At 45.7% G+C, this 65,276-nt stretch overlaps 2 protein-coding genes across 2 annotated transcripts; one reads left to right on the top strand and one right to left on the bottom strand.

Moving 5' to 3' along the window:
* Positions 1–6,692: 6,692 nt before the first annotated feature.
* Positions 6,693–33,403, top strand: LOC142766839 (uncharacterized). Its single transcript, XM_075868065.1, has 10 exons — positions 6,693–6,787; positions 14,144–14,241; positions 17,313–17,528; positions 18,792–19,017; positions 21,401–21,554; positions 24,382–24,488; positions 26,521–26,671; positions 29,839–30,006; positions 32,159–32,290; positions 33,176–33,403. The coding sequence occupies exons 2-10, from the start codon at positions 14,172–14,174 to the stop codon at positions 33,383–33,385; spliced, it is 1,434 nt and encodes a 477-aa protein (XP_075724180.1). The 5' UTR covers positions 6,693–6,787; positions 14,144–14,171; the 3' UTR covers positions 33,386–33,403.
* Positions 33,404–42,825: 9,422 nt separating this feature from the next.
* LOC142766838 (uncharacterized) lies at positions 42,826–55,338 on the bottom strand. The gene is made up of 3 exons (XM_075868064.1): positions 55,170–55,338; positions 52,971–53,102; positions 42,826–43,195 (listed from the first exon to the last, which is right to left on the bottom strand). The coding sequence occupies exons 1-3, from the start codon at positions 55,269–55,271 to the stop codon at positions 42,977–42,979; spliced, it is 453 nt and encodes a 150-aa protein (XP_075724179.1). The 5' UTR covers positions 55,272–55,338; the 3' UTR covers positions 42,826–42,976.
* Positions 55,339–65,276: the final 9,938 nt, after the last annotated feature.

The following is a 65,276-nucleotide window of genomic DNA, read 5'->3' as shown; positions in this document are numbered from 1 at the left end:
GCAATGGCTCGCCCGCAGGACAAGACTTCATGTTTTTCATCGAGTGTCTTACCGATGATAAGATCTGTGGGGAACTTTAGTGGCCTGTGCTGTCGTACATGTTTGCAATAATGTGGTCGTTTGGCGTAACGCATGCTAAACCTGATGGAAAAATAAGGAAAAAACACGTAGCTAGGTAGCGAGAATTGAAAAGGACTAGGAGTTTCAATAGTAAAAATTAGAAATAAATAAAATATAGAGCAAAACTTGGAAAACTGGAAAAAAAAATAAAGCATGGAAAGAAGAAAACAAAAGAGAGATTGCAAGGCTGTCAAACACTTCGATTCATTCATGCATTGCACGAATAGGATGAAGCTGCTTCAATTTTCTTACTTCCCTGTCACCACGCCGTTCTCAATATTCATGGACGTGTAAGCAGGTATGAAACCCAAAAGAAAAATTGTCATGGCACATCCATGGAGTGAATGATGATGAGTCAGGCGAAGCGTTCGTCATTCCGCCCGCACTTCCGTCCGTACGTACGTACGTCCGTGTGTCCGTGTGTGCGTCCGTTCGTTCTTGCTTCCTTCCATTCGTCCATCCGTCCGTCCAGCAGTCTGTTTGTCCGTCTGTCCGTTCCTGCGGCCGTCACTGCATCAGGCAGGCAGGCAGGCAGGCAGGCAGGCAGGCAGGCAGGCGCGGCAAACAGGCAAGCGGGCGGGCGGGCGGGCGGGTGATGGATGGCTTGACCAGAGGATGATTTATGGTTTGCCGATAAAACCCATCGAAGTATCGCCCCAATCAATCATCATAATTCTCTCCGTGAATATGGTTTGAGGTGGTTCCTACATACATGCATACATAGAGGTGACGAGCAACCCACACCTTAAGGAGCCTCACCCCTAAAATCAACTCAAAAGATGTTTTTGAGCATCAAACAGGATGTGACAACATGTGACTCCGCGCTTCATGGCAAGATGGGACAAAGTCCTGATTGTAGACTGGATGTGGACCTTTGCACGTGAACTGACTGTACTAACGGCGAATATACGCCAGGGCGTAGGTGCTCCAGCGTGGCAGGGTTTTTCTTTTATTTGCTATCACCAGCGAGATGATGCATGGGTCATGATTGAAAGGCCATCGCCCTACTCGTGCATCACCGGAGTTCAGATGTGCACCTCCACCCAGTACTTTTACCTACTGTTCGTGGTCGCCTTTACTCGCGCGCTTGTCTTTCGAGGGGTTCAGGTTTGTAACGTGTTGTGCTTGCATCGCGAAGTCTCCGTTAGATTTCATCGCAAAGTGGCTACCGTACGAAGGTCCTTCGCTCGCTGCAGTGGCCATATTTGCAGAAAGCGAGATGTGCTAGCCTTCCTTCCTATAACAGTCATTGCTTCAGCTTCGCAATAAAGCTTTGTACTTTTTTTAAATGTGAGACATTTTATATGATAAGTAAACTGGTTGTGTAGACGAGCATCTCGATTTGTCTTAAATATTGTGCTTATTGCCAGGATTGCGGAAACTCAACGAGTGAATGAATGTACACTATGTGTATTTTCTATTCGAGATAAAAACTAGAACAAGTAGTAAGGAAATATTACGAATTTTCGTACTACATTCAGCAGTGAAAAGAGGGGTGATGATCTCTTGAGGCAGGAACTTTTACTTCCAAATACTGGCTACGACTGGTTTATAATGTGGAAGATCTGCTTAATTTTTCCAAAAGATTCATGCTTTTTCTTTCTTCAGCAAGTGAAACTAATCATTCGCCTTTTCCCCTTTTTAGGTGTGTCCTGTTAGAGGAGCCAAACCCGCAGCTCCTTTAAATTATTCGACCAAGCACCACGCCATGATTACCTACAACGCCAAGATCGATCGCACCTTCACCTACGACGACGAAAGGGCGTTTGCTGAAAAGGTGATACAAACCATCTTTGAGCAATATCTTACAAAAATTAAGGGACATCTACAGTGCGCCGTGTATCGTGCAAATCATTGTCACGCCAATATACAAGTGCTCTGCGCAATGTGAGTGCTAGGTAATAAGGATTTTAACGAGCGCACGTCCTCAGACTGCCGAGTCGCGCCACTCCGAGGCATGATGTGTCAAATTGTTTGATATAAGGACCAATCAACCGTCAGGTTGTTTTATACTGATAACGTCATTGAGTGTGTTGAAAGAACAGATGCTGTTCTTGTGATCAGCAAGAAACTTCGAAACAAAATCTTCAGATCAGCTGGGTTGCCGCCCAGCCATGGTGGTCTAGCGGCTAAAGTACTCTGCTGATGACCCGCAGGTCGCGGGATTGAAACCCGGCTGCGGTGGCTGCATTTTCGATGGAGGCGGAAGTGTTGTAGGCCAGTTTGCTCAGATTTGGGTGCACGTTAAAGAACCCCAGGTGGTTGAAATTTCCGAAACCCTCGACTACGGCGTCTCTCATATTCACATGGTGGTTTTGGGACGTTAAACTCCACAAATCAATCAGTCAATCAAAACTGGGTTGCTGCGGCTTCTAGCAGAGAAGACATCAACCACGAACCTCTTTTTTTACGTGGCCTCTGATGTGCGCTTTCGACAGTGGGACGAAACACAAAAAATAGACGAGAACACCAACGCCGGTGTACGAGCACGACCGCCGAAAACCGACGTGGAGGCTTAGGATCTCGTGAAGGATTTATTCAAGTTTAATTGCGTGCAGGATTGAGACATTCGTTCATTTCCCACGTAACGTCTCCTTTTTTCACATGCAGCTGTGTCGCGTGAAGGCCCTAAGATCCGGCGTGCTGTTCGGCATCGCGGTCTACGACGTGGACTATGACGACCACTACAACAAGTGCTACACCCTGAACAAATACGGCGCCCACAGTCGCCTAAAAGCGCTGCGGAAAGTAGTGGATTATTTCAAAAAGGAGGCGGCACATTTCAACGAGGCCGCCTGCAGAACTTTCGTGGCGGACTAAGGACGTTGTGCAGTGTTTCAACGATTGCGCATTGAATGCTGCTGCCAAGTGTAGCGGCTATAATGGTCTAATATGTCTTACTAATATGTCTTACTTAAAATATCTCTTACTAAATCTGTTTCACTCACTTTCTGTGACAGTTTGTGTTGATACAAACGATGATCACGGCAATAATAATAGTATTGGCGATCCTAATTTAACTCCAGCCAAATACGAGGGGCTATTATCCATTCACTTACCTGGCCACTTCGGTCTCGAGCTTGACGGGCAGCGCACCTCCCGTTTCTCGAGCATTCTTCCACAGCGTTCATTTTGACGTGATGAAGTTTCTAGATCTTTGGAAGCAAATGAGTTGAATGGAACGCGTTTTCATGCAGAGAACTCAGCGTAGTGAACTTAGTGGTGAGACTCGTCTAACAAGGTGGAATGTTCAAAGAGTCTGCATGTCCAACCGAGATCGAATGTCCAACTAGATCGAATGCTCAACGAGTCTGAATGTTCATACGAGGCGGAAAGTTCAAACGAGAGGGAACCTCCAGACGAGACTAAATGCCCAACCCAACGATATCGAATGTCCATAAGGTCTGAATTTCTAAATGAGACAGACTGTCCAACGAGTCTGTGTGTCCAACAAGACTGAATATCTATTTTCGGACATTCCAGGTTCTTGGACATTCACGCCGCAAGCGGGGGTCAAACACCCATCGATCCCGGTCCCCCTGTAAATTTCTGGCTGCATCCCTGCTCAGTGGGCACGCAGATGTGTCTATATCGGGTGACTTGTGCTTATTATTTAAAATGCCTGGTAATTCATGGTATAAATATTGTACTTGTGAAAGTGTTTCAAGTATGAAGTTTTACTGTCTATGGTGGAATATCCTGTGAATTCCCTGGTCAAGATTCGGTGGTAGGCTAAGCCTATGGCCTATTAAACGTATACGAGGCGAACACAGCGTAATTGTAGGCCTGTAGCGGGTTACTGCAAGCAGGAGCCAATCACATTACGGATTGGGGCGTCACAAAATAACGGGCGCGATGCGCACTGTAGACCGCGGTAACAGCATAAAGAAGTTTTTCTTGATGAGCGCTGTCTCTCATCACCATCAGTTTCACCATCATCATGACCAGCCTGACTACGCCCACTTCACGACAACGGCAACTCTCATAATTCGCCAGTCTGCTCGGTCCTGTGCTTGCTGCTGCAACTTTATACCCGCGAACTTCCTAATCTGAACTATCAACCTAACTTTCTGTCTACCCGTTACCCGCTTTTTTTAGTAGTCTAGCCAGTTGCCCCTAATGACCAGTGCTTTGAAAATGCTCACCGAAGGTGCTTCACCTCATTCTTATCCGTCTGGTTACTTCAATCTCGTGGTTTGGCTCCGCGGTCAATACCTGTCATAAGTAGACGTACAAGTTTGCAACTTCAAGTGCATAGCTACATATCTCCAAGCGTTTTTCTCCTTCGAAGTTGATGTATATTACTTTCGTTTTGTGCTGTATAATTTGAAGACCTACCTTGCTGATTTTGTCTAATTCACTAATCATGAATTACAATGCATGCCCTGAGTTACTCAACAATGCAATGTCATCGGCGAAGCGCAGGACACTCTCTGTACACCACGTTGATTGACCCTGCCACAAAAACATGGAGGCCTGTGCGAATTTCAGCCTTTTATCTTACAATATTTATACGCGACCTGGACGGAGAAGGGTGCCCATAGAATGGTAAAGGTTTCAGTAGGCTTTAGCGACTATCCTTTAGCGACAGCCCTGCTTGCCTTTCCTGTGCTTCCACGGTTTCTTTTTTTTTTCACAGGCTAGTACTTTTAGTTGTGAGCCAATAGTTGAATTGCATTTTACCATAGCTGTGGGCTGAGTGCAGTGTTTGCCGTATCACTATTTTTGTTTTAAAGACGATAATATTTCTTGGGAACCTTCGACGGAAAATTTTGGTCTGTCTGTCTGTCTGTCTGTCTATCTGTCTGTCTGTCTGTCTGTCTGTATATTTGTCTGTTTGTCCGTCCTAACGTTACCTCAAACGGCACCAAACGGTCAACCCAATTCACAGCGCCCACCAATATTGCTCAAGGTTTAGGGTTCATAGTTGTGGGATTGTTTTATTAAAAAGGTAATATTGCGCATATCTGAGGCGCCATAACAACAATTCGAAGTTTTGTATGTCTGCCTTCATACTAGAAGAGGCACACACAAGTAACTCTGAGGAATGTGGCGTTTATCGCGCTGCGTTGACAGTGCATCGCGATGCTCAAAAAGGTGTTTCCAACGCTTTGCTACGACGTCACGGTAGTGGCACCTGCCCGTCGCTTTGCGTTCTACACCTCATCACCTCCGAGACTGGCGCGAATTTTTCTCCGCGGGCTGCACGCCTTTGTTTGCGAAGATTACTGCCAGATGGCGATTGTGTCTAACGTGCCTGGATGCGCTCGTTCGCCTTCGCTACACGGTCGAGGCACTCCAACGCAGTGCCCCCAGAATACCATTCACCGATTTTCTTGCGCTGAACGTCAAATAAACGTTTTGTTCACTCTCTCCAGACGCAAGAATATCGTCTTTCGACTACATTTGCGGTGTAACATGCAGATTTGGAACCAATTTTTTTATCACTAGGTACGTAAATGGTGCCAAAGAGGCGCAGAGACAGCGAGCCGACGAAGAATGACAGCACCTGTCCGCTTTGGTTCTAGGTCTTTCTGCGTCTTCGCGTCCTTTATATTGCTAAGGAACGCTAATTAGCCGGGTCACACACCTCGCTTCAGCTCTCGAGCCAGTGGCTCCGGTTCTTCTGAAGACATCCTCATTTGAATCGCAGGGTGCTGCTTTCCTATGCCTTGCGGGTAAAAAAATCTGTCATCACTGCTGTGTGCTTCAACTTTGTGCAAATAAGAGGTGTAACGGCGCGCAAAACGTGGAAGGCCAACTCGCCTGATCCATTTGCCCTTCTACATCGTCCCCAATGTTGAGTGCCAAAACGGGTTGCAGTGGCCCTGTATAGCTTTACCGCTTATTTATTGACTCACGTGATGTATAGTCACTTGAATTGTCCTGTATGTTGAGTGCTGTAGCAGGTTGCAGTGGTCCTGCATAGTTTTACCTCTTGTTGAATAATTCATGTAATGTTATGTCACTTCCACGTCACTATATCACGAATTATTTGTTGCGAATTACCCTTTTCGGGAACCTGTGTTACAGACGAGTTTCAGTTAGTTGGCTGGCCAAGAACCAATTGGTATCTTTGAACACTGATGGCTATAGAAATGTATTATTGTATTGTTCACTTCAGCACTACTACCTAAAAAAACGCCATTGACTACAAATAAGCATATCCACTCAGCGCAAACTTTCTAATAAAATCATTTATACTGTTTACACCGTTATTTTTATTGTTATTGTTAAATATTAGGTCCCACCCTTCTTGTGTAGAGCGACAAAGACTTAAGGCAGTAGCTCATGTATGTGGAGCATGCCATAGTTGAAGGAAGGAAGGAAGGAAGTGTCTGGAAACTGTGGCACACACCTACGCTGAGGGATTTGTCAAGAACCGGGTAGTTCTGACTAAATACTGTTTCTTTGTTAGCTCACACTTTTTATACAAGCAAAAAAGGCATAAATTAAATGAGAAATATACAATTAGAAATAACGAATACAGAAAATGAAGCTGATGGTTTCATCAGCCATAGTTGAGGATCACAACCATCATCACCAACATTTCTCCTCTTCTTCGCAGCCTCGAGGAGCACGAAGTCCTAGCTTTCGAGAAGCATCACGATTGTCGCCATCTGGAACCACCTACTTCTGTTCCTCAGACGACATCTTGGTTGAATCAGTGAGTGCAGCTTTGTTATGGCGTCCGCCTCGACGAATTGGCTTTCATTGCTGAGTGCTTCAAGTTCATGCTAACCAACAGATGTAATAGCGTGCTAAACTGGAAAGAATGCGATAGGGTAGTGTGCTCACGGGGCTCCTTGCATTCTCTGACCTCCTTTCCAGTTTTGTGCACTGTTACATTTGTTGAAGTGAAGCAAGTAGACCAGCAATTGGCCATGCTTATCATATAACTATAAATAACCACCAAGACACAGGCATTCCGATTCCGAAAACTGCACCCGTGCTTCCTAACAAGGCGACTGAGACAACACCTGCAGGACAATGATGCCTTTACAGAGTTTCCGTCGACGCTGCATCGGGATACGACAACACGCGATAAATGACTGCGAATGCGCGTCTGCAGATTCAACGCGTTCCGAATTGGGGGCGGCTTGTAAACCGCACGATGGGCCTGGCGTCTCGCGGACTGTTCAGATCTGCCCGCGAAATCGCTGTGGGGCACAAAGTCTTACCAAATCGTTATTGGTTTAGAGGCAATGTTGTCATTGCGCAAAGGCCCACCATTCGCACTTGTCATAGTCGCATTAGTTGCCGTTGTAATGACGTCAATTGGCACATCGACTGAGACTAACTTGACTTCACTCACCTTTTTCTCACGCGTGTATTATGCTTAGAGGTGCCCTATACTATACATTCGCCCAGTATCTATAAAACCTCATTATGTATAAAGCTAATCCTGCTTTACTAAGGATGAGGCCATCATTACGTCATCAAGCTCGTTCACTGATGGTCGACGTCACCACGAGTGATAGAAATAGTTGTGTATTCATCCTATGGCTTCATCATGACGTCACAAGTCACCGAATTCAGTTTTACTAGGAGGAACTTTGGTGCCAGTGTCTATGGAAGCTGCAACGCACGGCCCTTCAGCCAGCTTAGAAACTATGGGTAGTACAGATTTGTCTTGTCTTCGTTCTTTCAGCCCCGTTTTGCCTCGCGTGGCTTGGAGCCTCTTTGCATGCGAATGTTACGTAGTTTCAATTCGCGACCCTAAACCTTTTAGGCTCACCAATTCAAATTGTGTCACGGGGTTCATGATGGTTCGTTCTTTTATTTGAAAGAAAGCCAAAACACGGCCACACACAAAGCCACAAATGCATTCTAAATACACAAACATAAAGGCTAGGTGAACTTGTGTACCACCCATAACACCCAGGATGGCTCAATGATCGCAGTGCCAGAGTTACTTTTAGTTAATTTTAGGAGACTCTATGACGTACTCTATAAACTTAGCGACGTCCTCACGACTTCCCGTGGTGATGTCACAACATGCCAACGTTGCTTGGCAAAAGAGGTCGGGTCGATCTCTTTTTCATCTAATGCCTCCCATCCTGGATTCGTCTTAGTTGGGAGGCATTCTTTGCGGAGTAACGTACTGTACGTCATAGGTGTAACACACGCGAATGCTATGTTCTACAGTCGGCCAAAAGATAAAATAGACCAAGCACGCGCGAGCACAAGTTGCCATCTGCGTCACCTAGCGGTGATCTGTATGCTGTCGCGAGTATATATCCCTGGGCACGCATTCTCGAGAGCAATGTTCTGAATGGCAGATGGCTTGCCACTAGACGCAGACGATGGTTTGTTCATGAACTCCAGGGGTATATGATTTTGTGGCAGACTTTACTTTGGGACAGGTTTTGTACAACTAGAAACGATGCAATCAAATACAAATTCAACGGAAGTTAACATGTTTAATATGAGACGAAGGAACGTGCAAGAACTTTGGTGATTATTGTTACGTTGTTCTGAGCAGCCACTTCGTTTGTTGTTTCCGAGCATGAGTAGGCTGAGCATCAATTTTACTTGCAGACTGTCAACCTAATCGCTGTCATGCAGTACGAACCAGCTTCCTACGGACCGGGAAATTACGCGCGGACGCCTTACAAACAGGCACCCAACGCGAAGGCGTCTTACGGAGGGGCGCCTTATGGACAGCCGTATTACGAACAGACACCGTACGGGCAAACGACTTACGCGCAGACGCCTTACGCACAGACACCAGGAGGACAGACTCCGGACCCTCAGGCGTCGTACGTCCAGGCTCCGTACGGAGAGTGGCCGTACAGACAGCGGGATCAGCACAGTGACTACGTGTCAGTAGTCGAGGGTACGTTACCCAAAACAACGTGTCGCTGTGCAAATATTCAAGGTCTTGCTCACGTGCACTCATTGATGTGGCGTTGCTCGCGCTATGCAACAACGGGAAATTTCCAGTTCAGTTTCTAGTCACAAAGAGAGACTGCCACGATTTTAATGTTGTATTTCGCGTGTGTACTTTCTTAGGTACTGTGATGCTCCTCACTACATACAGTTAACCGTTGCTGATTCTATATGGTTTCAATCATTATGTGCTTACTGTATTTTTCCTTTTTTTTCTTGTTATGTGTAATTATTTAGCGTTGTGCTTAGGGTTTCTCTGCAAGACTTTAGGTTAAACCAGACTGGCAGACGGAGAAACTTGCGCGCAGCTGTGGTCCCCAGTGCCACGCTTCTGGCTTTCCAGCTAAGTTGTCCGGTATTTTTCGAAAACGAGCTGAAGCACTGTAAGTTGTATGTGTCCACAAATAGACGCAGTACTGAACAGGAGTGTTAATTTTGTCATACACCAACCAGTGAATGTTTCTATGCTACTTAAATCCACGTCGTCAGGAAGCAGTATCCTGCCTGTGTTTTATAGAGCATAAGTCTTAAGCTCGTGGACAGCGGGCCGAATGCAGCCCATGGTTTTGTGTGAAATGAAGTTTTAACGCGATAGCATTAAAGAACTCGTGTCGCAGGAATTCCGCCGCCTGCTTCGGCACCATTTGTTGTGAGCGAAAAATTGAGAAAGAAGCAAGTAAAGTAAAGAATAACATTTTCGGTTCAACTGAGGACCGAACCCGTGTCGTTCAAGTGGCAAGCAAGTGTCCTTATCACAAAGTCATGATGTTACTTGCAGCTGCATAGAGAAAAAACAATACATAATCGCTGTGTTGTGGAAGGATGCTCCTTACCGCATTTGTTTGAGAGGTGTCACGACGAAAACGAGCCCACTCGAAGATTTGTAGGCGCATTTGGAAGGCCATCAAAATACGTAGAAAAAGGCTAGGATAGTGCAGCCATCGCCGCTAGAAACACACAGCAACTTTCAAAAAGCTCGAAAAAGAGACAACTATGTCTATCTAGTGGAAAACATATCATGCCTTTCCAGAGGCCTTTATTAAACAAACAAAACGCTAGATAATGTGCTGACATCTGTGAGGCATTGTGGGACTCTTTATGGCCTCCGAGAAGCGAGCACGCGGCGTGTATATTGGAGGCCATGCGACTCTTGCTTTAGATAAAAAACTTGTATATGCACCATTCGCGCGCGCGCGTGCGTGTGTGTGTGTTTGTCTGTGTGCCATCTGTGAGACAATGTGAAAAAAGTGTCTCGACTGCAGAAGAGGGTCATCCTAGCAGAGGGAAGTGGCCACACTGCACAGTCACTGCATTACTATAGATACGTCGCGCTTGCACGCGTTTGTGTGCGTCGATTTGTGTGTGTGCGTGAGTGTGCAACTAAGCATATTAATAAGTATGCACTTTGTTGTTGAAGGGCGCCCTAGGAGCTGGATTTCACTATCGCGTTCAACTCTTAAGAGCGAAGCTTAAGAGTCCTCCGATTTTCGTCCTTTCCCTAAATAGTATTCACATTATTGTTATCATGACTAAATGCAAATAACAGCGCACTGTTTGCACAAGCTACCGAGACGGAACTAGAATTTTTTTTTCGGTGGCTGTCCCTGCGGTCATTGAATTCAAACGTCACCGTGGAAGGAAAACTACATTTCGGAGTCTACGTCCAGATTTTAGCCGCAAAACCTGACGCCCAACCACCTTCAGAAATAGCCCGCCAATATAGGAGATGTCAGAAAGGTGTTATTTCGATTGGCAGAGTCTGATGACATTTTTCAACACCCCCCCCCCTTTTCAAATTTGACATTATTTTCAGCACCTGCCCTCGTGGGACGACTTTTGATTACTGCGGCCCGCTAGCTGATGTCAGAGACCCCTGTTCTAGACTAAAGGTCACTTGATTATCTACTACATATACCGTACCAACCACAAAAAGTTGTGATGCAATACCTTACTAATGTTCAGAAAAAAAAAGAGCGCGTAGCTGTTGTACTATCCCATAAACTATTGTTGAGCCTATCGAATGTCGGTTGAAGGCTGAATAAATACTGAAGCTTTATGTGACATTCTTTTACACAGGTGAGCACAAGCAAAAGTCGTAAGTATCACGACCCGGGTACTACTCGGGCGTAGAAAGCACCAGAGCAGGGCGTATTTAATGGGATGGCGCGAGCAGCTAAATAGTGTTAGCATTTTAAAGACGATAGTCTTTTGGGGGGACCTTTGACGCAAAAATTTTGGTCTGTCTGTCTGTACATTTGCCTGTTTGTCCACTCGTAACGGCATCGGGTACTTGAAACGACCGACCCCATCCACAGCACCCAGCTATATCACTCAAGGTTGAGCGTTCATGCTTGTGCAATTGTCAATTAAGAAGCAATTATGGCGCATGTCTGGGGCACCATAACAACACGTATATATTCTGCATGTGCACCTTTTACTAGAAAAGGCATACATAAGTAATTTTAAGGACCGTAGCGCTTATCACGCTGCGCTGACCATGCAACACTTGCACGGAAAGGCGAGTGTTTCTAACGCTTTGCTAAAACGAAATGGAGGCGGCACCTACCCGTCGCCTTGCGTTCTACACCTTATCACCTCTGAGATGGGCGCACACACCCGTCTTGGAGTCACGCGTTTTGTTTTCTAAGACAACTGCCAGATGGCGCTTTTGTCTCACGTGTGACGTGACTTAAAACGCTCGTTCGCCTCGCTGCACGAACGCAGCGCCTCCAGAATAAGATTCACCGATTTTCTTGCGCAGAACATCAAATAAATGTCTTGTTCACTCTCTCCACACGCAAGACTATCGTCTTTCGACGACATTTGCAGATTACACACATATACGTGGCCAATTTTTTAATATTATTTCTTGTTAAACGCGTGAATGCAAAAACTGAAGGCGATCGTAATGCGAGGCTTAAGTGTCTCGTAGTGTCAATCGAACATTAGCGTCGGCGTATCCCAGAGTACTCCTCGGGTCAACTTCGTGATTCGTGGAGCTGCCGAAGGCAATTACGGAGGCTATGCGTGTGGTTGTTATCTGCTCCGTCAGGAGCTGCAACGAGTCCAGCTGTTCAAGAATAAAACCATCAATTTTTAATAAATTAACTGAATTTTCAATAGTTATACGGGTACTCTTAACTTGAAATAGACCCATTGATTCAGTGCAATAATTTTATTATTTATTTTTTATTTAAAACAACAAAATGAGCGAATTTCGCACTAAGTTGGTCAAAGCTTGGCACAGTGATACATGAAACATTCACCACTGTCGGGGCAACCTGCTAATACAATCACGTTAAATAGCTCCTCTTCTCAATATTTGGCTGGTTAGTGTCAGCATTCTTGGTTGTGAGCGTCGGTTGTGAGCATGATAAGCTGATGTTTTATTTCAGAGTTACTCCATTGCTTGAAATGTTTCGAAAAATTATCACTGCGTGAATGCTATGTAGTGATAGTAGTCCCTCGAATGCATACTATACTGCGGGGCAAAAATTTCATCCAATATAACCCTTGTTAAGGGTTCATGTACAACCCATTTAATAAATTCTATCATGATAGCATCCGTTTCATATAATCGAGGACAAATTGATTGCTTATTTTTGAACTTCGATATGCCCTTCGATATGGTATCACACTCAATTCTCATTCAAAAGCTGCAGAACTTGAACATTAATCAAACCATTTGCCGATGGATTGCGGACTACTTAGCTTAAAGGAAACAGAAGGTTGTTCTAGGTGGATCATGTTCATGTTTAGTTTCGGGTACATAAGGGGTGCCTCAGGGTTCCGTACTCGGCTCACTTCTCTTTCTTGTGTTTATTAATGATAGTTCGGATACAGTTAGGTGTCGTATAAGAATGTTTGCTAATGTCTGTGTGTTGTATACTGTACTGACCCACCGAACGGATTCCACCCAGCTTAAGGATGACCTTAGTCACGTGGAGATATGTGCAAAAATAATGACAAGGCACTGAATACTAATAAATGCGTTCACGTCAGTTTCACTGAAAGTGGTATTGGGTGTGCAAATCATTACATATCAAACAATGAGGTTATTAGGAAAGAACACAAATACAAGTATTTGGGCGTCACGTTTTCTGAGGATGGGGGATGGTATGAACATTGCAAGTGTTCTCAGCAGAGCTGGAAAAGCCCTAGTCTCTTTACAAAGAAATCATAAACATGTAACCAAGGAGGCTAAACAGGCCGCATACTACGCCTATGTCAGATGAATACTGGAGTACGCCTGTCCAGTGTGGAATACATTTCACAAAGTACACATTCATGCACTAGATCGAGCGCATTCAGTCGATAGCAGCAAGATTTGTTCTGTAAAAATATGACAATACTGAAAGCTTTCAGATTATGAAAATAGAACTTAATTCCCACTACTTACAAGATCGAAGACGCAATTTAAGATTAAACCTATTTTATTCAATCTATAATAAGAAAACAGGCATTTATCCTTCGGAATATTTAAAACCAGCGAATTATCAATCCTCTCGTCATGACCACAAATTTAAAGTATGGACATACAACCCCAGAACAGATCTGTTTAGGCATTATTTTTTCTGCAAGCCATTCTCGAATGGAACATGTTACCAGCTAATTTAGTTGGCCGCAAGACTGCGGATTCATTCTATGAGGCACTGTGCCCCCCGCAATAACGCCTAATATGGCGCGGCGGTTATGTTCAAAATAAATAAATAAAAATGCCACGCAAACGAACTTTTTTCTCCTATTGAGCGTAGTATTTAGATTAGCTGAGCAACACCCTGTACTGCTTTAGCAAAAAGCAACTAGCACAACAAAAATTCTCGGTCGAAGAGCAGGCGTGCCGTGATTTTGGGGCTGAACCTCGCATGCCCTGTTTGATTGTCCCTTTTTCAATCGGGTAACAGTGTGGTAATTACAAAGACGAAGGGGAGAATGAGCAACACACCACACGAAGTGCTGTTCAAGCAGCTAGCCAACAAGCATTTCCCAATTGATTGTCATCAGCTTTAGTGTTGCCTATTAAGGTATTTCTACCTGAATAGATTGTTGTTCAAAAGTAACAGCAACTTGTTTCTTTTGCATATGTCATTTTAAAGACCTTTGTGGCGTTATCATCGTCATACTGGTGCAGACAAGCTAGCGGTTGGGCCACCGTAGCGATGGTTTGCGCAGCTGTCCTGGTCTTGCTGGGCATCGTACTCGGCACGGCGCTGTTGACGGACAACATGGGTGAGCGTTTTTTTTTAATGCGAATACATTTCTTATTCGAGCTATGTCAGGCGTCAGGCGGCGTCCACGCGTCGGCAGGTGTTGTCTCTCCCTCCCACTTTCTTTTTAACAGCTGCGGGTGCGCGCGCTTATCCTCGCCCCTATATCAAGCGGATCAGGTTGTGCGTGTGGATAAAGTAGCGGACAGTGCATGCATGGATAGTTGTATCTGGCTGTGCCCTTTAGATTGGACGGTGGCTCACGCCACCTACCTATAAACTTAAGTGCTATCACTATGTGATTAGGGATTGAATTTCACTCGCGCCTTGTTTGTAGCCACCAATTAGTTAGCTTCCTCTTGGTTATTTTGACACATTTAATGTCTGTTTTGCCTTCACTGTCCCTAAACCCCAATGCTTTGTAAAATTTCGTGCCATTGTGTTGAACGATAAGGTGGAGCTCTTTACAGAACATTATCAAATGTCCAGCCGTTTCGTCTTCCTCTCCACAAACACTACATACCATGTCTAAGACATACCGTGTCTGAGCTCGGTACGTCTTGGTCCCCAATACTCCCGTTCTAGCCTCGAAGAGCAGAGAACCTCCCGAGAATTATTCTAGATCTTTTCTTTTGCAATGCCCTGCTTGAAAGGTCGGTAGGTCTCCAGTGATGATTTCGTAAGCATTCAAGTCTTCCACATGTCCCTCTATTTCCTTCACCTTCTTCAATGTTTCCCTTTAGATTGGTATTCTGCTGTTGTCTAAATACTTGCTTGACAATTTTCGAGCTCGCTTCCTCCAATTAGTATCACCATTCTTCATGTACAAGTACCTGAAAACTTTCCTAGCCCAACGCTCCTCTCCCATTTTTCTCAATCGCTCCTCAATTTCTATCTTGCTGCTAGCTTCCCTGCGCTCAAACGATGTTCATCTCATGTCACCCTGTCCCCCTGATGTGGGGTGTTCCCGTGTACTCCCAAAGCAAGTCTACCTATGTCACGTTGTTTAATTGTGAGTCGAGAGGAGGAGCACACTCTGGCATGTGGGGGCGCTCTTATCGCTGTTCGCTCTTATCGGTAGTTCTCTACTGTTTGAGGCCAGAATGAGAGTATTGCGAACCAAGACATATCGGGCCAAATACGAAAGGGTAGAGACGGTATGCAGTGCGTGTGGAGAGGAAGAGCAAGCTTCCGAACTCTTGATAATGTTGTGTAAATGGCTTCACCCTATAGTTTAGGATGATGGCGCAGAGTTTTTCAAAGCACTGAGGTTTAGGGACAGGGAGGGCAAAATAGACTTTATGCGGGTAGAATTAGCTAGAAGGAGGTTATCTGATTGGTGGCTAAAGTCAAGGCGCGAGTGAGGATTGGACCCTTCACTGTGGGGTGCGAGTCCTCGGCCTCACTATTTGAAGGAAAAAAATAAATCTAGTTTTTGGTTCACTAAGTACCACGGCTTGGTGGCGTTAGCCCCTGCCCGATATAAAGGGTACAGCTATATCGATTCATCCGTCCATCCAGTTCGCCTCTTAGCACCCCCCTCTCCCGTCTGCTCACTCATACGTACATATAAATTTAGTGAAGTGCGCCTCACTCTCAACCGTTCGCTAACTGATGATTGTGGAAATAAATGCCTATGGTCCAAATCCTCGTATCGTCATTAATTTACGCCATTAACATTACTACGCCGTGTACAGCAGCGGCCACGTCTGTGTGGAGCATGCGAGAAGTTGGTTTTTGCTCTACGGAGCGAAACATAAGAGGCAGTATCGGGCTCTGATGTGGTCAGCCTAACAGCTAGGCCGCGCGTGCTTCTGATACAGCACTCCATAGCCCGAAACTGCCTCGGTTATGTGATCAGCCTGACAGCTAGGCCACACGTGCTTCTGACACAGCACTCCAGAGCCCGAAACTGCCTCGATGATGTGGTCAGCCTGACAGCTAGGCCGCGCGTGCTTCTGATACAGCACTCCGAGCCCGAAACTGCCTCAATGTTTCGCCCTGCAGAGTGAAAACCGGCTCCTCGCATGCTCTACACAGACGTCGCCGTGGCTACACTCTGGGCGCTAGAAATGCATTCGGAGCATTCCATGCCAAGCGTCCCAGCCATTTTGGCGACCATCTCAAATGTATTCGAAGAAAAAAAATGTGTTCATTTACTGCATTAAGAACAGTAAATTGCTAGAATATTTCGGACAGAGAAAAATTTGTCACGTGGGTGCTTTCTGAACTTCCCAGAATGTCGTGTTCGTTTTGACTGAGAAAACATTTATTTTAAAGTTACCGCTTTATCTTGTTGTAGCCAATTTAGTGTGCTTGTTAAATAAAGGTGATTTTGTAAGGTGTTCAAAGCTCAGTAATAATAATGCAATTTTTTCTCCCTGATACGCCTTCGAGAATTCAGCCAAATTGTGTTTTGTTTGCACTTTTTCTGATGCAATACTGCACTTTGTATGAATATCTGAACAATTATTTCGTACACGGCAAAATGTATACTTTCTGTAAAAAATATATTTAGACCACTCAAGTTGTCGAAACTTACGGTGAAAAATCAAGAATTTCACAAAATTGACCTTTTTGTCCATAATGAGACGCAATTGGCACCATGTGGTGGTTCAGTTAAAAATCACCCTTAGACCTAACACGAAAGCAAATGAACAGTTCTTTTCATGATGCAAGTTTTATCAAAACATTTTTCGTTGAAAAAAATCATTTTTTGAATTTTCCCATGGAAGACTATCTCCCCATTTGATCATACCACAGCTTCTGCCTTGAAGTTCTCCATTGCCGGGAATGCCACTGAACGCCATTAAACGTTATAAATTGTAATATTGTGTATTAAACGTTGAACTGTTTTGAAGGCACGTTTCACTTGTGTTTGTTATACCAATTGTCATAACAGGGGGATCAACTACAGTTTTTTCAACCTGTTTTTATATATGAGTTGACGCTAGAACATCGCGCAAGCTGCTAAATTGTTTCATTTCGTTGACCCTATGATAGGGACCTCTTGCATGCTGTTTCCCGTGCCTTTCGCTCACGATGCTGCTTCGAATGCCTTCGGCACTAAGATTGGTGTGTCCTAATTTACAGGAGAGCACATCGCTACCACAACCGCCCAGGAAGTTCCCGACGTATTAAGTCATCCTTTCAGTGTGGTCGTTCAGATACCACAGATCTCCACAGGGAGCACGCCATCGCTTGTGGTCGCTACCACAACGCCTGTTGCCACCAAGGGGGCCCCTATTACAGCGCCTCCTAGAAGTAGCAGCACTGCCCAGCCTTCTACGCACCACATACCCGAAGGAGGTCAGTCGACATCATTCATCACCGGTCATTCGTTTTATGTTGTTTGGCCGGCGTGTCGGTCTCATTTCGCGACACAAAAGGCATTCCTTACGCGCAGGGAGTCAGAGCAAGCAAAAAAAGAGCATGTATTGGCAGCGACCTCTTCTCGCGATTCGTGCAACAATGAAGCGTGACGTCATCGATTTGGGTGACATCAGCAAAGGCCGTCATTATCTTATGTTCGTAGAAATAAGCTTTACTGTGTTAAAAGAGAACCAGTGGATTAACCTAGCGAGCTCCATGCAGCTTTATTGAGGCAGTTGGAAAGCTACTAAATAAGAATCTTGGAATATATGACGCCACAGCTGACTTCAGGCGCAATACACTTGCGCATGGTGAATGCGGCTCAGTATGGCAGTGCTCTGCGACACGCCAGCGAATCTGGTGTCACGGCGCATCGAAGTAAAGTGTGGCAGGTGCATGGACACGTTCTGGTCTTGCTGTACTGCAGCAAAGTTAGAGCAGCGCAATATTGGTGCGGTAGCAGGCGAAGCGAACTTCAGTCGACCACAAAAGTTTATGGACCACGCGAGCGTATGGCCGGAAACCTCTTCGCGACACTTCCGCTACGTCAGCGGCGGTCGACAGCTCTGCAGCACCCTCAAAGCATCCCTTCCGTAATCGATGTCCTGTCTCAGTTCTCTGACTGGGTGCAAACAATTTCACATTTCGCTTTTCAATGCAACCCGATTTTAGCATCTGCGTCTACGAGCTTCTGCCTGGACAGCAGTCTAAGAGCATAACTGTTATCAGTCGCAATCTTTGTCACAAAGTGACACACAGCCAACAGGGCGCCTTGAGGCACACGGTGATAGTTTTGATCATCTTATGCAAGCAGCGATGTGATCGTCATACAGCAGATAAGCGCTTCTCGTGGAAACTGTGAACAAACAATGCGCTAAGCGGCAGTAGAAAACTGAAAGGCCAGTGAATAAGAAGACCCGTTTCTGGCCCATAACTGCAGTCGACGGTAGATGGCGCACCGCTCGATGGCACGGACAGCCAGTTTGGCCTGCGCTTGCGTGTTCCGCAAACTTTTGTGGTCGACTGTACAATACGCGGATCTCTGTGGGCTTCTGCGTTTCGCTTTGTTGTGCGTTCGGTCGTTATGCGGCCGCGCCGAACGCACAGACGCTCCATGGAGCGCGGCCTACGTAAGCCGTGCTCACCATTAGAGAGGACAAGGACTGGGTTTGTAAATGACAAGTGCATCCTGTGGTGCAGTTGGCAAGCAGCAGCAGCTGGTGTGCATCATGGGCGAGGGATTCACCACGGTTCACCAGTTGCCGCAGGACGAAGTGTGCGACTACATCTTCTACGACTCGTTGTACAAGAACGGTACCCACAACCTGCTTTCAGATCCGAGCACCTACTCGGAGGGCCTGAATGTTTTCCTGAACAATCGTCGCGGCTACCGACACACGACGCTGGGCATCGGCCTCGCTTTCGAGTGAGCAGACCGGGTCATATCAATGCCACCTTCCTATTTCTGTAGCATAGATATTTTATTTGCACCGAAGGCGCAATTTCTCCGTCGCCGTGATGTTGCGTGTTAAGCCCATATCGATGACGTGGCCCCACTCGTCCTACATTTACAGCATGAAATTGGCAGGGTGCCGTGGAGGCCAACGTATGTACGTGGCTCAAGTTGTAACGAGACGCGCCATCCGCATTTCGTCGAGTGAAAAGCCTGTTGAAAGGAAGGGTGTTTCCAGGATGATTGGCTGCGCCGTTCCGGTTGGTAATCTGCACGGGCGTGCACACAGCCGCACAAAGTTTTAACCATCTTGCGCCTGTGGCAACTTTTCGCTGCGTCAGCGCCGTACGATGGACGGAACCGAGTTGAAAACGGCGAAGGTATAAGTACACACCTACAAAGCGTGCTAAGCTGAGCCTGACAGCGGGAGCAGGGGAATAGTTTTGGTGGTGTTTTCTGAAGAACGTTGCAGCCACAAATAAAAAAAATAACATCAAAGTTACACCCATGCCCGCACTGATGAGATAAGCAGTAGAACGTGGCTCATCTGCAGTGCGCTGATAAGAAGGTAGAGCCTGGCAGACGGCGGGCCGAGCCGAGCGCGCTTTGTGGCCATGTGCTTATGCTCCCCCTTTTTGGAACTCGGCTGACTCGGCTCCATCGCACTGCGCTGACGCAATGTAAGGTCACCGCTCCCACCCGATTTTTAAAGATTTTGGGGGGCTGTAGTTCACCAATAGCGGGATCAGCGGTAGTCGTGTATGGTCGCTTGTATGAGCAGCTGCTGACGCACATTTAGCAAACACCCAGATAGGTTCACATAAGGAGGCGAATGTTTTACGAGACGGAATATTGATCGGACATTTATGCAGTAAAAGCGCACGTGCTGTCAGCATCAAATCAAACCCGAACAGTGGCAAACGTTCGCAATGGTATAGTGCGCGCTGTCCACTTATCACCACAGACTGGCGCTCATATATATTCGCAGAGCTTCCGATAAGAATAAGTGCTCCTCTAAATGGTGATAACAGGATGGTGTGCACTATGTCATCGCAAAGGCTTGCCACTGTTCGGGTTTCATTCGACGCTGATAGTACCTGCAACGCATACTTGGAAAATGAGCGTGAACTATACGCAGACCCAACAGGAGCAGGACACAGATGAACGCTAAGAACTGATGTTCATTGAAACAAAAGTGATCGCATAAAAAAGCAACACCATGCATCCTCAAGAACTTCAGCTCACGTGAAAGATTTCGAAGCGTGCGTACCACGCAAACAAGAAAACAGAAGGTCAAGATATAGGATTGTCACTCAACATTTTGACAAGGAGCGCTTCTGTGAGTTCACAAGCCCTATTGCACTTTAGCTACAACAAAATTACTGTTATTGAAAAATAGGGCTCACGAGTTCGCGGTAGTTTTTTGAACGAATCGTTAGGCGAGTATCATCGATATGGAAACCTTATATTTGTTGCCTTGATTGAGAGGTGTGGACGCTTCGCGATTTCATTCACGTCACCCCCGATTCCATCACACGCGTGGTGTTGGTTTTCCGCGCGTTCGTTTTCGTTTCAATAAACTTCAATTGTTATTTTTAGCTGTGCGTTCTTCGGTTGTCAACCTCCTCCATGTCCACGCCGATTTTCCTGGTACCCATCGTTCCCAGCTCACCCGTTTTCCCCACACCGTTGTTCATCTAGTGAAGAGAAGTACACAATAACGCCCGAATCAAAGCACGATCGTGGCAAGGTAATGACATGTTTCGTGTTTGTGAAATGGCCGCGTGCTTGGTTATGTGAAACCTCCTCTTCCAGCCACACACCGTCCCCACCCACGAGAATTCTAGTCACGCGCAGGTAAAGAAATAAGAGAAACAGAAAAATGTTTTGCGGTGCTGGGGCTTAGAAATGAATAAAGCAGTGTGGCTGGAGTCCTCAAGCCAACATTCACTGATGCCTTTACCTCTTCGTGGGACATGCTGCGGTGGTCACAATTCCCAGCACGCGCCCATTTCATTTTCCATGGCTGGAGTTCAAGACTGTCACCTAACGATGCCTGCTAATTTTTGTCCCTCCATGCCCACTAGACCACGTGTACGTGCTTGTTAACTGCGAACTGAACGGAAGCATACGTATGCGTTATACTGATTTTTGCAAAAAATAAAAGATAAACAACCTCTAGTAACGAGTACGTTAACTATCGAAGCTCCACTGAACTATTGTGTTAAGAAAAAAAAACCAATCTGCCGATTGACGCATAAAGTCGTTAACGAGAATGTCACATTGCAGGAAAAGTGTGACTTTGATGAAATCAAACTTCTGAACCATGTTTTTTCAATCGCACTTTTTTTCGCAGCTTCCTGGCGAAGGCGAACGAGGATTTGCAGTATGCGAAGAATCCCAGCCCTCTCGAGCGCTTTTGGAAGCGGAGCATTTTCCACGCCGGAATTCTCGATACTCCCATGCAGCCAACTCGAAACGACACGAGGTCCGCCATCAAAATCCTGGAGGTACAATTTTTTGGCACATTCCATAGGACTAGTTCGATATGAGGGGAAAGTGGCCATTGCCACGTATAAGGTGCGGTTCCGTGTTTGACACTCGCCATTGTGAATATCAAATTGATTAAACCGGCCATCGGTACGTTTGCGAAATGACGTAGAAAACAAACCAAATGCTTGTTCCGGAATAACAGCGCATCATATATACTTGTGCAAACGTGATAAATATGTGTTGTTCCGGAAAGTAACAGTGCAGCATAGTTTCGGAATTGAATTAGGGATGAGCGCTGAACTGATGCATTCTCTAACTACTTGCTCCTGGGGTGTAAACCACGGTATAGACAGTGGCGCATCTGTGGGGCGCCGCAGCGGACCCCATCCCCCCCTTCTCCTTACGTTTTTAGTTTAGCGGCGAAGCTTGTCTAAGTCTAACCTTGTCATGCATCACGCGTAATCGAGAGAAGAAAAGACGAGAAAGAAAAGAAGGCAGTACTTCCCGAACTGTATAATAAACGACGCTGTCTCATAGAAGTACATACAAACTGCAATTGAGTGATATACTAGATGGCACTGTACCACTGTTCTCCAATTAGCTGCTGCGCGAGTTGTGCGTGGGTACGCGGAGAACGAGTGCCTCTCTCAGTCTCCTCGATAGTCGGCGTCCGTGGCGGATCGTTGGTGGCGCATGAACGAAGCAGAGCGGCGGGTGCGTTCAAGACGCTTGCGCTAGGCTTCCTTGGCTCGCGTCTCGTCGGTGTTACCCGACCGCCGTCTGCATTATTGAACGGGATCGGACGCATGCATGGACGGATGGACACATGGACGTATGGAGGGATGGACGCTTCGCCCCACTCATCATAATTCACTCCATGGATATGCTGTGATTTCTTTTGTTTAGTGCTATGGCATACAGAGTGAAAACTGATCATTTCAAATGGTGCCCCCACAATTACCACATGCCACGGACAGGGCTGCTACGTATCTGCCAGGTTTGCGGCTCTGCCCGTACGCTGAAGTCACCACCGCGAAGGCTTACTGTCCGAAAACAGATTGGGAACATATCGTGTGTTCAGTTTTTCTGGGGAGTGCGACAAATACGGAAATGTCCTAATACCTATCTCGATCAGGTCAGCGGTGCCCAATGCACTTGTTGTATGTGTGATCGCGACCACATGGAATTCGCAAAATTGTAGGCATAGTTCTTTCATTTATTACCATGTTAATTAACCGTACGACACCATTCTCACGAATTCTACCAAATTAGTTCGATCCTCCTCATTTCACATTTTTCCATCGCGATGAATGGTTTCCACAACACGAAGCCACCCACACCGTCTATAGAATGGTGCTCTAAGGTAAGCATGCTTCAAGATACTCCACATTAAGCTTATGCTAAAAAGCGTTGTGCGGGACATTGTTCTTCAATCGTTTTCGTTAGTTCTCAAGTTTAATAGCTGCGGCAAACATTTTGTGACGGTGTTCATAAAAAAATTAAAGTGGACAGAAGCTTATTCCGCTCCTCTTGTACCAGCATGCTTGAGTAAGCGCTACGCATCCCGTCGGCACATATCATTTCTTTCTCCGCTGCACCGCGGCACACAGCACACGCAACAGCGGAAACACGGCAGCAATGGCAATGAGTAGAAATTTTTTTGCCCACCACGCCGAACTAAACACCCGATGAGAGCGCCAGTGCATTTTTGTGATGAAGATATCTTGAAATTTATCTGTATGCCTAGAAGCTTATTCCGCTTCCATATAGTTGTCGCTGCCGGAACGATCACGGAGGCCACGTATCCTGACGCCTGTGGCGACAAGGCGCCATGCATGGAAAATGGGGAGAGTGCTCCCCGCCAAAGTGTTTCCTGCAAATACACTAGTGCGAACTCTGGCGTTCGTGTCTAGAGAGCTTCAATGCACGGTGCTTCAGTGAGCACGGGAATGACTGGTAGTTCACGATAAAACAAGTGCCATTAAGTACAAGGACTGATGAGAGAGGAAACGACGGAACACCTACTGTCAACTGATAATTTGTATTTTTGAAGAACGCATATAAAATTCACCATGAACTTATACCAACACGTCCAACTAGCAGTCATTCTAAAAGATAGGTAGTACACGGATTTGTATAATCTTCGATCATCTGGCTCAGTGTCGCTTCGCGTGGCTTGAAGCTGCTTTGTCACAAAACAACAATCAGCGATTCTTCCGCAGTGTCACTTCACAAGGTTAATTTCGTGGGCTCACCAATTCGAAGCGGGCTACGAAGTTCACATCGACCCTTTCTTTCATTCGAAACAAAAGCAAAACACAGCAATAAACAAAGCTACACGTGAGTTCTGAGCCTGCCAGCTAGAATACTAGGCACATCCGTGTACTATCCATCATTCCCACTGACTGAACAAACACAGTGCCAGAGTCCCTTCTAGTTAATTTTAGGAAACTCTATGCTCGTCATAGTACCTCTTAGTCACATGACAGTTGGCAGTGGCGGGGGTTGTGCATGTTGGTAAGAGAACACTGTGGAGGGCGCTGGCCACTGTACCAAAGAGGAGGAAAGAGAATACGATAGAAAACGGGCGTGGTCATATGCGTTGTGTTGCGCTGGCTGAATTCAAAGTGGTAGCGTATTCAGTAACATCATGTGTGACCACAGACGAACGGCAAAAAAGCATTCACATTGGACTTTATGAAAGGTTGTGGTTGTTGCGCTAAGCACAATTCCCGCCATTCTCTGGTCACAAAAAAAGTGACTTGTGCATTATGTTTTCCCATTTTGCAGCGCAGTGATTCATTTATGTTGACTTCCCTGTTTTGTCGGTTTTTTTGTACACAGAGAATAAAAAGGTTGGTGGACATTCGCCGTGGTGTCACTGCAATCACGGCGATCTCCTTGCCACATCCGAATATTGCTTGGGCAGCCAGCTTTGCTGAGGACTTCAGGTAAATAATGAACGCAAACAACCCCCTTTAGGGTGCATAAAAGATTTTTACTTTCTACCAAGCTCGATCTCAGTGAAGGCGGCCCGTATTGACACTCTTATGTCTGTAAAAGGACAGTTCGTTTCGGACCCAACAGTGATGTGTTACGATAAAACTAGACCCACCCACCGCGTCGGTCTAGTAGCTAAGGTGCACGGCTGCTAACCCGCGTGTTTCGGGAGCGAATCTTTGCCGCAACGGCCGTGTTTTCTGGGGGGGGGGGGGGAGTGCTTGAGGCCCGCGTGCTTTGATTTATGTGCACGTTTAAAAACCCCAGTTGGTCGACATTTCCGAGTCCCTCATTAATCATATCGTTGTTTTAGGATGTTGAACCACAACAGTTTTTATTAAAATCAGACTAGTCTTACGCGCGCAGTTCAAAGCCAGGTATGGCGCAGAAACCTCACAATGCGTCTTATTCTGTAGCGATTTATTATACTACATGCATCATCTTATAACCATTGTTACAGTTATTTGTTATGAGACTATTGTTTTTTTAGTATTCACATGAGCAGAGCTGAGCGAGACCAGTCCCACGTTTTGCCATTTTCGATTGAACACTACCTTGGGCTGCTCTATTATCCAGCAGTGTTCGCATTTTTGCCGGAACACGCGACATTCGCAGATTGGTCGCATTTTCATGTTCCTGTTTGAAATATCCGTCCTCTGCTTGCAAAAAAATATTCCACCATTTCGCAATAAATAGAACCATCACTATAGCATTCGAAGAGCGCATGGGTAGACCTAAAGTTCCGTTCATCATGAGAATCTTGTCCGATGTTAACGCATGATTGTAAGTGAAGCACACCGTGAATTCACTGCAGTTTCTGTTGCTGTTTCTCGTCCCGAGCTCGTGTTGGAGCAAGCAACGCGTATTCATCGCCAGACCACGCGGGAGCGCTTGGGTTCATCGCGCTTAAGCAGGATCTTGCTTCGGCCCGCCGCAGTGGTCTTAGGGCCAAGGTACTCGGCTGCTGACCCGCAGGTTGCAGGATCGAATGCCAGAGGCGGCAGCTGCATTCGCGATGGAGGCGAATATGCTGTAGGCCCGTGTGCTCAGATTTGAGCGAACGTTAAAAAATATTACGGTGGTTAAAATTTGCGGAGCCCTCAACTACAGCTTCTCTCATGTACAATATGATGGTTTTGTGGACTTTATACCCCACACATCAATAATCAAAATCTGGTTTTCCGACGCCATCATGCGATTTCTGACAAAGTGTAAAGAGGAGAGGCCACAGTGTTTTAGTCAGGACCTTATACACACAGGCCGGAACGGGCTGGCTGCGAGAGCGCTATTACAGTGATTGGCTCAGCTAATGCACATGCGCAGGAAGAGATGTCACTCCACACACCAGATCGAACACCGCATTAGCTGCTTGGCATCTAAAGCAGTTAGAAGTCTGCGTCTGTGTAGTTATGCTTGTTTCATACTCGTTTCTGTCATTACGGGCCGTTGAAGAACGTCTAACGGGCATTCCGAGGACGCGAATATGGAAAAGAAGTCTAATAAAGACGGGAATTGATGTTGAGGCCGAACAACAGGCGCCTTGAAATCCTGTGATGTTGGTAAGGAAGGCTACTGCTTCATCCAGTGGTAAAGTTAAGGAAAAAGAGGAGAAGAATTCCATGGAGAATTAGAGGCAAAATGAAATGGGCTGCATTACAGCCATAAAATCTCGATCCATTCCTATACAGTCGCATACAACTAAAAAAGACCAGAGACGCCAGCCCATGCAACCACAGTGCGACAGCCGAGTGCCTCAGCGAATAAACAAATAGTGCCGCTCATGCATTCGATAGCGTACTCTGAAGGTGGTGCCACTGGGCTATCTAGTTCATGACGTCAATCTCTAATCATTGTGCACTAATCATTGGTGAAAACTTAAACACATCCGTTTTAAAGAAGGAAATGCTCCAAACTGCTACTGTTCTACACGACTATGATGTTGTTTAGCCAATTGAGTTTCCTGTTGTCTTCGTCCCCACACAGAGCACTCCGCTTCACTCCAAGCATCGTCATCTCGATCGGTCACTACAGACGCGCCGACGACAAGCACAGCGTCTGCGCCATCATGCCACCAACGCGCCACCCGGATGACATTCCGTCTGAACGCATCCTGCGAGCGTACGACTTCGACTTGGTCTGTACACGTATCCTACTTTATAAACCGAACGCCTTAGATGCTTTATCACAGGATTCACCGTCGTCGTCAACATGAAAGATAAAAAGAATCACGATATGATGACGTCACGCATGGCTGAAAAAGATAGCGTCATTGTGACACCGCGATGCCACATGGTAGCGCCATATGACGTCAGTGAACAGACGTAAGTGAAAACAGCCGGTCGTCAGTGGGTTTCGTCAGCCTGTGCTACGACGTGCTCCGTGTTCGAGTGAGCTGCTTGACAAAGTTTATATTGTGGTCTCCTTCCTCCGACACCATTATTTACCCTAGCTGAGTTGTGTGGCGCATGTGCGATTCGCAATCGACCAAGACGAGTGAAATCTTGAGGAATCGAATTTTTTCCTTAGCCACAATATTAGTTAGAAAGAATGGACAATTATAACAAGGAAATGCTTTGTCTGCTCTCAATGAAGGTTATCGATTGATAACGCGTAAGCTTAGACGTCGTGTAAAGCTTGCAAGACATCTGGCGAGAGAAGTCGCTTCAGTTTGTCTTTGTGACGGCTTCTTTTCCGATAAACGCCAGGATCCAGGCGTCAGCGACTGTAACTCCACCCCCCAAAAAAACCTAACCGCTTTTGCCGAACTTGCGGTTTTCGATGGTCATTCTTAAATACATTTTGTTTTTCCGCACGTCTTATCCAACTGTCGCTGTACATGACAACAGCATAAAAAATAAGGCAGACAACGTTGTAGCTGACGGAGCAGATATCAACCACTGGACGTGCTTCGTTGCTGCTGTCCGACAGAGCTGCGCCAATGCTGTTCTGTGCACACAATTTTTCATTTTTTTTGGGGGGGGGGGGGCATTTTGGGCTTACAATTTGGACGAAAGGGAAAACGGGAACCTTTTACATGCGCAGCAGCTCTTTGACTAGCCAGTGTAACGCCGTCCCTGCGTACGAGGGACGTCACGCTCCCCTCGCAGTGCGTGCTGACGTCACTCTCTCCCTCGCCTGCTGCACGCTCACTACACCACCGACTCATCGGTTCACGCGCAGTAGACCTGAAGCGCATCTAACGTTCGCGTGGAAACATGCATGTACGTGTCACCTCTCTCTCACTTCACCCTCTCCACCACTGCAACGCTACAGCGCACATCGGGTGGTAACACTCTTTCGATTCGTTTATTTGTGATGGAGAGAGCCGCGGATGACGATGCTCCTTCACCCACTGAAACTTCCACCGAAGTGATTACGCCCTACCTGGCCGTCGCCAGCGTTGCGAGAGTTGTAGAAAGAGAGCGCATTCACGAATGGTGACGTTGTTTACTCGAGTAAACGCTTCGCCAAGTTTCACTTCAAACCATTCTTTCAGCACCCGCGTCAATGCCTGTTTAACCGGGTCAACGCCGTGCGCACCACTTCTGTTTAGCATCCCATCCTGGTTCTCTTCAGGGACGTGGTCCAAGTTTTTTATTGTTAATGCATTTCTTAGTCGGGCTATGTCAGGCATCAGGCGTTGTCCGCGGCGTCCGCGCACCGGCAGGTGTTATCTCTTCGCTCTCACTTCTTCTCCTTTAGCAACAGCTGTGGACGCGCGCGCTTACTCTCGCCCTTAGCAACCAGAGCATGTGGTGAGAGAGAGAGTGTAGGAGGGAGTAGGTGCAGTGTATCGCTGCTTTTTCTCTCGCCATTCGCTCCCTCTCCTCTCTGCGCACCACTCTCACGTCCACTGGCGCCTTACTCTTGACCGTTCGCTGGCTGGACGCCTCTCAAAAACATCCAGAAATGTGTGCTCGAGACGCCGTTGTGAAACGCCGAGCCGAGAACGCTGGCGCCCTACTCTCTCATCCGCATACTCCTCACTCTCGCGTCCGCTTGCTCCTCACTCTCGACAGTTCGCTGGCTGGGTGCCTCTGAAGGCGATGGCAGAAGTCGGTGAATGTGAATGTCTGATGGCAACGTTACCTTCTCTCGGCGCCAAAAATGTCTTCGCATTTCCTTACGATTCCCTTCGGGAATGTGGGGATTTTTTGGACAATGCAGGGAGATTCGGGAATAGTTGAATTCACCCACGAGGCCCCATACATTGCGAACACAACGCGCGTCTGCTCTCCGGCTTCGACAATCGGTTCTGCCATGTCCCTTGAGATTTGTATCTTATGCAAAGGTGGAGCAATTTTTTGTACACTGCTGGTGTTGGACTGGAAGTCCACCATGTGCAATGTGCTCGTATGACATTAGATAAGAAAGTCATGCTTTTGTTTTGCAAGAGCACAGGCGATAGTGATTTGAAAGTCGCAAACATGAAACATACGTGCATTTATAGTGCAATGAGTGGGAGCCAGCGCACATGTATTGTAACTATAGTGCAGGGGAACACATAAGGTAAGAATTTAGTCATCATATACAAGGACAAATACCCGAAATAGAAAATTTTAAGGTCTCGAAATTGGAATTCTTCATCGTAGTACTGAACATGACTGCAGCACGCTGCCAGACGCGCTCAATGGAGCGTTTTTCTTGGAGTATGCCTCTATAGCCAGCGATTTCCTCGGTGTTCGAATAATTGAGGATGCAAGACCGCACTTAAAAGGAGGGGACATGAATTATTCCCCCGCAGGAGCCTTGGAACATTCTGGGCCACTTTTCATAATAACAACACAACGGAAACATGCTGTAGCGAGGCTGACAGCTGGATTACTTGGTATCATCTCATATTAGTTTAAGCAGCGCCAAAAATACTAAGAAGCAATAAAAAAAAACCGGACGAAGAAATTAACGCAACGAAAACTCACTCGCAACTGGAAGATTTATTAGAAGAAGCGTAGTAAAAATCATACAGAGTAATGACACAAACGAACAGCGAAGCCGAAAACTTGGGAATCTTATAAGTCGAATGACAAGAAAAAAGAAAATCAAAACATTATTCATTGAACGTAAGTTGTATCCACTTATTTGTGCTGTTGTGAGCGTTGCTTTGTATGAAAAAAAAACTCGTTGGGCCACTTGATATTGGTGCAAATTATTTGGTGACGTGCTAGCCTAAACGCCAGCAAAATGACGAGAACAGCTTCGGGGTCCCCTCAACACAATTTAGCTGCACTGCAGTCGTTCGCAAGCAGGTATGCTATAAATGCACTTGACAGTTACTAACACAAGGATTTCCGTACTACGCAGTCGACGCCCATCACCCTACTCAGCTGGCTCTACTCCAATGGCACGGACACCAAAGGCGTCGTGTCCGTTACGTTGAAGGGACGTTGGACACGTCCTGTCAATTTCAGGAACACCGGCTTCTACGGAGCGTGCTCGTCGGTAGACATCCCGTTTGGCAGCTACACCGAAGTAAGCTAACATAACGTACATGTCGATCAATCTCGGAATACAAATTTTCGCAGTCGTGAAATGGTTTTCGCTACATTGATCACGTTTTATGGCGACAGCAATTTATGGGCTGTTCCTAGGCGGGATTTTGACTTCTCTGTCACCATGCCTTTTCGTGTATATATATATATATATATATATATATATATATATATATATATATATATATATATATATATACATATATATATATATATATATATATGCCCCGCCGCGGTGGTCTAGTGGCTAAGGTACTCGGCTGCTGACCCGCAGGGCGCGGGTTCGAATCCCGGATGCGGCGGCTGCATTTCCGATGGAGGTGGAAATATTGTAGGCCCGTGTGCTCAGATATGGGTGCACGTTAAAGAACCCCAGGTGGTCTAAATTTCCGGAGCCCTCCACTACGGCGTCTCTCATAATCACTTAGTGGTTTTGGGACGTTAAACCCCACATATCAATCAATTATATATATATATATATATATATATATATATATATATATATATATATATATATATATATATATATATATATATATATATATATATATATATATATATATAAAGGGTGTGCCACGTAGCATTAGACAGAGTTTTGGAATATGCTGGAACGCGTAATTACGAAGCGACCAATTGCATGTTGCTCATCAATGCCTGGCATAAGACATTTTTGGTGCTCTCAAATATTGTTTAATTAGGTACGTTTGAATAACTAACATTTTAAGAAATTAAGATGAAATATATATATATATATATATATATATATATACGACGTTTGCGTGGCAAGCAGTTGTCCTTCCACAGAACCACATTGATACTTGCTGCTGCTACGGGAAAAACGCTATATAAGTGCCATGCCATGTAGTGGAATGAGTCCTCTAAAGCATTTTGTTCAACAGGTGTCACAACAAAAACGAGCACATTCGGACATTTGTAGGCGCATTTGGGAGGCCATCAAACTACGTCGAATAAGGCGGGAATAGTGCAGCCGTCACCGCTAAAAACACACAGTAACTTTCGAACAGCTTGACAACTGTGTCCATCTAGCGGAAAACATATCATGCCTCTCCAGAGGCGTTGATTAAGCAAACAACAAACTCTAGGTAATGTGCTGCCATCTGTGAGGCATTGTGAGACTATTCATGCCATTGTGAAACTGTTTAAGTAACGCTTGCTCTAGCCACCGCACGCTTGCGCGTGCGTTTTTTTCTTTCTCTCTTTCTCTCCCTCTCTGTGTGTGTGAGAGAGAGAGACGAAACATAATAATAAGTATGTACTTGGCGGTCGAAGGGCGCACTAGGGGCTGGATTTCGCTATCGCGTTCGACCCTAAAGGCGAATCTTAAGGGTCCCCCAATTTTTGCTCGGTGCACTTGCTCGTCGCTGGGAGCCTTGATGACGACGGTGGAGTGCGAGCATGAGGAGCTTAGCTTCTTAAAAAAAATCCAGAGCGTGACCGCATATTTAAACGTGTGGCTCGATGCTCCATGTCACCATGAGTTTGGGCGCCGTGCCACACAAAATAACGCTACTAACCTAGCGTGTACGCCAGGTCTGGGGTGGTTTAGCATGTCAGAAGTTATTTTTAATCCCACTAGAAAGGTAACGCCGAAGGCGTGCCCTAAACGCCGTTACCCGCTCCAGCTGGGCTTGGTCACCCGTACTCGGACGCTTATTTCTTGACGGAGATCGAGGGCGGGGGGGGGGGGCGGGGTTACACGTTGCGATTTCTTTGCAAAGTTTGCGTCGAAGCCTTTACTGAAGGAGTGCCATTTCGCTCTATATAGTGGCTGAGTTTGCAGAAACTGGGAGCCGCTATCATTTACTAGTATATTTCAAATCTTTTCCTATCGGATTCATTGGTTTACGCTCATCGCGGAACCAGTTTTTCAGGTACAACAGGTTGGTTATTCTGAAGAGCCATGTTCAGTACCAGAATTGCCGCAACCTTTTTTATGAATTATGTGTGCTACAGAGATTTCCGATTCAAGATATAAACTAGAATAAATACTTATTAGATCGATTTCTGTTCCGAAAATATTTCGCGAAATAAGGGTGCAGTCATAGTCTCTGGCGCAGTCCAGGGACTATGAATCGAGTTTTTTGTTAACAACTGGAACTTCCTCTTTCCAGGTGTGCCCTTCTGGAGGCCCAATGAGCACAGCTCCATTAAATTATTCGACCAAGCACCACGCCATGATTACCTACATCTCCAAGATCCGTCGCACCTTTACCTACGACGACGAAAGGGCGTTCGCTGAGAAGGTGGGACAAACCATCCTTTAGCACTGTCACACATTTAATAAGGGACACTTAGTATGCATCGCATACCTTTTGAATCACATTTCTGTCAAGATAAGTGCTCTGCGCAATGTGAGCGATCGATAATAAGGATTTCGGCAAGCGCGCACATTCAGACGGCAGTGAGTCGCGGCACTTGTGCACGTCACAGAAAGCATAACGTGCCCCGCCACGTTGGTATAGTGACTCAGTTACTCGGCTGCTGACCCACAGCTCGCGGGATCGAATCCCGGCTGTGGCGGCTGCATTTTCGACGGAGGCGAAAAGGCTGTAGGCCCGTATGTTAAGATTTCGGTGCACGTTGAAGAACCCCAGGAGATCGAAATTTCCCGAGCCCTTCACTACGGTGTCTCTTATATTCATATGGTGGTTTTGGGACGTTAAACCCCACATATAAATCGAAAACATAACGTGATATAATGGCGTATTAACTTTTCGGGATGATACTGCATGATTTACTCGATCGAGTTTGTTAAGAGCAAAATTTTTTTTGATAAGCTGTGATTATAGCGGCACCTGGTAGAGCATATCTCAAACACGAACCCCTCAATACGTGGGCTCTGAGATTTTGGGCTCCTATATTGGCTGTGGCTTGGTGGGGGACCAGTCAGAAAGGCAGGCGGAATACGCGTGCTAGGAATGTGAGTACGAGAAAATTCGGCAACGGCACACGCTGCAATGCGGCGAAACAGAAAATATACGCGAAAACACAAGCTACAATGTGCGAGACCGCTACCAAACACTCAAGTCAGGTATTAGGAGAGCGCCTGAGACATTTCCTAACTTAAGTGCGTACGCGTTTGAGATATTCGTTTCTTTTGCACATAACGCCTTCTTGTTCATGCGCAGTTGTGTCGCGTGAAGGCTCTCAGAACCGACGTTCCATTCGGCATCGCTGTTTACGACGTAGACTATGACGACTACTACAACAGCTGCTACACCCTGAACCTCTACCGTGCCTACAGCCGCTTGAAGGCCCTGCGAAAAGTAGTGAATTACTTCAAGAAGGAGACGGCGCCTTTCAACGAGGCCGCCTGCAGGACTTTCGTGACCGGCTAGGAACTGGCGTGCCGTACATCAGCGATTACACTGCGAATGCTGTGAAGTGCGGCGACTACGGCCAAACGTCGCTTTTTTATTTTGCTGACTGTCTTATAGTAATTCAATTTCACCCACTTTTTGTAACGTGTTACGTTGATGCTAATGATGATGGTGGCGATATCGACGGCTATGGCATCTAATGTAATTCGTGCCAACTACTCGGGGGCTATACCCTAACTACCCATTCAGTGGACGTATCGGAAAAAAATAACAGTGGCATCGCAACACGTATATTGACCTGTGCTTAACGGACAATTTTCCCTTCAAATTCTAGATTTTAGACAGATCTTCACTGTGGAATATTTAGTGGAAGCTTTCAGCCTTCGTAAACTGACCACATGATTGAATTCCGCAGTAGTACCAACAGACTCTATTTTTGAGCAAAGCGCGCACGGAACCTTTCAACTAAAAAGTATTGAAAGAGATCAAATCCTTAACACAACCGTACAGCCGTTATAAGTTGTGCCTGTTTCTTGTCGAATTTCTATTTTAGAGTTAATATTTCTTCGTCCACTTTGTTTTCAGAGTTAGTATTGAACGGTAAAAGAAAGCTAACGTTGTTGCCATTATCGTCCATGGTTTGCCATAAACATTATGTCTGTGCTTATTCAATACTAAAATTTTATAAGGGAATTTAAAGCACTCGGGTCTGGAGAGTCCAACATACAAAGTGTAAGTGAAATGGTGCGTTTCTAAATTGAATAGTCATTCTACAAGATGCAGATCAAGCGGATTGCTTCTAGAGAAAAGGGAACTTTAGAAAGTCTCATTCTCGTGTAGCTTTCCTTTTCGTTTCAACGGAAAAGCTGTTTAGGCAAGCCGAAATTTTTGTGCCAGACTATGACTCATAAACTGCTGTGAGCCACAGAAATTGCGTAAATCCAACTACTCGCCACAGGGACGCTGAAAATAAGGACGCAAAATATTTTATTAAAACTGCAGGTGTGTGCTACAGTGCGAGATAAACAAAAACTTTCATCATCATAAAGAGGTACGTGCCGTAGAAATTGGGTCAGTCCCGCAGGTTCGCACTGGTTCACAAAAAATTAAAAAAGGTGCAATATACTCCATTAAAGAAGGTGCAATCTACTCCAACAAATAGATACGAAGCTACGGCGGTAAGTCTAGACGAGTACGTACAACGAAAAGCATCGGTGGCTGCGAAATGACCACGAAATAATGAAAGGCACTCGCCATTAACGACTTTCCAGTAGATCTATGAGAAGTGAGGGCGCTTGGTATCAGCCCGAGGTTCTTTTTTTGGAGCATAGTCATGCGCGTCGTGTTTGTGGCAGTCTATGGTTCATTTTGAGCCTATATTAACTTAGAATGAACGTAGAAGCATCCTAGCACCACATATCTGAAGCTTAGCAAAGACCTATAGAACCAACCTAAAAAGAACCGGCGTTCCCTTGATAACGCCTTTTAGTAACCTAGAAGCAGCTAGATAAGTTATCACAACTGTCCATTACAGACTTTTACGCCTTTTAGGAACCTAGAAGCAGCTAAATAAATCGGCACAATTGTCCATTTTAGACTTTATTGTGACCTGCGAACACGTGTGCTTAACACGATATCTCTGTACACAACTAGCTTGTGTCTATATTCCAGGGACGTCAGCCAGCAGGTTTTGCCTTTTCGCGTAGAAATCAAACACCAAACATGGGGCATGGCCGGTGCAGTAGACTGATGTTGAATTCCAATGGCGGAGTCGGTGCAGCCGACCGACTTCGCGAGCGAGCACTCGACTCTGGCGTAGAGCAAATTCTCCAAATCCGCCATCGAAACACAACCCGTCTTGCTGGAGCAAGGCGGAAGCTGCCGCGTTACCCAGGATACCTTGCGCGTGGTCTTTTCCGCTGTCTGTTTCTCACGTGGTTTACCAGCATCGCCGCATCGTTCATTTGCTTGTTCAGCGCTATTCACCTGTGTGGAGTGGATATCACGCCAAGCGTGCAACAGCTATTGTCCACGATGTCTGCTGTCGCTATCGAGTAGCAGAAGCATTGCCGCACGCTTTGCCGAGGTAGCCGAGCCGTCCATGCCGTCCACCATTATCAACACAACTCGCGCCGCGCCAGCCACGCCCCCAAGCAGGCGAACGTGTTGAAGGAAATACGTGACGTGGAGTTCCGGTCCACTCCACCGATTTCGGCGGAGCAGTTTTTCCTGCTTCACGGAGGGACTCCCGCTCTGAATCCCCTCCGGCTCTCTCATTGGAACTTTTGACTCTCGCTCTCACTCTGTCATTGGAACACACTTGCTCTGAAAGGAGCAGAAAAACTTGCTTCGGCTCCGCCATTGGAATTCAACATTGAGACATGACTTCTCGAAAAGCCAGTCATAAAAACACTGCTTGCCAGGACGATGGTTCTTATTTGTTTGTACTTTTTGTTTGTTCCCACTATTGTTGCTTTCATCAAAGAAAACAATTACCCTTAACGTTAATTGAGAGGAAAGACCTCGTTCTGTCAAACTTCGTGCTTCGGGTAGTATGCGGATTGTACGAGCTCCCAGCTCGTAGAAAAAAGGGGAGAATCCTTAGACTAGCCGTGTAAACCTTGAAAGATGACGAACCTGGTAGATCATGAGGACTTGACGTGGCTTTCTTGGCGGAGGGTAAGCCTTTTCTTGGGAACGGCCGGACTAGAAGAAGGGCACGCGCGGGTGCGCAGGTGCCGCGCTCCTCTAGTTCATCCGTGTCTTGGGGTAGAACAAGTAGAGCCAATCAACCGCCTATCGCAGACCATGCAAGAATGGTCAAATGCAGGCCCAATAACTATTGCGAAACTCCGGCTGTAATTCATCGCTCGCGCTCGTGGCTCGCGCGGCGGGTAAAGTCGTTGCGGTGTTCGCGGACTTTCTCCGTTGGTACGAGCCGCTGATGAGCAATGACACGGAGTGTTTTTCTACAGACACCCGACGCTTGACCTCCACGTTTCTCTGTCGGTGGACGCAGCTAACAAGCAACGGCGTGGAGTGATTTCTACGGACTTCCGACGTTTTACCTCGACATTTCAGACTTCCGCTTTTAAAAGACGCACGTGCCACATGAGTCAACTAAAAATAAGTGTTTAGATGTGTTTTACAGACGCCGTCATGGCAACTAGCGACGCTGATTAGCACTCCCGCGTTTAAATGAACAAATATATCACCCGTGAAAAGTGGGTGGGAGGATTAACGTCGCCGTAGATACACTGGGAGAGCATTACAGGCATTGTCCGAAGAAAGCAGGTTTGGTGTTTTACAGGAAATAGGTTATTCTTTCATTGGCTTAAATTCTTTCACGTGCGTTTTGTCGGGCAGGACCATGCGTACACCAGGAGGCAGGCAGACGGAGAGGCTGAAAGACGGGAGGGCGCGAGAGGAACAACTCTGGACCGAGCTATAAGGCGAGACTGACAGGAGACTGAGACAGTGCGTTTATTTCGGGCGGTTTTATAAAAGAACACGGTAGTGTATGGTGTCACAGAACGAGCGCTAAAAATGAGCGCGCCGCCAAATTCTTGCGACAACGGGCGGGAGAAACGCCGCGAGGTCAAAAGAAAAAAAACAAGAGAAAACAAACATCCAAGGCTCCCGGGCGCGCGCTCTCCCCGCAGAACATGGCTTCGCAGACGAACCTCCTCACCCCACATCGGCGGCCCAGCAAGCCCGCGATTTTTCTAGAACGAAGGGGGCGGGGCCACGCCGAGTTGAGTCATGCGACGCGGAGGGACTTCGAACCGGCTCGCACCTCTCCCCAGCTTTCGCTGCGTATCGCACCGACGAAATGAGGAGAACCGTCTGGAATGTCGCGCGCAAGGTATTTAACCGAGCAGCCGAGATGAGAGATCAGGAGGAGACGGAAGTGAGCGCCAGAGTGCGTAGGGATTCCGCCGTGTAGTCGGCGAAGGTCTTGGTCCGTAGGGACGGCTCGAGCTACAGGCAAGAGCGTGGGTTTACCGCTATCGAGCGAAGACGCGGGCAACAGCTGCGTGTGTGAAGCCGACGGATTTCCGGCGAAGAAGTTCGAAGCTTGGAGAGTGGCCATTTGAGGACGCGAGGTTTCCTGGAAGAGAAACTTCAGGGGACAGCGGAACGACAACAACGCTGGACTTTGAGTGAGTGATTCTCGGGAGAGTATCATCCAGACTTTTGTTCCAAGAACTTTGGACTGGATAGGTTTTCTATCTCTTTAGTCTTTAAGTATCTTGGTTGTTCAATGCATGCGACTGCATTGTAGTGCGTACTGTTGTCCGTGTCCGTTGTTTCAAGTGTGGCTGATTGTATTGTGTAGTACGTTGATTGATTGGTTTGATTGGTGACATATTGTATGTAACTAGTGTGGAGTGTGCATTTTTGTGTATTATTTTCGATCTGCCATTATTGAGAATATAATTTGTTTGTTTATCAACTCTCGGCTCTGACTTGTTCTTTGGGCCACAGCTGGCGTCCGCTGGCGCACCAATAAGGACCACTTCTAAATTGTCCACGCTTTCGTGGTGCGGTTCGGGGGGCCGATACTTCGGCTCTTGGAATTAGCCCGGCGATCGCCTCCCTAATAACGGGACCTGTGTGACAATTAATCTGGCGTCCACGATACAGGACCTTTTGGTGCACAGTGTGTCCAAAGTAGTGAGAAAGAGCCTCGAGTTGTTGATAGTGCTATCGGAACGATTTTGTGTGTTGTTCAGTGTTCTCGTTAACGAGTGCAGGGGAGTGCTCCGATAGACTGATCTAGGCAGATACTTTTTGCACGCGGCAAGGTTTTATTTGCGAGACACCATGGATCTCGAAAAGTTAGTTGCGCTTGGTGAGAAGATGGGTCTTTCTGGCGCCGAACTACGGAAGTGGGTCACCCAGAGGGAAAAAGAAGAAAAAGAGAGGGCCAAGGAAGAAAAAGCAGCTGAGTTGGAACGAGAGAGGTTGGCAGCTGAAAGGGCGAAAGAAGAAAGAGAGCAGCAATTCAAGTTGAAGCTGGAGAGAGAGAAGTTGGCAGCCGAAACGGCGAGAGAAGAAAGAGAAGCGAGGGAGCGACAGCTGAAAGAAGAAAGAGAAGCGGAGATGGCTGAAAAGGAGCGGCAGCGGCAGCACGAGATGGAACTCGAGCGGCTCCGTTTGCAACAGCGAAGTGAAACTCCCGTCCAAGCTAGAGTTGAAAGCAGCGAACGGGAAGATTACGGCTTCCGCTTGAACCCAAGCAAGCTGCTCGTAGCGTTTGATGAAAGGAAGGACGACCTAGACGCGTACCTCCACAGATTTGAGACGATTGCGAGGAGCCAGAATTGGCCGGAACAGCAATGGGCAACTGCTTTGAGTACTTGCTTGAGTGGTGAAGCTCTCAGTGTGTACGGTAGGCTGACGCCGACCGATGCAGCCAACTACGCAAAGGTGAAAGCTGCTTTGCTGAAGCGATTTAGATTTACCGTGGAAGGATTCCGGGACAGATTTCGGACAGGAAAGCCAGCTGACGGTGAGACGGCTACGCAGTATGCCCCCCGACTTTGCCATTATTTCGACAGATGGATTGAACTTTCAGGGACAGCGCAGGAGTACGATGAGCTTAGAGAGCTGCTAATTAGAGAACAATTTCTTACTAGTTGCCACCCAAGCCTGTCACTGTACTTAAAAGAGAGGAAGGCTGACTCATTTGAAGACATGCTGGAATTGGCTGATCATTTCTTGGAAGCGCAAGGTGGCATTAATTTGGCCAAGGTCAAGAAGGATTGTCCCGATGATTCGAAGAAATTGGCTCCTGAAGAAAAGAAGCGTGCACCAGAGAGCATTCCGCGATGTTTTCTGTGCAACCGAGTGGGTCATCGCGCGAAAAACTGTCGAACGATCTTCACGAGCCCTACGGCAGTAAAATGTTTTAAGTGTGGTCAGACTGGGCACAAATCAGATGCTTGTCGGAACGGAGTGAGTCAAACTCACCAGGTATCCTGTGTGCAAGCGGCACCGAAATCTGATAATAATGCCGTCACTTCGTAGAGCTGAAAATTCGTAGAGCTGAAAAATGGGGAGAAAATTCCTATTGTGGGTGCTGTAATGTCAAAACAGCCAACCAGTGTTACGAAAGGAATACCAGCGCTGCCTGGAAAAGTTGCGGACAAAAAGATTACGGTGTTAAGAGATACCGGCAGCTCCACTGTTATCGTGCGGAGAGATTTGGTACGGGAAAGTGAGTTAACAGGCAAAACGAAACCGGTTTGCTTAATTGACCGTACAGTTCGGATGCTTCCCGAAGCAGAAATTGAAGTTGAAACCCCGTACTTCAGCGGGAAAGTTACCGCTCTTTGTATGACGACCCCCCCCCTTTACGACCTTGTCATCGGAAACATCGTCGGGGCGCGAGGGCCGAATGATCCAGAATGTTTGGGAAAAGACCCGAAGATAGAGCCCTCGCCAACATAGCGCCCGCGAGATACAGTGGAGGAGCATCCCGTGACGGATCTCACTAGAGCCCAAGGGGAAGCTGCGGCGCAAGAGACCGCGAAGGAGAAGACGATCGTGTCGAATAAGTTCACGGGCCGAGCAACCGGACTTACGTCGGCACGACCTCAACCGACTGACAGTGTAAAGGAGACGGTGTTGGCCAGCCGGGCAAAATGTAGAGGCATTATCAAGCGGGTAAATAAACAGACAGGACCCGTCGAATGTAATGACGCGTTAACGGTGTCGGAAGAGACAACGATGGCTGAGACGACGCCTCAGATATCGTCGTTGGAAAGGGCTCGCCGAAAAGGAACGTGGAAGCACAAGAAGAGATCGAGCGAGCACCGCAAGAAAGGACGCAAGCGCAGCTCAAAGTACACAGGATAAGTGCTGAGGTCAAATCAGAATGTGTTTGGCAGTGTTGAGTGCCATATGTTGTGTTAATGTTGTGTTTTCCTGTGTCACAAGTGTCGAAGTGTCTGTGCTGTGGTGTGATGTATAGTATTGGACCATTGTTGTAATGAGAGAACTTTGTACATTTGTATAGTTGGGAATTTGTGGTGGAGTGTTGTACTCATGTGCCTGTGGTTATATTTCAAGTGCTGTGTAATTGAATTACAATGTACAATTGTATTAAGTGATCTATTGTGAATGTGAAGTGTCATGAGCGACTGATGGTGTTACAGTCTGTGAGAGTGTGTGGTGACTGTTCGCGCTCGTCTGTGGGGTTTTGAATATTATGAGATAATATTCTTAAAGTGGGGGGCAGTGTCACAGAACGAGCGCTAAAAATGAGCGCGCCGCCAAATTCTTGCGACAACGGGCGGGAGAAACGCCGCGAGGTCAAAAGAAAAAAAAAACAAGAGAAAACAAACATCCAAGGCTCCCGGGCGCGCGCTCTCCCCGCAGAACATGGCTTCGCAGACGAACCTCCTCACCCCACATCGGCGGCCCAGCAAGCCCGCGATTTTTCTAGAACGAAGGAGGCGGGGCCACGCCGAGTTGAGTCATGCGACGCGGAGGGAGTTCGAACCGTCTCGCACCTCTCCACAGCTTTCGCTGCGTATCGCCCCGACGAAATGAGGAGAACCGTCTGGAATGTCGCGCGCAAGGTATTTAACCGAGCAGCCGAGATGAGAGATCAGGAGGAGACGGAAGTGAGCGCCAGAGTGCGTAGGGATTCCGCCGTGTAGTCGGCGAAGGTCTTGGTCCGTAGGGACGGCTCGAGCTACAGACAAGAGCGTGGGTTTACCGCTATCGAGCGAAGACGCGGGCAACAGCTGCGTGTGTGAAGCCGACGGATTTCCGGCGAAGAAGTTTGAAGCTTGGAGAGTGGCCATTTGAGGACGCGAGGTTTCCTGGAAGAGAAACTTCAGGGGACAGCGGAACGACAACAACGCTGGACTTTGAGTGAGTGATTCTCGGGAGAGTATCATCCAGACATTTGTTCCAAGAACTTTGGACTGGATAGGTTTTCTATCTCTTTAGTCTTTAAGCATCTTGCCATTGTTCAATGCATGCGACTGCATTGTAGTGCGTACTGTTGTCCGTGTCCGTTGTTTCAAGTGTGGCTGATTGTATTGTGTAGTACGTTGATTGATTGGTTTGATTGGTGACATATTGTATGTAACTAGTGTGGAGTGTGCATTTTTGTGTATTATTTTCGATCTGCCATTATTGAGAATATAATTTGTTTGTTTATCAACTCTCGGCTCTGACTTGTTCTTTGGGCCACAGCCAGCGTCCGCTGGCGCAACAATAAGGACCACTTCTAAATTGTCCACGCTTTTGTGGTGCGGTTCGGGGGGCCGATACTTCGGCTCTTGGAATTAGCCCGGCGATCGCCTCCCTAATAACGGGACCTGTGTGAAATATGGTCTGTAGGGCACAAGTCAGATAATGATCCTTGTATGTAGTGCTCGGTCATGGATTGTACCACTGCTGGCGGAATTCGCATGTACGGTGTCCTAAAATTTTACCAACCTATCTATAAACGAACGATTTTATTTTGTATGCCTACGTTTGTTTTATTTTTACTTGTTTCTGTTCCTGTTTTATTGTTTATGAATACATTTTCTCTATTTTTGAAATGTTTTCGTTATTTATCATGCAATGTATGCGTTGCAAAGTGCTACGTTTGACCCACCCTATAATGGCCGACGGGCCAACAGTATGAGTAAATGAAAATCAGAATGGCAAAGGCCTACAGGTCCACCCGGAGACAGGCAACAAGAAGTTGTATGAACTGGTGTGTTTACATGACGGCAGGTGTCGCATGAAGCAACATCTATAATCCAAACACCACAAGCAACGTCCCCTCTACCTTATTGACATTACAGTCAGTTGGTCTTCACCAGTTTTACACCGAAGAAAGGCCCATCTTTTCGCATATCTTCGTTCTTATGTGTCCCTAACTTTCTCACGCAATTAAATATCAAATATATGGAATCCGCAGACCAACATGGCAACAGTATCTAGGACACGGTAATCTTTAATACGTATGGCGGGTGAAATTAGCCCTCTCGCGCGAACAGCTTGTTACAATATTCCATACAAACATATACGCTACTCGGTTTGCAAATACGAGGCAGGTAACACACTCACCTGTCCAGATGGTTAAATTGCTATCGCAGTTCAAGCACTGCCTTGAAAAGAATCGGCGTGATTCACGTCGAACTATACTCCATTCACCATCGTCTGCTTGTTTGTTTAATTTAAAATGTGGCGCATACCCCCTTTGGCCAACAGATGGTCTTTGTTTTTGTTCACCTTCCCTTGTGGGTCATACCTACATCGGGGGATAGGCCAAGAAATCAGGGGTCTTACAAAACCTTTTGAAAAACAGAGTAATGGAGACTATAGAATAAAAAAAGTTGAAAATTTTGAAATTAAGGATAATAATCGAAAAAATTCACCTTATACTCGGCCAATCCTTTTTATTGGGCACAAGCCATGTTCAGAGGAAAGCAACGACGACTACTCTACCATTTGTATGAACATTCTAGGGCAGTTTAAAACGGCCAATGTTGAGCGCCCAAATCGTAATCTTCTTGCAGCATGCCTGAAGGCGATGAACATGCACTCTGGTAACGCTCTCGCGTTTCAGTGTAAACATCGAAGCTTTATATTCGTCTAGGTTTTGTACTCGGTTTGTTGCAGACAGCCTATCAATTGCGTTGCGACATGGAATATATACTCGAGGTATAGGAGCACATATTTCAAGTTGACGAGCCTGCTGAACTCGCTGAAAGGGTTGATAGGGGCGCAGACATTGCTGTAATCGTCGTACTCCACGTCGTAAGCAGCGAGGGCAATGGCGAACGACAAGTGCTCTGCCCTGATCCTGCAAAGCTGAAGAAATGAGCGGCAACAATGTAAAAAGCTTTGTATGTTATTTTTCTCGAACGAACAACAGATGAAGAAGCTTTACTGACTTGATGTCGCAAAGACTAGTTGAACAGCAGAGCAAGTCGCACTGTTTAATTGGTTTTAGTGACGTTCAGTCAACGAAGGGGCTTTAAGTATCGAATTCGTAAACATTTTGTTGAACCGAAGGTCAGCACAAGAACTCGCCACCTTTTTTCTGCAAGAGTTCAAGCTTGAACTGCTTGTTTCGTGCTTATAACCGTTTTTAGAGAACACAAAACGAAGGCAGCCATATTAACGTATAAAAACAGCGCTGTTGCCATGTCTTCTTGGTCTTGAATTGTGTCCATTTGGAGCTGTTTTCCCCTATATACGCCAAATTTCTGTAGCATATACCCGTTTGTCTATTCGCAATTTGCAGCTATTGTGGCGCCACCATACGGCGACCGGCAAAAGCTAGCTGTGATGCGGTCATATGATGATGATGATGATGATGATGATGATCCTTGACACTCTGGCGCACACCCACAAAGGGGGATCGGCCAAGAACCGGGCGGCAGGATCTTAACTAAAAGGCTAATGGTTTTTCAAAGAAAACGTAATTTTGGGCTGAAAAAAAATATAGAAAGAAAAGCCGAAAATCGAAAAAGGAGTATATCTGAGCAGGGAACGATGCAGGCCATCAGATGCGATTTGAGACAGAGGTAATGGTGGGTCTAAAATGATGTATATATATATATATATATATATATATATATATATATATATATATATATATATATATATATATATAGGCAGATTAACATGGCAATCGCTTTGTTTCAATTATGTATTCAAATACCGCAGAGCAGACGTCCCTGTGGCTATAACCGAATTTAATGCTGCCAAACGACAAAATTACTGCCACATTTAATTCTAATCCCAATTTTTCAAGTGGAGCTTTCAGGTATCTTTTCCGCTGATGAGAATACCGGCGACAGAACAAAAAGAAGTGATCTATCGTTTCCATTGTTTCGCAAGTCTGACATAAAGGTGACGCCTTTAGACCAACTTTATGCAAATAATAATTCAGTTGAGGAATTCTGCAACGCAATCTTGTAAAAGTAACTTCCAAGTGCCGTGTTGCACACCACTGTCTATTCCAGCGGCATCTTAGATGTGCGAAATCTCGATATTTATCCAATGAGTAGCAGTCGTATTCACGCAAACAGAGGTTTCTAAACCTTATTGCTGTCGCGTAAGCCGTATCAGGCAAAACCGGGATAATGGGACCGCTAAGAGATACTGTGGCTAGTGCATCCGCCATCTCATTGAGATATATGCCACGATGACCTGGTACCCATAAGAGCTGCAGTTTTTTCACGTTTGTCGGTATGAGTTGTCGAAACATGTGCATAAGTGTTAAGTTGGCTCCTGAAGACAGAGCAGCACATACTGAAAAAGAATCTGTAATTACGACTGCTTCCGATTCGCCCAAAGGAAGTTTCCGTAGTGCCAGTACAATAGCAAATAATTCTGCCATGAATATTGGTGTGTAATCTGGGAGTCTAACCGAAAAGGACCAGTCAAGGGAACGTGAGAAGATACCTGCCCCAGCCTTTTCATTTGATACGGATGCATCGGTTGCAATTATGTTGCTCAAGTTCACATGCGCCAAGTAATCCTGCAGCCGATCATTTAAATATTGAAATGGCATTTGCTTTGCGTTAGAGGGATAAATATTCTCAAATTCTATCTTAAGACCTAAGTTAACGTCTCTTGTTGTGAAAATATGTTTGATTTTGACGTTCAGTGGTTCTAGCAGCGCTTGAACGAACAAGATCTGTGGGCAGTGGAATCGTGACCACCAAGTTTCAAAAAATAAACTTGGTTCTTTAATAAAAGCATAAAATGATGCTCTCTGGGGCACAGTGTATAGTTTTAAAAATGTTTGGATAGTAAGCATTTTGAATCTATTCAACAATGACGGTAGACGCGCTTCCATGTATAGCACATTGTTAGCAACAAACTTGGGCAGTCCAAGGCACAGTCGTAAAGCCTCCCTTTCTAACAGTATTAGCGGTCTCATTTTATATGTCGCACTGCCCGAAAATAAGACACAGCCGAATTCCATTATAGGACGAATGTACATTTTATAGACCATTACCAATGTATTTCTTCGCAACCCCCTTTTTATGTTGCTGAGCTTGCGTAACCACCCCATGGCTCGTGTTGCTTTGGACGCAATGTGATCGATGTGGCTTTTCCAATTTAACGAGCTGTTATATATGATGCCTAAGTATTTAAGTGAATCCACCTGGGGAATCTGCTCTGTGCCATACATCAAGGAGATGTTGACAGGATCCCTGAACGAGAACGCTAGAAGCGCGCTTTTGTTTACATTTAGAGACATTCCAATTTTTTGAAGCCATTCCTCTATCATGTTTAGGTAATTCTGTAATGTCTGATAAAGTAATTGCAGATCACTGTTTGTCGCAAAGAAAGCAATGTCATCTGCATAAACATATAAATGAATATCGCTATGTGTTGGAATAGAACTGAGGAAGATGTTAAACAACACCGGTGAGAGCACTGCACCTTGTGGTACGCCACGGTATTGTCAATATCTGTTAGAAAAACAACCCCTTTGAAAACAATAAAACTCTCTCTCCTTTAAAAACTCTGCTACCCATGATGTCATGTATTTTGGTAAGTGTGACCTTTCCATCTGCTCTATTAGTAATTTATGCTCCACTTTGTCATACGCCTTGGCCAAATCCAGAGTAACTAATGCACAATACTCTCTTCTACGCCTAGCCAACTGTATACGACTCTCCAAATCCGCGTGCGCACACCATATGGAGCATCCCGATTTAAAGCCAATTTGACTGGGGTTCAATATTGATTTCTCCTCAATGTATTTTATTACACGTGCATTCAAAACTCTTTCAGTTAGTTTAACCAAATTAGATGTAAGAGAAATTGGCCTCACATTGTCAAGTGTATACCCAAGCGCCTGTTTTTTAAGTATCGGAATTATTTTGGAAAGTTTCCAATCCGCCGGTATCCAAGAAGTTTTCAAAGAGTAATTAACCATATTACAGAGTTCATGTGGGGAAATTTCATATAGTACTTTTATCATTGCTGAAGTTACTCCATCTGGTCCAGGTGCTGTAGGAGGTAAGTGCCTCACTACACCCGCTAGTTCCGCTAATGTCACCTCGTTGAACTCCTCCCCTGCAATTGGCTTTACTATGTGTCTTGGCATTGTTGATCTGAATCTTTCTTCTAATCCTTTAGCAACATTTTCTAAGATTTCAGTGAGTTCGCTAGGCGATAGAATTGAAGAATCACTATTGTCTGATGGTGGTATCATTTTTCTGGAACGCAAAAATCTAAAAAGCGCCTTTCTGTTGTATGGTTTTGAAAGATAGCTAAATTTGTTAGTGTCATAGTCATCTTTTGCTTTGCGTACTGTGCGTTTAAAATCTGCTGCCACGTATTTATAGTCACACCAGTTTTTTGGGCATTGGTTGTGGATAAGTTGCTTCCACGCCGCTTTTCGTTTTCTATACCCCCTCGTACAATCAGCGTTCCACCATGGGCTAAACGACCCGCCTGTGCCTGAAGTTATTGAAAAAGTTGACTTTTTTATTGCTCTTTTCAGTACCGCACACAGACTCATAGCCCGAATGTCTTCCTGCATGCCCTTGCGAAGAACCAAAGTAGGCTTCAAGTCTTTTTGTAAACGCTCATAATTTACAAACGAGCCAATTTTACCAGTTAGAAATATCCCGGGAAAGTTAATATCAAAGCTAATAGGAAGGTGATCACTGTTTGTTGCGCAATCTAATGTTTTCCACGACGAAATGTTTAGTGAGGAGCTGCAAAAGGTCAGGTCTATCGCCGACTTTGATTGTCTCCTAATAAACGTAACAGTGGGGAAATTTACACAAGATAAGTTATTATCAACAGTCCATTCCCACAAGCGCCTTCCATTTACATCAGTCTTGAAACCCCAAGACACGTGGTGTGAATTAAAGTCACCAGTTAATAATACATCCTTCCTGCAGGAAGCTAACATTGCATCTAAGCATCTTGTGTCCTGTACTCCTACCGGAAAGTATGCGTTAACAAAAGAAAAAGGGGAACAGCCTGGCAGAGTGATGTCTAATACCATAATTTCATAGTTAGAATCCATGCACAGGTAGTTAATCTTCGCTCTATGACTAAATTTAGTTGATATAAAAATGGCAAGTCCACCACCTCTGCTAGGTCTGTCTAAACGAAATAAGCGATAATTTTTTAGGTAAATTTTTTGTCCGTTTGTAAGCCAAGTTTCTTGTAAAGTAATAATATCTGGGGAAATTTGCGAAGAAATACACAATAAATCTGTGATAGCCGACCCTATTGATCGACAATTCCACTGTAATACTTTTAAGGAGCCTATTTTGACTCTATAAACCCGCCGCAGAGACTGCTTGATCCAAAAGATCTTTCTTCAAAAAGTCTTTTTTGGAGAGGTTCTCCAAAACGTCTTTCTTTGACAGGAAATTTTTAGATTTTGATTTCTGTGAAGACTTTTTCGATAGGGGAGATCTGGCGCGCTTCAAGAAATTATGAGATTCCGCATCCATATCTGTAAATTCATCAGTGTCATCTGATAAGGTTTCTAGATCTGCCCGCAGTATCTTATTGGAGGGTCCTGCTTTAGGAGATGCGCATCGTGTAGGAGCTATCGGATCTTCTGTCCCGGCACAATTTGAAACCTCGAAATCCTGTGAAGTCTGATTTTTCATAGACACTGAAGCAATGATTTGGGTCAACTGAGATGTTAACAGTTCAGCCACGACTCCAATAATACTGCTGGCAAGACGCTCCATCGCCTTTTCCGTTGCCTTCTCTACAGCCTCTGCTATATATTTTGCTAACGATGCATCCATAGCAGTGGTATGTCGTGCTGTTACGCTTGCGTAACCTTTCGAGCGTTCTTGTAATTCAGTCAAAGCTTCCCTCCGGGAGCAACGCCTGCGTTCCACAATTTCCAGCAGCTTAACTTCTCGTTCTTTCGCCTCACAATCTGAAGAGTCTGCAGGATGCGCTTCATGACATAAACAGCACTTCTCTTCCGTCGAGTTGCACTTACGGCTGTCGTGATTTTCTCCGCATAGTCGACATCTGGCAGTTGATCTGCACCCTTTCACGCTGTGGCCATACCTCCAACAATTCAAGCACTGCAGTGGCTTAGGGGATAGAGGCTCTACCTTATAGATAACAGGCCAAGCTTTAATTTCAGATGGTCTTATCGTTCCCGCAAAGGTTACTATGACAGATTCGGTAGGTGATTTTTTATTGTCAACCAGACGCGTGCACCTGTATACTGACACTGCACCTGCTACTGAAAATAACTCAAGAATTTCTGCAGGGGTCAGGCTCGTATCTACACCGCGGACTATGCCTTTCGAACATGCCAGATGCGCTGGTATAAACGGGCTCACCGGCTGTGCTGCAAATTCGGAACAGTTGAGAAGCTCTCGGACGCACTCCTGATCGGCAGAGCAGCACAAAATACCACCACGACCGAAATGCCGGACCTCAGTGATCTTTTGAGAGTGTGTTGTGGCTTTCCGAAGCTCCATCTGAATCATCTTCGGGTTCTTCATAGGTATCGTACCTCCATTGGTCGGTACCAGAGCCACGGGGACGTTAATAACCCCACTGCAAAGAAAAGAATCAATCGGCCAATCCTTGACCGGTATAGATGCTAGCCAAGGAGAAGGCCCTTGGCCAGGCGAAGAAACCGACATCTAGATAGCCTGAGTCGCTCGAACTCAGAAAATCATATGGCACAAACCACAAACAACTGCCAAAAAAGCACTAAAACAACAAAGAAGCAAACGTTAAACTCAAGTGCAATCCCGCCGCCCGTCGTTCAAGCCGTTCCAACCCGTGAGCAGCAGCGCAGAACAGGATCAACGCGAACGAACAAGGCACTCGTCGAAGTTAACTCGTCGAAGATAAGCGAGAAGAGCCGACGTGGAAGCCGTCCTTCTGAGAACGCACGAGCTTCCGAACCACTTGCCTGGAAACGTGCCAGCCGTGCTTCCTCGTCGTTTTGTCGGACAAAATCTTGCGCGTTCGAAAAATGAAGTACGATAAATTTTGTTGGTGCTAGGTTGTGGAACCCTTTATCTTTGATAATCGGCAATAAATACAAGAGCAATCGCGTGTGCTGCGGGTTGCAATGGTGAAACCGCACCGTGAAAGGCATCGTAAACGTGCTTCGTTTTCGTCTGGCGACGGAAAAAGCCATTTAAACTGCGAATGTTGAAACTTGTCACAATAACAACGTGGTTACTTCTGGGACGCAACAGAATAGCTTAGATTTTAATTACAAAAATTGGGGGACCCTTAAGCTCCGCCTTTAAGAGTTGAACGCGATAGTGAAATCCGGCCCCTGGTGCACCCTAGTATATACACACGCACGCACACAAACACATAAACACAGTTGATTGGACTAGCGCGCGCTATTATTGTCGAATAGGCTCGTTTTTGTCCTGAAACCTGTCAAACAAATAGCGTTAAATAGACCTAAGAACACTTTTCCAAGTAACCATGGCATGAATTCACCAGAAAAGCTTTTTTCCTCACGAATTCGACGCCACAAAAATTTTAAGAATCCGTCCAGTGCGAGTGGAGTTACAAAGGCTTGTCAAATGCTGCAATCGCATTATCTCTTCTCTCGTCCCGATGAAAGGGCTGGAAGTTAAGCAGGAAGGGGTGGCAGGGAAAAGAAAGTACTGTGCTTCGTGACCTTGAGCACCTTTTTTTTTTCCTTAGAACACGCGATATATCAGTGTTATCGCGCGCGCCCACGTGGATAAGTAGCGGCCTCCCGCGGCTATCTCGGGAACTTGATTTTTCGGTCACAGACCATTTTTCGCTCACAACCAACGGAGCCGATGCCGGCGGCGGGTTTTCTGCGACACGAGCTCTCTGTTTGTTCTAAGGCTATCGCGTTAAAAACCTAAAGAGGGTGAGTGATGAGACGATGTAATAAGGACTTCGGGATTAATTTCGACCACTTGGAGTGCTTTAAAGTGCTCTTAATATTTAGCACCTGTTTGTTCTTTTGCATTTAGCCCTATCAAAATTCTACCGCCATGGCTGGCAATCCAGCCCATGCAACTGAACTCAGCAGCACTGCACTTAGCGTGCTGTGCTACATACCATGGTACGTAATCTCGAGGCAGCAGGTGAGTGCATTTTTTTCTGAGGGTGGGGGAGGAGAGGGTTACGATAACATGTTAAATACAACTATGCTTTCGCGAGTGAAAAACACTTAAGAGCTCACCGCAATTGACACATGCGAGCAGCATGTGTCAGTTGCGCATCATGTTGGGCAGAGACCGCCACTGTCCGCGATCGAGCACAAGCCAGTTTAGGGCGCTCAAATTTCAGCAACGCTATATATATATATATATATATATATATATATATATATATATATATATATATATATATATATATATGTGTGTGTGTGTGTGTGTGTGTGTGTGTGTGTGTGTGTGTGTGTGTGTGTGTCTTATGTCTGCGTCGAGATAAGCACGCAGTTTTCTCCACAACACTGTTACGAAGATCGAAACGCCCCGCCGTGGGGGTCTAGTGGCTAAGGTACTCGTTGCTGACCCGCAGGTCACGGGATTCAATCCAGGCTAAGGCGGCTGCATTTCCGATGGAGGCGGAAATGTTGTAGGCCCGTGTGCTCAGATTTGGGTCACGTTAAGAACCCCAGGTGGTCGAAATTTCTGGATCCCTCCACTACGGCGTCTCTCATAATCATATGGTGGTTTTGGGACGCTAAACCCCTCATATCAATCAAATCAGTCAAGATCGAAGCGAAGTGAGCTGGTTGGGCGAGATGGCCTGCAGTGTCGCGTGTGCATACGCGTGCGAAATGTCCAAGAATTGTGGTAACTTGTAAGCCGGCGCTGTTTTGAATAAGTGACATACCGGAGCACAGGTGTATCGGGTTAAGCATTAGTTTATGCAACGAAACTGTTGAAACCCATATTCGCTGGCGTGAAACCGGCACCCACGGTGAAGTTGATCGAAGTGGTAAAGAAACGACCAGTAACACAAGCGGCCCTACGTCAACTGTCTCTTGTGTTGTTTACCGTTGTCGATATACGGCAGCGCGATCCCCGGACCGAGTGTATGGCAAATGTCTGCCGAGTTTGACGCACGCTGGATGCCCGATCCGGCAACGCAGTGTGACGGAACGTCACCGATTTCGCAGCTATATATACACGAGCGCGTCGGACGTCGAAGCCGGTGAAAGGTAATGCCGCGTGTGACACACTTCATGGCCTCAAGCATGAGCTGCTTCCTTCACGGGAAATTATATGCCACGGAAAATTGTCCTAGCCGAAAGTGGCAACAACCACGCAGTGAGACCACCTGTGACGAAGGCTCGGCGCAGGTATGCGACCACTGCATGGACAGCCATTTTGTTTTTGTTTTGTTTTTTCGTGGCGCCCCCTATAGTCACTGAAAGTTGCTAATATACACCGCTTCCATAGTCAGAACAACGCAGGTGACTAAAGGTGCTGCTCAAGTTTTTCTGGTACACAAACGCTCAGAGCGAGGTGGTGCTCCACGGCGATTCACCTCAACATCGATACACCTCTGGTTTTATTGTTACTCTAATTATAATTCCATGAAAAGAAGAAAGAAGGCATAACTGTAGTAATGCCTATGGAAAAATTCAGGAGCGTTCTTCTTACATGGAAAACGCGGGCGAGTGAAGTTCAGCCTACGCATGACTTTTCTTTTTTATATATCTTTTTGAACGGTCGTGCCTCCTCAGGTATGTGTCTCATCTTAAAAAGCTGCTCGGCATTCCTATTGTATTGCAACGTAGATGAAGCTAGCAATATCTCTCCTTCATTTGCCTGTGGTCGTGTGTCGAGAAATCCCTATAACATCACATTTGTATGTCGATATACAGATATACGTTTCAAATTCTGGCCATCATAAAGTGGGGAAGCACGAAGGGAAGCTGCCACGCATTTCCCATACATAATGTTCTACCTTTTAAGATGTGACGAATGCTGCCCATTGAACAATTTTTTCCATAACAGTGGATAGAAAATGGCATCTCCGATTTGCGAGAAATTACAAATGCCCACCTTCAACTGTCCTAACACCACACTGTCTGAATAATAACTAGAACTCGGCAGTCTAAATAAGCACGCACATATAACTCGGCCAGTGCCAAGCTTTCCAGAACAAATGCCAGATACGCAAGGTGAACAAGCAAGGAATAATTTCAAACCGGGGCCTTACTAATAATCTAAATTTTGGGTGGATGGGTGTGGAGGCAGCAGGCTTTTAGAGAACCGCCTTATTCTACAGCCCTGTGCGAGATCTAAAGCTTTCACATGTTTATTGTTCGATGACCCTCCCCTCTGAACAGCTTGCATCGTTGCTGCAATATCAGCATCTTTGCTGACCTCCTCTCTACCAAACCTTCCCTCTCCACGTAACTACGTCTCTTTAAGAGGCTCGATTCGCTACACTAGGCTTCTCTCTCACCAAGTTAGCTTTACCAGAGCTCCTCCTCTGGTCAGGCGTCGCTCTGGCAGCTGCGCTATAGACAGTGCGGACGGGTACCCGGGGACTTACCAAGGTCTTACACAGCTCCAATGACAAAGTTTTCGACATTAAGCTAAGCCGCGTTCGCACTAGCATTCGAGAAACAGCAATGTAGCCCTCTTACTTTTTGTTCGTATGTGGTGTGATTGTCATAGGCGAACATCTGGCCATTCTTTCGGTTGTAGTATAGCGTACCGTAAACGATTGATTCGTACATATCGTGGTTCTCCTCGGTGAAGTTTGGATCTTGGCATACCTAAAGTACAGCGAGAAAGACAGATATTACGGGGCACATTGTTGCATGCGCACACACTTGCAGTTATGCAGGAGGCAATTAAACGAGTCACGCACAAACAAGACAAAAGAAAAGAGAAGATGGTGGCTCTAAGAGATAGATTATTGACCGCATGCTCCACATTTTGACTAGTGCTCGGTTCTTCTTCGGGCCTTCGAGAAGGAAATACCATTTGCGGAAATGCTGGCTTCAGCCACCCGCTGTGTTCCAACATTTTTTTTTCAGCTCAATGACACGCAACACACATTCCTGTTTGGTTACGGCGCGGAAGGTGTTTTGAGGAAGGAGCGTTGTTACAACAGTTGGAAGTAATTCCAGTCGTTGCTAGTGTCGGTGCTGTACCCGTTACCACATGAACACATCTATAGACAATGAACACAATAAACTGTTAGGCCAGGAAAAGCACGGTAGACATTACTTTTTTCACTGTAGTTTGAATATGAAGAAGTAAATTGAACTCACTTAAAGCGGGTGAAAATTCTCCTTTTCGCAGCGTTATCCGACTTCGAAACCTTCGGAGTACGCTTCCGATGGTCTAATAATTGAGATAAAATTCAATATTCTTCCCCATTCTTTCCTACGTGCCATGAGCTGGTGGCGCCGTGGTGTGGGATATAGCAAAAGCATTTCTACTGCTCCAGGCGGCAGCCGCTTCATGAGTGGAGTTGTGTCAGGCTATTTCGTCACGGCGTGTCAGGATATGTTTGAGCCACGTGATGAATCCAGAGGGTAGGGGCAGTGGAGCTGATTGCCTTCCCCCCTTCTAAAGCTTGTGTGAGCACACTCCTCGCTTCAGTGATTGTAGTCCACCTTCTATCACCAATAAGTAATTATGAGTGAATGCACTGTGAACACAAATTCCCGTATATATGCTGCGAAGGGGTTTTTTTTCTAGTAAAAATAAAATCTCATGACCACGCCTCCCTCTCCTGTGTTACTTCGGGCTCGCCCTCCCCCTCCCCCCCCCGCCTAAATTAGTGGCTGGTTCCGCCACTCTGTAGGTCAGGTGGGCTGTGCAGTAAACTGTAGCATTAACTATAACAATCGCCCATATGGAATGAAGCTTTTCTGTTTTCCGTAGTAACCATGCTTCAGAGACAAGCGAGAATGATGGATTGACACCGTAAACCACGTCAAACATATGTGATCCCGGTCATCTTTCGGATGTGCGAGCCGTAGCTAGTAGACGGCAAGATCACGCTATACGCAGTCTAACTCACACTATACGCCGTGTGCTTTCAGAAATGACGGATCATAGTGCTAACAGCGAGAGTGGTCTCGCGTTTGCAGTCAACATTTAACTGGTCGAAGCACTGCGAATTTTCGGGTAGTGCATTCTGCAGACGACTCTCACAGTACAACCTTCTAGTGCTATGCACGATCACTAAGACATAATGTACAAAGGTGGCACATTATTTACAGTACTTCTGGTACGCGAAGGAAGTGAAGAGGATGGCACATTGTAACGAGGACTACTTACTGGACAGAAGGCTCTAGTTCACAGTCCATGACTGTTTTGCAATGAGAGCGTACTGCTTAGACGCGCACAGAAAGACAGGGACAAGCGCTTGTCCCTGTCTTTCTGTGCGCGTCTAAGCAGTGCGTTCTCATTTCCGAACAGTCATGTACCACCAACTCGCCCAATCAATCATTTTGTCACAGCCCATCTTCGTCGTTCGCATAAGGACTAGGAGGAGCGTCGCACCAGCTTCTTCCACTTTGAGCTATCCGCCTGCTTCATTTCGCGATCCGCTTCCAAAAAAAAAAAGCGTCAACGTTATCGTCTTCCTTTTGCATGGGCGTTGCTACTCGGCAATTACCCAGCGCTAGCAATGCCCCGAAACGACACTGAAATACAGTGCCCAAATTTTCACGTTAATGCCGAAATTTCTCGTTATAAACCTTTCTGCCGTCTCTCGGATTCCACAGAAAATATTTGTAAATCATCTATGCATTCTCGTGCATGTGTGTATACACTCCCCCTCCCCCCTTTGGCCTGTATTGTCCGACACCTTTTGAAGCACTCACTTCTGTGTAGCTTCCGAATGATTGCGCATTGGGGTCATGCACACATTCGGACAAGAAGTTCACTGGCTGCCCGGCTTTTAGTGTTGTCCATCGTCCCTTCATGGTGACCGAAAGAGCCCAGGAAGCGTCCACTCCTCGTGCAATCAGGTTGCTAATGGTTTCCGCTGCTGCACTCTGCATTCGGAAATGCACGGTGTCTTAAAATTTATTCACAAGCATGGGCTAGGCCCCGTTCATATTGGTATCGAGCGAAAACAATAAACAGACGAGCGACAGCATGTACACACGTCTACCTCCTTTCACTCACTTGTCTGTTTATTAGTGTTCGCACTCCATGTCATTATGAGTGACAAGTTCCGACTCACACAACAAGAAACGCTCTTAAATGCCCGATGAAACACGAAAGGTTACCGTCAGCGTTCCCTCGAGCAATGCAAAATACCATCACTCGAACGCGTCCCCCTGTGGCGTCGTCATGACGTCACAGCAGCAATAATTTGTGCCTCATACTCAACAAGTCACGTTCTCCACCTCACGTGCCTCCAAATTCAGCTCAATCATGACCGAGGGACGATATCGGGCGATGAAGTTGTCGCATGACGCAGCCACTGAGGCAAATGTGTGTCAATCTCCGAGGCACGCGGCGTGCAGGCAGCTTACTATGCCTTGGGTCCCGGAGGTGGAGAGAAATCATGCATGGCAAAGAAATCTTTTGGGGGTGGGTGATGGATCAGTAAAATCAACTGAGAAGAAAAACAAAATGATTTTCGCCTTCAGCCATCTTAGGCGAAAACACAAGAAACCCTAAGAGCTGGTATTTGCAAACTTGCAACCGCAATATCGGAGGGGTTATCAAAGTCATCTATTTGCCTCATTTATCTGACCCTCAGCACGTGAGTACGTTGCGGAACGAATGTACGGGTTCTTAATAACAATGAACAACGAGAACTACATTTTGTATAACAATAAAATACAATTTAGGCAGATATAGTATTAATAATAATTTACAATAGTCATAGTACTAAATCAAACTATGAACATTATTATTAAAATAGCCAATGAACATAACCGAAAAATTATACTGTTATTGAACCAAACAAAAAGTCCTACTTGGGTAATTAGCACCTTGAGGGCTTTTTAGGTTTAATAGAGTCAGTGATGCATTTTTAACGAGGCAAGCAAACTATTCCATTCGTTACAGATTCATGAAAATAATAACTGGGCATAACTTATTTCTCTGCAAGGGACCACTTGGAATATTAGTTCGGGATGGCGGTGTAGAGGTTCTTCTCAGCACCAACATAACAGTGAATAAAATAAAAGTGACACAGAACAACAAGTTATGTTAGCATATAATAATTATTCAAAGAAGCTAAGCAATTAATGGAAGCGTAGATATTAATGATATAATTTTGAGAGAGAAGTTTATTAGGCCAACATTACCAATTTTAAGCAAGTGCGAAAGAAATTACCGCTGCTTGGAGATGCTGGCCACTACTAGCTAACGCTAAGGTTTGGAAGCGTTACCGAAAAAAAGAAGCCAAATGCGCTACTCGTTACGCTAAAGAAGGAGGAACTCATTACAGCCCTATGTTATACCCAAAAACGTGGTAGTACGTTAACGTTACCGCTCCTTAAAAAGGTAACTCAAATTAGTGCTATCGTTACTCTGAGTTCGAAAAGTTTCATCAGCGAGTCTTTCCTACTAGAACCCAAAGCGACGGTAGGATAAAGCTGATACGTATGTTTCACGTAGCATTTTAAGACCAACGACGACTAAGAGACAGTGCCGTCTGGGAGAGTATAAGGAATTATATTAAAAACAATTGCTAGATAAATGTAATCAAGGATAACTGGGCGAAAAGACAACATGCCGCTGGCAAGATCCGAACCTGAGACCTTCGAATAACGCGTCCAATGCCCTACGACGACTGATCTATACGCTGGCGGTAAATGCTCGGTGGTGGCTTCAGGTAGTATACGAGCGATCATTGGTAAGCTTCTAGCCATTGATAAGACCACGTGCTACGTAACGCCAACGGGCAAAAGGAGAGTGTACCACACTGCACGCAGGTCTACTCTTAGTCGTACGCCACCTAGTTATTGTGTATGGCTGCCCATAGTTTCGCAGGGTCGTTCAAGGAGTGACCTTTTCATGACCCCTCTAATGAACTAAGGGTATAAGGGATGCCTGCACAATTTAGCTGCCAACTTCTCATCTATCCTGGCAGTGTGTCAGTCGAGCGATCATGCTCCAAGAAATTAGAAGGTGGTTCAGTATCACTCTACACAAGCAAAGTCATCTCGTCAGCCGTGTTGGTTTTTGATTGGCTCTTGGCTTGACCACATTTTATTTGATTGATTTGTGGCGTTTAACGTCCCGAAACCACCATATTATTATCAGAGACGCCACAGTGGAGGGCTCCGGAAATGTGGACCACCTCGGGTTCTTTAACATGCACCCAAATCTGCGCACACGGGCCTATGGCATTTTCGCCTCCATCAAAAATGCAGCCACTGCAGCCGGGATTCGATCCCGCGACCTTCGCAGTCGCTGCTGGAGGCGTCCTTCGAAGTCGCTGAATACCCGCGACCTGCGGGTCAGCAGCCGAGTAACTTAGCCACTAGACCACCGCGGCGGGGCGGCTTGACTAGAAGCTTGACATCGTCTGTATCATGCAGCTGTGGCATATTCCCTAAAACGGCAGCGCTTATAATGTTGCATTAGCATTTTAGTAATGAAAATAATTTTCGAAGATACATTCATGTTGCATGCCACTTTATGATATATGTTTATGTCTCCCGAAATCACGTACGGCTCCGGATGGCTAAGGTGACGAACATCATTTCATAATGTTATAACTTTTTTTTTCATCTGAAAACAGGAACGTAGAAAGATATTATATTCACCTTACTCATCGCTAAAGTTAATCTATCACCGTAAAAAAGCAATGCTTTGTAACACGAAAAAAGTGCCTTTTTCCACCATGTCATATCGGTAGGTATACTGTTGGTGCCGATGGATGAAGGCCTTTTCAGCATCGTCGGGGGAACGACGCGACAGTCGGCGAACATGTTGTCACCCTCCAAGTAGTGGCTGAGGATGACTACAATGCTCGGCGTGAATAATATTGTCCTGTTCGCGCATGCGAAAAAAATGAGAACACAAGAACATCAGCGATTGCGTTCGTGGAATGGCAATTGTCATATTTTCCGCGAATTTGGAAACCTCTACGTTGTTCTTCAGTGATTGACTGATTCTGACGTGAAATGACACTTGGCTTGACAATATTCGCCTGAAAATAAAACTTTTTTTTATTCAATTGTTGATGCTAAAAACTTTATATATGTAGCCGTAAAAAGGTAGACCGACCGTTCTTTGACCCCGTAGATTTTATCAGGAGTGTTTACGCTTCTCGGATAAAGGTAGGATGTTTTCACCTGGGCACGCTCATCATTCGTTGCCCTCTGTCTCACGTCTTTCACGCTACGTCATCGATTATGTATTACAGATACGCCCAACCTCATAATCCTAGCCATTCATTGGCTGCGGTTACAACCACTGGCAGAGTCACGCTTCCTAATATATATATATATATATATATATATATATATATATATATATATATATATATATATATATATATATATATATATATATATATATATATATATATATATATATATATATATATATATATATATATATATATAATTGAGTTATTGCCAACTTACAATAATTTTTCTACGTAGATGTCTTCCAATGGACGCTCCGCGGTTGGTCCGGCGAAAACTGTGATGCACTCTCTGTCTCCCGATGTCTTATTTACGAAAAATCGGTCGAGCAACTGCAAAGCGAATCTGAAGTCAATTCCATGCCACACCTAAATGACGTGTCGCATATAATAAACATAAACGCTTCTGGCATGTTACATCCCGAAACCATGATTTGGCTGCCAGAAGCGGCGTAGTGAGGGGCTCTGGGTATTTCATCATTTCTTGTTCTTCAACATACTGAATGACATTGGGAAGAACTTATCCTGAAATACAGAATCTTGATACGTCTAAAGCGAGCTGAAGAATTCAGCTCTCGCGTGATATGCCAACGTATGTCCTCCTTTAATCTGAATTCTGATTATACCTACGCTGCAAACTTTCATGAATCGCACATACAGTTATGTACACAGGTGCCCGCGTTTATCCTACAAAAGAGACGAATCTGTGCTTGTCTATACTATACATTTTATCCCAAAGACATCATGTTTACTTTTATGATGGATTGGTATTACATACGCTACAGATTGTTCATCTGTTGACGCCTTTGGGATACCATTTCAAAAACTTTAAACAATGATATTTGAGACTGCTCACACTTTTAGGCCCTGCAGCATTTCTTCCACTGACGATTTGTTCAAACCATTTGTCGGAGTGTCTAGGATGCCGAAGTTGCAAATATCTTTGTCCAGGAAATGTTTCACAACCACCGGTTTAGCCCCGTCATCTGTCGAAAGTTCCGACAACAGTTGTTGCCTTAGCCTGCGTAAGGTAAAGGTTTTTCGTCATGTGCAGAATTGTTCCAGCAGTCAATGCGCTGTTCTTCATCGAGCACTTCTCATAAAATAGAATTAAGCGTTTATTCAGCTATCGTTTACTTCACTGCAGTGACCCGCTTAGCGTTAGCGACACGTTTTGTCACTTTCAAAAAAGTGACTGTATGATTTGAAAATTTTAGCTTTATCGTAAACTTCTTAACAAAATGTTTGGTTAACTAATTCAATAAAAGTTGACAGGCGTATATCGTGACGCTTGCTTTCTCGAAACGAACTTGCGTAAAGGCTACAGAATACTGAGTAGGATGGTGAGTATAACACTGCCTTTCATGCGTGATTATGGTAGCCTGTGGCATTTTCATACCTTCATGGCCTCTATAGTTTCGCATTACACCCGAGAGGGCGCTAAAAACTTGAATACTTAGGAATGCACTTTCGCAGCCGGAAACACTCCAAATGTGTGTGAAACATCCCAATCTTCTTTGTTTTAGCTAATTAATTGCATCTGGCCTGCTAGTATTGAATTTCCTAGCTCTGCAGCTTCACCGACACCATCGACTTTCAACTGCTGATAATCAGCCCAGCTATGAAGGGCCAGAGTAAGACTTTTATCTCCTTAGAACCGTTGGTTTGAGGGAAATTGCTACTCACTGAAACAATAACCTACTTCCCATTGGCATGTTGCTTTACTATGTCGGAGCAAAGCTGCCTCATGAGTCAATTATAGACAACTGAGTGAGTGTGAATATTTCGTGAAACCACGAGCAAGTCAATTAAAGACAACTTTCAACGGAACTAACACACCGAAAATTCACCTTTTAGCCAGCTGATGGAGTATACTTCTTGAAGAATGAAACGTATGCTTACTTGTACGCGAACCTTATGCCAAACTCTGTGCTTTGAAAGTGTAAGCGATTGGTCAGAAAAATATTCAAGGAGGATTCCATATTTTCGGGGTCAAATGGAGTGGGTCCTTTCTTGTAGACGGAGTCGTAGAATATATATTCACACAGGTCATCCTTTACAAACATCTTCGAAGTGTCAAGCTTGGTGCCGATAGTGCAAATCAGGCCCCTCCAAGTGTCTTGTGCATAAAGTGTGGGAACATAGGACGTTTGAAAACAAATTTCAGCAATTCGCCGTGTAAAAAGACCATTACGTGGTCACCCAACAATCCGCGATTTTCAGTAAACAACAGTGTGCTTCACAGATCAAATATGTTACTGCAAGATAGGTACAAGAAGTCGGTGAATAAACTTATAGAACCCCCCGCCATCCGCGAAATGTACACCCCGAATACAACAGAGGCAGGCGCCTTGCGCGGACGACCGCCATTCTCAAGCGCATAGACATGGAAGCGGACAACATCTCGTTCGTGGACGCCGCTGCCTATCACAACAACCGAGCCTATCACAACAACCGAGCCTTCACCGCGGTCGCGGTATCATCCACGCAGCATATTCTCAACTCTGCCACAATTCTCACCCGAACCCTGAAGTAGCGAAGCAAGCAGCTATAGCTATAGCTATGCTCGAAAGCAAACGGGAACTCACCTACAGCGTCTCGAGACCGGCCATCAAAGCCTTCGAACGCGGAGTCATCTGCGACCAGGCGTTACGTATCCTGCGCAAAGCGGACCCGAGTGCCCTGAAGCACCACACTGTCATCTGGTTCCCCGCCCATCTCGGCCAGGTGCCGGGTGCCCCATCCAACCTGAACGAGATCGCCCATGATGCAACGCGTGCACTTCTAACCAACCACACCGCCACAGGACAACCCCATCTTGATGAGTTAGAGACCAATCGGGATGCACCCATTACGTACAATGACATAACAAAGCACTTTCACCTTGAACGCCGCATTTTTCCACCCCCACATCCAAAATTGAACAGATCGCAGGCATTACCCATACGCCTATTTCAGGCACAAACGTACCCAAACCTCGCCAAACTTCACGTTTATTATCCTCATGCATACCCCAGAGACACATGCTCATCATGTGGACACACAGCGACACTCGCACACATGCTCTGGGAGTCTAGAACAACTCCTCCCGGCTCTACCTCAAGCAAGTGGGAGAGGTCTTTCAGGAGCCCACTTCTCGCCGACCAGCAATGGGCCGTCCAGCAGGCCCACGAAGCGGCCGCCAGGTACTCCCTGTCGGTCCCTACGCGGGAGACACCCGCTACGCGCTAAGCGCGTCCTGCAGGACTGAAATAAAGTGTTTTCATTCCATTCCATTTGATTCCCCGCCATTCATTCACCGGCGGCCACAAATGACGTATGTAACGTCAGAAACGTCATGGGCTGTTTATGAAGAGAAATTCTCCGTTTCTACCGAATCCGCAACCACAAGTTTCTACCAGCCGCTGCAAACCTGCATGCTTGATCAGGCGTGCAGCTGGCCACAGAACAATTCTGCACGCCCCCATTCGAACGCATGCACAGTGACCAGCTGCTTCCATCGCGATTCGCGAGTGCACCAACGTTGCCGCACTCCGAGGCCACCCACCTGTTTCTAAAAACTTTCAACTATAAATAAGGTATTCGATCAAATGCACTTAAGTTTCACCCGCATGATTGCGGACGCACAAGTAATAAAGCAAATTCTTATGATAAAAATGGGTTTCACGACCTTACAATGTCTTTGATGTGCTTCACAGTTATTTCTAATGTATTATTTGTAACGATATTTGCATTACTGTAAAATGGATATTATCATAGCACACAAGGAGGTGGCTTATTTTGCTGGTGGACTTACTCTTGCCCCGTGTTGTAGAGGGCGTTGTTGGCACGTTAGTTATAACTATAGTAGTACTAGTGGTCCTTGTTTTCACGTCAGTTATTTTCGGAACCGTAAGTGGCGCTTCGGTCGCATGCCTGGTTGTCTCTTCCGTTGTCATCCTCGTCGTGCGTGTTGGTGGAGTAGTCGTACCACTTATTTCAGGCACCATCACCGTAGGACCCCTGGCATTCATTGTATTGCTTTCGGTGACATCCAGCTGTTCCTCGCTTCCAGTTGTCTTGACGTTAGAGTTGGGCACTGGCAAGGAAGGTCATTCACTCAGTCACACCGATGCCAGTTTCAACACTTGTTAATTCATTATCGTGAAAGTTCGTAACACTAAGAAGACGCGCGGGACCACAAACTCGAAGGAAGCCACTAAGACGTTGAAAAAGGACACCATCTGCTGGGCAGAAGCAGAGATAGACCAAGGCACGCGCTTCAATCGGAGATAATTGTATAGGTAAAAGCGCCGATTTTGTAAATATCAAAAGTTTCTCACCGCCTGCAAGTGCAATCACTGTCACCGCCATGACGATGGTCCCGAGGACAATGATCCCACCAATCTTGGCCGGTGCAAAGCTACACGTAAAATTGTGAGAAATTACCTGTTTATACACACATTATTTGTTTTCACGTTCACTTACTGGACCCATTTGTAGAGTCATTTTACTAACTAAAACGTTCTTTGGTAAATCATATATGGGATGCTTTCAAGGTGCTGCACTGTTCTACTTTAGTGTGCTTTTAGCTTCGAAAAAAAAATTGTGGCAAATGACTGTCTTTTTTGTTTTTAACGCTTGTCGCCAGTCACAGCATCTCACATTTAGAGAAGCCGAGCGCTCATGCCAACGTTAACACAGCTAAGCAATCGCACTGAACTGCAGAAGTTGAGGATAACGGCGAGTGATCACAGCACAAGCTGCTGAGGTACGAGGTCTTTATTCAGCACGATCAGATACAATATATGGGGTCTTCATACGCAGGCATATATGGCTCTGTCCAGGGCTCCTTTACTTCTGTTCCGTCTTTTTTTTTCGGTTGTCAACACCACTGTTAGAAAATTATACCACGACCTTGTTTTTATCTTGAAGCACATGCGTCTTCCTGCATCAAAAATGCATTTTTTTTTCTAGAGGACCCGCAATCCTAGACTTGCGAAACAACGAATTTCCTTCTTTTTCGCTGTGTGCCATGTCTTTTGTGCAAATTAGTTATGACTCTTTCCTCATTACCATGGTAAAAATATACTGCTCGAAATTTTTGTGAAACGCGATATTACATTACAGTTGTTCATTTTCGCACTCAGAGCAATTAGTGTACCAACGTACGCAACGCAGAAACACGACACTGTTCACTCTAAAAGAGTTATAAACCACGTTCCTGATCAATCACCGAGTGACTTCAGTATTGGATTCAATTGCCTCGCAAATCGATCACGGTATTTTTTTTCTTCTTGAATCCATCAAGTATGAGCTGAGTAACATCGATTTGTTGCATGCCGTAAAATATTTTTTCTTTCGACGAGTGAGCTATACAAGGATGATTGACAAGGAGATATGATATAGTTGTTTCGCGCACGCACCATGACCCTTCACGCTCGTGTCGAAACGCAATCGCTCTGTCCAGGTGTTATTCCAGTACGCGCTACTGTTGCTACTGTGTAACTTTAGTATACTTCAGAAAGCGAGGCCTTCAAAAACCGCCTCCCATCGGCATAATGTGCACCTCATCCAAACGCTCCTCTTGGTCTAAGCCTGCCGGGCACCAATTCAAGCAGTCTATTATAGGACAAGAACTGCCTTGTTTGGGAGCCTTTCGAAGAGTGTTTGCAGGCTACTTCCAGAAGAGAAGGCTTTTAAGAAAGTAGGAGCTGCAAGCTCCGCCTTGAAGCTATCCTTCACGTGCACGACTGCAAGATATGGCTTATATGCCCATACTTGCGTCTGGTTTATCGTGTGTGTCTTTTCTCTTAAAACCCTAGTGGTGGTTCAGAACCACTTTATTTTTAGTTCTCCGAATTTGTACTTACGTAGCGCCGTCTTTCTTGCTTCCTGCTGAAATAGCACACAAGCGTGACATTTAATAATTGCTATTCTTGGATTTACCAGTACGTGATTTTATTTTAGCCGTGCATACAACTCTCTACTTTTATCTTGCTATCAATTGTTATGCGTCATATGTTTTTGCCGTACACGAAGTATGAATATTTCGAACCTCGAAAAGCATATATTGCCAATAGGAGACCTAACAAGCGTTCGTCAATAACAAGGACAACCCCTACATGTCCTTTTCATCGTGACTGGTGTAGATCAGATATTTAGCAGTTGTTCCAGCCGCCTTCATAATCCTTCGTTTTCCTTGGCGAAAGCAGTGGCATTATTCCAGTCGGGGCTGTGTTTATGATTATGGAGGTGCTTAGTTAACTGAGCTGCTTACCTGGATCTGAAAATGCACTGCGCAATACAATGCCTAGGTATCTCTCATGGCGTAAGTTGTTATAAACGACTGATATACATGCATATGGTGACAGATGTACATGAGTTGTAGGTACCCGCTGTTAGCATATATTTTCCGTTCGATGTCGATTCTTGTTGGCAAATGCTGGCAAAGAGACTGAGAGAAACAACTGAAGGTACTGAATTAGGCTTGTGTTCGCGAAGTAAATGATGCACAAGAGGAGTTAACAAGGATGTTTCCAAAGAGCAGTCATGACCAGCGTAGTTGCAATCTAATGTGACAGGTCGGCGGCCATGGCCTTCGTATGACTGG

The sequence above is a fragment of the Rhipicephalus microplus genome, chromosome 7, assembly GCF_043290135.1.
Source record: "Rhipicephalus microplus isolate Deutch F79 chromosome 7, USDA_Rmic, whole genome shotgun sequence".
Lineage (NCBI taxonomy): Eukaryota > Metazoa > Arthropoda > Arachnida > Ixodida > Ixodidae > Rhipicephalus > Rhipicephalus microplus.
The sequence above is the reverse complement of the archived record's forward strand: the minus strand, read 5'-3'. Positions and strand labels throughout refer to the sequence as shown.

Coding starts and splice junctions, on each gene's coding strand:
- LOC142766839 (XM_075868065.1), top strand. CDS start 14,172: ATGGTTTGCGCAGCTGTCCTGGTCTTGCTGGGCATCGTACTCGGCACG. Junction 26,672..29,838: donor GAGCGTACGACTTCGACTTG/GTCTGTACACGT, acceptor CGTACTACGCAG/TCGACGCCCATCACCCTACT. Junction 32,291..33,175: donor AAAGGGCGTTCGCTGAGAAG/GTGGGACAAACC, acceptor GTTCATGCGCAG/TTGTGTCGCGTGAAGGCTCT.
- LOC142766838 (XM_075868064.1), bottom strand. CDS start 55,271: ATGAAGGGACGATGGACAACACTAAAAGCCGGGCAGCCAGTGAACTTC. Junction 53,103..55,169: donor CATTCGGAAGCTACACAGAA/GTGAGTGCTTCA, acceptor GCTGTACTTTAG/GTATGCCAAGATCCAAACTT. Junction 43,196..52,970: donor ACACCACATACGAACAAAAA/GTAAGAGGGCTA, acceptor TCATTTCTTCAG/CTTTGCAGGATCAGGGCAGA.